Consider the following 67,582-nt stretch of genomic DNA (forward strand, 5'->3'; position numbering starts at 1 on the left):
AGTAAGCCAGAAAGAGAAAGAAAAATACCATATGAGATCACTTATATGTGGAACCTAAAACAAACAAACAAGCAAACAAAAAGCATAAATACAAATCAGAAATAGACACATAGACATAGAATACAAACTTGTGGTTGCCAAGGGGGTGGAGGGTGGGAAGAGATAGACTGGGATTTCAAAATTGTAGAATAGATAAACAAGATTATACTGTATAGCACAGGGAAATAAATACAAGATCTTATGGTAGCTCACAGAGAGAAAAATTTGACAATGAATATATATATATATGTACATGTATAACTGAAAAATTGTGCTCTTCACTGGAATTTGACACAACATTGTAAAATGATTATAAAGCAATAAAAAATATTTAAAAAAGAAAAATGAGTTGACTTTCTATATGCTAATAAAGAAGTTCCATAAAGATAAATTACTAAAACAACCTTATTTCAAAATTGTACCAAAAAATAACCAAAATATCTAGAAATAAATTATAAAGGATGTGAAAGGCCTGCACATGGAAACTTATATAAAACGCTGATAAAGAAATTGATACAGGACACACATCCACAAAATTTGTGCTCATTCATTTGAAGAACATTGGTATAACATTCATCAAGCCAAGGCAGTGTACACATTAATTGCAAACTCTATCAAATTCAAATAGCTTTTTTTTCATGGACACAAAAACCAAGAAATCCTAGCATTTGTGTAGAACAAAGAACCCAGAATAACCTAAATGATCCTAAGAAAGGAGATAAGAGCTAGAGGCATCTTTCTCACTGACTTCACAGTACATGATGAAGCTACAGTCACCTAAGCAGTGTGGTATTGGCACAAAAACAGGCACATGAACCAGAGTGATAGAATAGAGAGCACAGGAATAAACCCAGTTTATGTTGTTAGTTAATTCACGACAAAAAAGCTAAGGATATACAATGGGGAAAGACAGTATCCTCAATAAATGGTGCCAAGAACACCGGAAACCATATCCCCCCAAAATGACACGAGACACTGTCAACATCACACACAAAATTAAGAGTAAACTCCACAAGTTCCCATATAAAGCCACTTCTCTGCTGGATCCTCTGAAAATGGAAACCCTTGGCTGTAACCACTTGGAGAAAGTTTCTGCCCACTTTTTCCACATCTTTTACTCTCATGATGTTGCCTCCTGTTGGTTCCTGAAGAAGTCTGGCTCCTGCCTGTGTGTACTTACCTGAGCATTGTCCCGAAGTTGAAACCACGACGGGTCCTGAAGAGGCCCAGCCTCCACTAGCTCCACGAGGAGCCAAGCCCCTCAGTGAGAAACGTGCACCTCAAGGGTCAGAGAGTGGGCATGGAGCCACCTTCTGACCAGCTGGGAACTGCAGGTGCAACCACTCAGTGTTTACCAAGTGTACTCTAAATTGTCCATACAATTATAAAAATGCACATCTATAAATATTCTAAAGGAAAACATCTAAGAAAATCTACATAACCTTGTCTAAGTGATGAACTTTTTTAAAAAAATCCCCAAATCTATCCACAAAAGTAAAATTTGTATCATGGAATTAAAAAAAAATAAAAATTTAAACAGTGTTTATGATCTTATTCAGAAAACCTAAAGACAAACCACACACTGAGAAAAATAAATCTACACAACACATAACTGATTAAGGATTTGGACACAATTACATCAAAAATTCTATAACAAACAACCCAAATAAAAACTGGCAAAGATCTTAACAAACACCTTTCCAAAGAAAATCATATACCATTAAGGAATTACAAACTAAAATGATGATATAGAAATGCACACTTATTAGAACCACTAAACTCCAAAGAAATGACATTACCTGTGATTTATAGAGAATGAAGAAAAACAGGAACTCTCCCTCACTGCTGGAGGAATCCATGTGTTGCTACTTTGAAAGACAGTTTGGCAGTTTTTTCCAAAGCTAGTCAAAGTTCACCTGAGGACCCAACAGTATGTCTTTAGTATTTAGACAACTGCTTTGAAAGTGTCCAAACAAAACCTAGCCTGCAATTATGCACAACAACTCTACTCATAATGCCTAAAATCTTTAAAATATGAGGATATCCTTCCATGCATGAATCCATGTGAAGGATGGCAAATTACACTCTAACATAGATCTCTTTAGCTTGAAGATTACAATGGACAGATTTCTTAAAAAAGAACCATGAGGTTCTCTGAAACCCAAGTCAATTTTGCCTTTTTGAGGCAATTTTATATTTATAATGGAAATCTCCATTTGAAAGGTTGTGTCCCCCTCTGTGCCAGGAATAGAAAAATGACTAAATCTCAAACAACAACAACAACAACAACAACAACAACAACAAAACACTGTTATTAATGGAGAAGGCTAAGATTTAAATCTGTACAATGAACATACCCTTCGTTTCTTTTGGTTTTAGATGAAGATGGTATTTCAAGTGATGTCTTGGGCCATTTCAGGGAATTACTCAATTTTCTTGGTATCTCCCATGCTTAAAGGAGGTACGCATGTTACTAAGTTTGTTTATACAATTATCTATAGACAGCTAATACCACAAAAGTGTGTACTTATAATGATTTAAATGTTATGATTTAAAATGATTTAAGTGTCATATTATGTATTTTTAATCACAATCAAAATAATCAGGAATGTAGTACTGATACAATGCATGATAGTAATACACACTAAAAAGATCCCTAGTGAAAAAAGCCATAAAGAAAAGTTCTCCCAGATGAAGTGATTATCGTGTATGCTTTAAACCCATCAAGGTTGTAAAAAGGAGAGAATCTCAGTAACAATTCTAGAAAAAGAAAAAAAAAAAGAAAACAAGCAGTTAGACCTACTGGTGAAAGTTGAAGTGAGCCTACGGATTAAATAATAATGTGGAAAGCATATCACTTCCTCATTTGCACATTATATGGTGGTTCTTCAGGAGAGTGTCCCTGCTTTGGGGAAAGCAGACTACAGTATTTGGTGCAAAGTGCCAACTATGAGGACTTTTTATCATTACAAAATTTATTGGGAAGTCCAGTATTTTCAAAGCAACCATATCAATACCATGGCAGAAAAGTGGATAAGACAGATATCAAACGTTGATATAGAGGCCAATACTTATCCAGACCAAGGTCATCTAAAGTTGTGATGATAATTGCCCTTGTAGAAATCCACTTGCTATTAAGAGGTACTGTCGGAGGAGTATACAAGTAGCCATCAAGGTTAAACAATATCTAAACATCCTTATTGTCTTGCATCAGAGGTGCAGATGTACTGTCATTCTGTCTAAGCATCATCCATGTGAGTTCCTGCCTGGGTCCCCAAGCGATGAATCCACATGTCTATGCAAGTAACTGTCTCACTCCCAACATAGCACTGCCAGTAGCTCCTAGACCAGACAAAGAGAAACAGAAAGTGATGGGATATAGTCAGTGGTAGTGGTTTGGAAGAGGCTGGTTTGGCCGTGTGGCATCTTCCTAGGTTTGCAGGCCTCTGAGTGAGTGAGGAAGCCTGATATCTGGGTACATGTCAAGGTGACCTCAGCTGGGCTGAGAGTGTGGGGCATTGGTGAAGGTTATAACAGACTTTTCAGGGGTACTTCTGCCTACACTTGTGCAACATGGTCTGTTCATCCCCAGCACAGATTAGAGAACAACACAGTTCCCACAGGTGCTGCACAAGGCCAAACCTAAAGTGTAACAGCTTACTGACCCTGCCATCATGTGGTAACTCAAAACCATCATCCATCCAGTAATGTGTGAATTTTCCCTGAGAAAAGTGCTTTACAGAATTCAATATAAATTCAATGTAGATTTTATAGAAATTCAATTATAGTGAAGTAGAAATCCACATATACAAATATATCCCATGTATGCAATAATAATTTTGCCATCATATGTTTCCTAACATAAACAGCTATAATGTAGTTTCTTTAAAGGTTAATTGAAATGAAGAGAGAAGTAGTAAGATCTTAAGCTCCTATAGAGAGACAATTTCACAGCAAAAGATTTTTGGATGTATGTGGCTTATTTGGGAAGTGATGAAAGGAATCCAGAGAGGTGTAGATGGCAAAAAGGGACAGTAAGACAGGGAAAATGGAAAAGTCAAGAAAGGCGAGTTATGGGACTGGTTCCCCTTCTGGGAAATGAGGTCAATCCCAAAATGGATATTCTGAAGAACTACATAGAATGCACTTCAGAAGTATCCCTTTGAAGGGCAATGTGGAGATTTATCCAACAACTCACATTTCCAATTCATTGAGAGTTTTTGTAGATGTCTTTAACACCCCTAAACGTTCAGGCTGTGCTTGTGCAAAATGAGCTGCCTTTCACAGTTTAAAGAAAAGCCTGAGACAGAATAGATGAAAGGCACTCGAGGCAGGACATAGACGTAAGCTTACTGGTACCAGGAATGCTCTGCTACAGTACATTTGAGAAAAGAGGCAAGAGGATGAGCAATGAGAATTGGAAATAACTGAAGCCTAAGAATTGGGAAATAGAGTGACCAAATCTGAATAATACTTTCAGACAAAGCCTTGTACTGAAAATAATTTAAGCTTCTGGATTAAGGAAATGTGTCTTTTCAAAAGCAATAAAAATGTTAAACTAGTACTGAATGACATCATTACGCCAAATTTCAAGGGAAAGTGGGAACTCAGTGAGGTAAGTGGAGCATGGAAGCTGTTGTCAAACAAAGGAATGTGCCATCAATTTTGAAGGTGTGAGATAAGGGGACAGAGTTCAAAGCCAGAGCTCACCCAAAGAGTCTATGGGGATGCATTGTACTTGATGACCATAGTTAATAATACTGTATCATATATTTGAAAGTTGCTAAGAGAGTAGATATTAAACGTTCTCATCATAGGAAAAAATATATATAGCTATTTGTGGCAATGGATGTTAACTAGACTTATTGTGATCATTTGTATCAAATACATAAATATGATATATATATATGTATATATATATACATATATATATATAATACATCTATTTCAAATCCATGATTTTGTGCACCTGAAAGTAATATAATATTATATGCCAGTTATATCCCAATTTAAAAATAATGTAAAAATGCATGAACTAAAATATCAAAGGAGAAAAGAAGAAAAATAAAGGTAAATGACTTAGGTTTTAATAACTTGATATTAACCAATTATGAGAAATAAAAGCAATATAAAATGGGATGTATAATTCTATATTCTTGCCTCTCAAGAACACTGAAGATTAATGCAATGACAACACAGTTCCATTCAACACAAAATGTGATGAAGCTTCAATGGCAAAGTGTCTTTATTAATGAAGAAATATGTTTTCCTTGATCATTAAAAATTCCAAGCTTGAAATTCCCATAGTAGAGCCCTAGTTAAGAATTCTTGCTGCAGTTTGAGGGGCTTAAACTTTCACTTCAAAAAATAACTTCAGATCGGAATACTCCCTAAACTATATGAGGCAAATGAATAACTGTGCATTGTTTGGTTTTTTTCAGCTTAAAGGGAATAGATGCTATCTCATCTCTCCTGAAAATTATCCATTATTTCACACCTCCTAGAGTCATTAATTAGAATTCCAGCATTATTTGATAATAAAACTAGAATGGGTTTTATTATACATAAAACTATATGTTATATTAGAAAATATAATAACAGTATAATATATATTAATCACTTATTGTATTCCTGGAACTGTGCTAAACTTGCTCAATGTTAATAAATTAAATGTGATAACTATACACCTTGTGTGATTCTCAATGTGATTGTGCTATTTGTCAATTCATTGACTTCCCAACTCCAAGTCTACTCTTTATTCTCTATTCTGAAAAAATAGAGCTTAACTCCTCAAGTATTTTTCCTTGGCAAAATGGCAAAGTTCAGCTTTGTCAGTAGAAGGTGTTAAGAGGACAGACATGGTCTAGTGGGAGACCTTCTTTAGATATTGAAAGAATAAACTAGTTATTCTTAACATTTTCTGTACATAAACATCAACAGGGATGCTCTTAAAAATGCTCACACTTGACCTTTGGACCATCACCAGAGTGTCTGATTTAACAGAGCTGGACTTGGAGCTAAGCATGAGTGTTTTTTTAAGGCCTCCTCCCCAAGTGATTTTAATTGCAAGCCAAGGATGAAAATAACTGGAGTACACCTACAAAGAAAGTGTGAACTTGAAGGGAATCTGCCTTCCCTCACTCCCAATGCATTATATTCAATGTTGATTTGATACAGTATGGATAGGAGTGAGAAGAGAAGCAAAAAAAGATTCATGGCTATCATATTTATTTGCAGCCAGGGGTTTGTTTTTAAGTGTATGTTTTTTTATTATTCAAATATGGTGAGGCCAACAGATAAGGAGATGATTGTCATGGAAAAGATGGTTTGTTATTCACAGCTCCCAAGAGGAGAGGGCATGCCATGACAATGTGGGGCAACACAAGAAAGTACCAGGGTCAGTAAGGAGCAGAGTGAGCAAGGTGAAACCTGGGCAAGAGCTTTATTGTGGCTGCTGCTGGAAGGGGAAAGGGAAGGGGTGAAGCAAAGTAGTCAGGTTAAGATTGGTTAGTTTGAATAATTTCAGCAGGCTGTATGGTATGGGGGTGTCCATAGTTGACTGATATCTGATCCTCAGGTGATTAGAGCAGTTGGATAGTGGCCCAGAGTGTGAAGGCTGATAGAGGAGGTGGCTGGAATATAGCCTATTGATTGGTTGGTTTTTCACAAAAGGCACACTTGCAAGGGAGTCCTTTACTATTTCTAAGAATTGGCTAACCCCAGATTGATCAGTCTGTTCAGGGACTGCAAAGTCCCAAGATGCCAAACCATTAAATACAGAAGCTAGTAAATATAGTTACTACAGGGTTGCATCTCTTGGATGGTCCAGGAACTCAAGCCAAAATTTTGGTTTAGGATGACTCTGGACTGGTAATATCCACAGGCACCTTAAAGAATTAAATATGAATCCTTCACAATGGAAGATAATTTTACCCTATTCATCTTACAATTCCAACAAGAAATTTTAAAAGAAATTAAATAGCAATAACAATTTAAAAATTGCCAAGCTCAAAAGGAAACAATGAGCAAACACCCTTCCAAAAAAAAAAAAAAAGAATAAAGTGACTAACAAAATTTAAATGTTGAAAATTATTGAATACAGATTACAAACTCATAAGCTTTCTCTGTTTAAACAAATAAAAGACAAACTTTAAAATATTTGCAAGTAATAGAAAATTATATAGTGACAGCAAATTTCAAAAGGAATGGAAAAGTCTTTAAATGAAAAATGGAATAGCTGAAATTAAAAACCCAAAATATATTATTAAAAGCAGATTAGAGCCATCTGACAAGAGAACTGCTGTTCTGGGAGACAAATCAGAATCCAATATCCTGAGTGCAACACAGAAGAGGAAGTAGGAGGAGAAGGAGAAGAAGATATGGAAGAGAACTGAGGCATCTTAGAGGATAAGGCAAGAAAATCTAAACTATATGAAATGGGTGTTCCAGAACCAAATTGAGATTAATGCAGAATCAGTTTTAAAGAACTGTCAACAACCAGAAAGAAATTAACAAAATGGCAATAATTGCATACCTATCAATAATTACTCTAAATGTAGATGGACTAAAGTCTCCAAACAGAAGACATAGAGTGACTGAACATATGAAAAACAAGGTCGATGTATATGTTGCCTACAAAAGACTCACTATGGATCAAGATACACACTAACTGAAAGTGAAGGAATGGCAAAATATATCCTATGCAAAGGGAGACAAAAAGAAAGGTGGGGTAGAAATACTTACATCAGACAAAATAGATTTAAAACAGAGACTGTAAAAAGAGACAAAGAAGAGCATTACATAATGATAAAGGGATCAATTTAACAAGAGGATATAACAATTTTATGGGGGGAAGGTATAGTTCAAGTGGTAGAGTTCTTGCTTAGCATGCATGAGGTCCTGGGTTCAATCCCCAGTAGCTCCTCTAAAAATAGACAAACCTAATTACCCTGCCCCCAAAATTAAATAATTAAATCATACAATAATAAATAAAATATTTTTTAAAAGAGTACACAAGACTTGTAAATATCTATGCATCCAACATAGGATTACCTAAATACACAAAGCAAATATTAACAGACACAAAGGGAGACAGTAAGATAATAATAGTAATGACAATAATACAATAATATTTAAGGACTTTAACACCTCACTTACATCAATGGCTAGATCACAGAAAAGCAGAAAGGAAACAATGACCTTAAACAATACTTCAGACCAGATGAACATAATAGATAAACACAGAACATTCCATCCAGAAGCAGCAGATACATATTCCTTTCAAATGCACATAAAGTGTTATACAAGATAGATCACATGTGAGGCCACAAAACAAAACTCAATAAATTTAAGAAGAGTGAAATTATATTAACCATCTTTTCTGACCAAAAAGGTATAAAATTAGAAATCAATTATAATAAGAAAACTGGAAAAAAAAAAGCCACAAACACATGGAGGCTAAAGATCAAGGTTCTAAAAAAGTAAATGGGTCAACAAAGAAATCAAAGAGGAAATTAAAAAATACCTTGAAACAAATTAAAATAGAAATACAGCATTCCAAAATCTATAGGACACAGCAAAAATCATTCTAAGACAAAAATATATAGTTATAAAGGCCTATCTTGGGAAACAAGAAAGCAAATAAACAATCTAACCTTACACAAAAAGAAACTAAAGCAAACAAACAAATAAACAAAGAAAGCCCAAAGTGAGTAGAAGGAAGGAAATACTAGAACAGTATGAGGGGAGGAGGAGAGAGAGAGAAGGGACAGAAAGTTTATTAGAAAGAAATAATGGTTGAAAATTTCCCAAATTTATGGATGGAAATAAATATCCATATTCATACAGCATAAAGAAGCCAAAGGGAATGGATTCAAAGTCGACACTGAGACACATTATAAGCAATTGTCAAATAAAAGATGAAGACAGACTTTACAAAGTGTCATTAAAAAAAATAACTTGTCACATACAAGAGAACCCATAACTATGAGAGAATTTCCTTTTTTTTAACGTTTTTATTAATTTATAATCACTTTACAATGTTGTGTCAAATTCTAGTGTAGATCATAATTTTTCAGTTATACATAAACATATATATACTCATTGTCACATATTTTTTTCTGGGAGCTACCATAAGATCTTGTATATATTTCTCTGTGCTATACAGTATAATCTTGTTTATCAGTTCTACAATTTTGAAATCCCAGTCTATCCCTTCCCACCCTCCACCCCCTTGGCAACCACAAGCTTGTATTCTATGTCTATAAGTCTATTTCTGTTTTGTATTTATGCTTTGTTTGTTTGTTTGTTTTTATTTTTAGATTCCACATATGAGTGAACTCATATGGTATTTTTCTTTCTCTTTCTAGCTTACTTCACTTACCATGACATTCTCCAGGAACATCCATGTTGCTGCAAATGGCGTTATGTTGTTGGGTTTTATGGCTGAATAGTATTCCATTGTATAACTATACCACTTCTTCTTTATCCAGTCATCTGTTGATGGACATTTAGGCTGTTTCCATGTCTTGGCTATTGTAAATAGTGCTGCTTTGAACATTGGGGTGAAGGTGTCATCCTGAATTAGGGTTCTTTCTCTATATATGCCCAGGAGTGGGATTCCTGGGTCATATATTAAGTCTGTTCCTAGTCTTTTGAGGAATCTCCATACTGTTTTCCACAGTGGCTGCACCAAACTGCATTCCCACCAGCAGTGAAGGAGGGTTCCCTTTTCTCGACAGCCTCTCCAGCACTTGTCATTTGTGGTTTTTTAATTTATGGCCATTCTGACTGGTGTGAGGTGATACCTCATTGTAGTTTTGATTTGCATTTCTCTGATAATTAGTGATATTGAGCACTTTTTCATCTTCCTATTGCTCATTTGTATGTCTTCCTTGGAGAATTGCTTGTTTAGCTCTTCTGCCCATTTTTGGATTGGGTTTTTTCTTTTATTAAGTCATATGAGCTGCTTATATATTCTGGAGATCAAGCCTTTGTCAGTTTCATTTGCAGAAATTTTCTCCCATTCCATAGGTTGTCTTTTTGTTTTACTTATGGTTTCCTCTTCTGTGCAGAAGCTTGTAAGTTTCATTAGGTCCCATTTATTTATTCTTGCTTTTACTTCTATTGCTTGAGTAGACTATTCTAGGAGAACATTCTTGAGATGTATGTCAGATAATATTTTGCCTATATTTTCTTCCAGGAGGTTTATTGTATCTTGTCTTATGTTTAAGTCTTTGATCCATTTTGAGTTTATTTTTGTGTATGGTGTAAGGGAGTGTTCTAGCTTCATTGCTTTACATGTTCTGTCCAGTTTCCTCCATACCATTTGCTGAAGAGACTGTCTTTATTCCATTGTATACTCTTGCCTCCTTTGTTGAAGATGAGTTGACCAAAAGTTTGTGGGTTCACTCATACCAGTCATTCTCAAACTCTTCCAGAAGACTGAACAGGAGGGAATACTCCCAAACTCATTCTATGAAGCCATCATCATCCTGATACCAAAACCAGGCAAAGACACTACCAAAAAAGAAAATTATATACCAGTATCACTGATGAACATACATGCCAAAGTCCTCACCAAAATATTAGCAAATAGAATCCAACAACACATAAAAAAGATTATACATCATGACCAAGTGGCGTTCATCCCAGGGACACAAGGATGGTTCAACATATGCAAATCAATCAATGTAATACATCACATCAACAAGAGAAAGGACAAAAACCACATGCTCATCTCAATAGATGTGGAAAAAGCATTTGATAAAATTCAACACCCATTTGTGATAAAAATTCTTACCAAAGTGGATATAGATGGAACATATCTCAACATAATAAAAGCTATATATGACAAACCTACAGCCAGCATAGTACTCAATGGTGAAAAACTCAGCAGCTTCCCACTAAAATCTGGGAGAAGACAAGGATGCCCAATATCACCACTCATATTCAACATCGTCTTGGAAGTCCTAGACACAGCAATCAAGCAAGAGAGAGAAAAGGGATCCAAATTGGAAGAGAAGAGGTAAAAGTGTCACTATATGCCAACGACATGTTACTATATATAGAAGACCCTAAAAGGTCCACACAAAAACTACTAGATCTGTTTAAAGAATTCAGCAAGGTAGCAGGTCACAAGGTTAATGTTCAAAAATCAGTTGCATTCCTTTACACTAATGATGAATCAACAGAAAAAGAAAGTTAAGAAAAAATCCCCTTTAAAATAGCACCCAAAATAATAAAATACCTAGTAATAAATCTAACCAAGGAGGTGAAAGAATTATACAGAAAACTATAAAACACTGCTGAAGGAAATTAAAGAAGACTTTAAAAAATGGAAAGATATCCCATGTTCTTGGATTGGAAGAATCAATATTGTTAAAATGGTCACACTACCCAAGGCAGTGTACAGATTTCATGCAATCCCTATCAAATTACCCAGGACATATTTAACAGAACTAGAACAAATCATTATAAAATTATATGGAACCATCAAAGACCTAGAATTACCAAAGCATTACTGAAGAGAAAGAAAGAGGCTGGAGAAATAACTCTCCCAGACTTCAGACAATACTACAGAGCTACAGTCATCAAGACAGCATTGTATTGGTACAAAAACAGACATATGGACCAATGGAACAGGATAGTGAGCCCAGAAATGAGAGAATTTCTCAGCATAAATCTTATAGGCTAGAAAGGAGTAGAATGATATACTCAAAATGCTGATAGAAGAAAAACTGTAAAATAAGACTACTATAATCCACAAAATTGGTATTCAAAAGTGAAGGAGAGATAAAGACATTCTCAGACAAACAAAAGCTGAAGGAGTTCATCACCAAGAAATATTAAAGGGAGTTATTCAATTTGAAAAGAAAAGACACTAAATAGCAACAGGAAAGTATACCAAAGTATAAAACTCACTGATAAATATAAATATATAAACAAATATGGAATATTGTACACTGTGATAGTAGTGTGTAAATCACAGCTTATTTTGGTATAAGAGTTAAAAGACAAAAGTGTTAAAAATAAACATAAGTATAAAAAGTTATGAATGGATGCACAATATAAAAATATGTAAAATGTGACAACAAATATAAAGTTGGAGAAGTAAAAGAGTAGAGTATTTGTATGTGATTGAAATCAAGTTATTGTCAGTTTAAAAAGAGACATAACTCTAAGATATTTTATGCAAGCCTCATGGTAACAAAATGACATGAAAATACCAACAGAAAAGACAGAAGAAAAAGAGAAAACAATCAAAAAGTAACAAAAATCAACAAAACAGAAAGGAAGACAGCAAGAAAGGAAAAGAGGAACAAAGAACTATAAGATAGACAAAGCTATAAACAGTTAATGTCCAGCAACAAAAGAGTAGATTAAGAAAATGTGGTCTAATCATACAATGGAATATTACTTGGCTTTAAAAAGGTAAGGAATTCCCACCATTTAACACAACATGAATGAAACCGGAAGACGTTATATAAGCGAATTAAGTTGGTCACAGAGGACAAATACTGCATGATTCTACTTACATGAGGTGCCTAAATATTGTCAAAGTCATAGATGTAGTGAATAAAATGCCGGTTGTCAGGAGCTATGAAGAGGATGAAAGGGAGATTGGTTGCTCATTAGGTTGTCAGTTGCACAAGATGTGTATGTTCTTGAGAGCTGCAGTATGGTACTATGCCTACAGTTAACAATATTGCACTACACACTTAAAAACTTGTTAAGATATATAAAATAGATAAACAAGTTTATACTATAACACAGGAAACTATATTCAGTATCTTGTAGTAACATATAAAGAAAAAGATATGAAAATGAATATATGTATGTGTATATGACTGAAACATTATTCTGTGTATCAGAAATGGATGCAACATTGTAAACTGACTAAACTTTAATAAAAATTAAATTAAAAAGTGTGTGTGTATGTGTATACATATTATATATATATAAATATATATAAATATATATAATATATATATATAGCAGTTTGGCCCACTAAAATGTTTTTGAAGCAACAGTACTGCAGAAATAATGAATAAATGCAACACCCAGATTTTTGTTTTCAAATTTTTGTTCACTTAAAAAAATGTAGCAAACAATGTTCCTTAGAGAAATCACAGATTGATTGCAGGTGTAGGGGAAAAACACAACATTTGGCTATGATATAGTTTGGTGCCAGAAAACAAAAGTACACTCAAAGATTAATGAGGTCATATCAAATAGATCATATCAAATATGCCAAATGGACATATCATGGGCAAGTTTGAGATAATTTTAATATCAAAAAGACTCATGACTATAAGTGATTATATTCACATAACCTAAGCCGGTATCCAGATATAACTTCAGTAATAGGAAACATAGGGAAAGAAAAACAAGATAAAAGACACCATGAGAAAATAAACAGGTGGGATATTCTATATGAAAACTAGTTTCTTTTAAAATTGAACGCTGTTTTTAAAATGAATAACACATTAAAAACACAAAATGATACTTCTAGGTTTATATAAACAGATATAACAAATAAATATAGGACATGATACTTGGTTTGACCCTGATTCAAAGATATAAATAAATGATACAGCTAAAAAAGTATGTTAGACGCAATTGGGGAAAATCAAATATTGGCTATCAGGTTATATTAGAGAATTATTAATTACCATTCTTTCCCAGTTACACTAATAACAAATGTTTATTTAGGAAAAGATACTTATTCTTGGGAGATGCATGCTGAAATACTTAGGGGTATTGTGAATTGTCATGAAACAAGTTTTAAATGGTTCATCGAAAAAAGTATGTAGAGAGAGAAAGTAAACGTGACAAAATATTAACAAATTTTAAATCTTAATGGAAGGTATATGGGTGTTCATTGCACTATGTTTTCTACTTTTCTGTATGTTTAAAATGTATCAATTTAATGTTTGGAGAGAGAAAAGAACTGTCCAAGTGTAGAAAGGCATTCTTGCAATGCTGTTAAAAATATTATAACTCAGGGTACAACCTGAATGCACTGCAAAAATAAGTCACTTAAACACATTTAGTACAGTTGGTCCAGCCACAGAATGAATTCAGCCAATCAGTGAACAGTTACCACCCAGGCAAATTCTTGGCATCAATACTACCCTAAGCCCTGAGGACAGAGTGATAAAGAAAATAGAGAAGGCTTCTGCTCTCATGGGAGAGCCAAAAACAAGCCAACAAATAAATGAACAAATTCATTACCAATAGGACTGGTGAATGGCATGAAGGAAATAATAAATGACAGAGGAGTTTCCCTAGATTGAGGGAGAGGGAAGGTTACATTGGGGTGGCAGTATTGGAGCTGAGGCTTGAGTGACAACAAGGAGCTGCCACGGGGGACACCTCTTAAATCTTCCCATCCTCACAAGTGATAGCAGAGTGTAAAGGCACTGATGTGAGCATGAGGACGGCTACACAGGTGAAAAAGATGAGCATGGCTGAGGAACATGTTTGCAATTATGGTGCTGTGTGAGAAGAGGGGTCTAGAACATCTTCTCTAATACGATACAACTCTTCAAAGATACATGTACACACAGGATGATACAATGGAAACCACCAACAGCTTGTCACTGTGTTGACATCACAGGAGACCTTTCTCTTTCTCTCACTATCTGTTTTTCCCAAAGTACAAATGAACATGTGACTTTTATATAGATATAGATATAGATATAAATATAGATATAGATACAGATATAGACATAGATATAGATATAGATATTTTAAATGCTTAGCACACTCCTGGAGGGAAAAAAAAACAGCAGAAATAGCTCAGTAACTCCCTGGCACCCTGAATGAAGTTCAATCTGGACACTTGAGAAGGACCATTCTGATCCCACCTAGTCACAATCCAGGAGCTCTTTGCAGGGAACAGCTTCATACATTTGTGAAATGCTTTGCTTTCTTCCTTGACTCTAAACCTTGGGACTAGGACAGAAAATAGGGGAAACTTCTCATAAGCTACCAACAACAGAAGACTAGCTGAGCCTAAACAAACAAACAAACAAAGCAATTAATTAATTTTTAACATTTTTTATTGATTTATAATCATTTTACAATGTTGTCTCAAATTCCAATGTTCAGCACAATTTTTCAGTCATACATGGACATACACACACTCATTGTCACATTTTTTTCTCTGTGAGCTACCATAACATTTTGTGTATATTACCCTGTGCTATACAGTATAATCTTGTTTATCTATTGTACAATTTTGAAATCCCAGTCTATCCCTTCCCACCCTCGGCCTCCCTGGTTAATCTTTTTAAAGTGTGGCTATGACTGATTCAGCATCCTGGTTACTGCCAAGGAGGAAAGCAACCTACCAGTTGCTCGTTAGTGGGAGCCTGATGATTGGCTGCTCAGCCACAGATATCCACAAGAGGGCAGCAGAGGAGTTTGCTTGCTCAAACACAATCCCATATGCCCTATCCTCCAGGGCCTCCATTCTTCCCTCTTCACCCTCTCTTTTAGTTCCCCCCTCAAAATGATCTCCTGCTTTTCAGCTTACTGTGGAGAATAAATCTGTTGGATCTCCACCTTATGTAGACAATGCTCAAACCACTCCTGCGACCTACTCCCAACCATAAAAAAACTGAGAAAGTAGCATTTAAACCTTTGTCTTCAATTAAATTGCATGGCGAATGATTTCCCCAAGTCCCAAAAGGAAAGAGGGAAACTATGCAAAAAGTCAAGAAGCCTTGGCTGCTTACTCTCTGAGATTCCCCAAACTTATATCAACTTATAAACTTATTTGTGGTGATACTTTTCTTTGGTTTCAGAAAGCTAAATGGACCACTATCTTGGAAGACCTGGAGGGGTCTCAAATTACTGCTGAGTTCAGTCAGAAAGTAAGAGTTAGAGAAAAAGGGTTACAAGCCATTCTATGTTTTATCTTGTTAAAATCGTTTGGTCCTGTGTTCAAAATTGTAAACAACTGAAGGATGAAATGTGGCAAATTAACACCAGCAATTAGAAACTATTTGGAAAGATCAGTCAAGGATTGAACTGAATTACTAAAGTAGCCTTTGCTCTAGCCGCAGCTTTCTGAATGATATAAGACTTGAGATTTATGACAGAAAAAAAGTCTACTGTTAAAATGCTGAGAAGCCTGAATTTCAGACATCAGCTCAGCATTGTGAGGGTAACGTTTCTAAAAAATAGAAAATTCACTATCAAATCACATGGCTTTACAATTAAAACAATTACAAAAATCTGAACAAAGACAGGACCCCAAAATATGGGCTTCCATTGAACAGAATTTTTGCTGGCATTACAAAGAAAATTTCACTGGATTTTGGACTGTCTAGACTCCAAATAGAAAGAAAAGCCCCCAAAACACACAGGAGGAATACTAACTTAGCTCTGAGGAAGCAAGCATTCTTTGACCACAGTTCCCACTAAATTCACAGGGTGAGGTTACCCTTATGAGTTGAAGGGCACCCTAACACATTTCTCTTTAATTTTGGAGTGACATGTTTCACTTTTAACACTGCTTCCTTTCCTGGCACCTTCTTCAAAGTCTCCAAACTGCCAGTGGTGGGTTTTGATAATTTCCCTCATAGTTTGCCTCCCAGTCCCTTAGTATATCTATAAGATTCCTTCTGTGTCAACACAAATTTCCTCTTAGACCAACTACTCCAATAACTTCATGGATTGGGGTATTATACTTCATTGTGATACTGCAGGACTCCTTTCAAAGGTCTCCTATTCATTTCTTTCACTTTTGTTACCTCTAATGGCTTTACCTGACTTCCTTAAGCTTCTCTGTCCTCTTCAACCTAGTACCAATCTTACTGTGGACTTAAGTCAATTAGTGGACAGGAGTTCTCTTCTTTCTAGACAAGGAATTTAACTGAAATTGGGCATGTATGAGGTGGAGAACCCCATAATAGAATGCTATGTTAAGTAGAAGTATTTCTGTCCATGCCCACCCCCCCCAAGATCCCCCAATATAATATAACACAAGAGAAACTTGATGGGTGCTAATAGTTCAAGAATTATTAGATAAGGTACTCCTGGTTCCTACTTGTATCCCATGCAACACTTTCATTCTGGCTGTTTAAAAGCCAAATGGAAAGGATACTGGCTATTCCAAGACTGGAGATGCTAACATGTTCCCCTTCAAATCTAATAGAACTCTATCCTGAGGTCTATTTAAATGTTCCCATAACTATATACTTCAACCCTCAATCCACACTTATCAGAATTTCCCCTTCCCACCCTAGCCCTTAAACTCTCTATAATCACTCAGCCTTAGGCTTCTTTTGCCCTTCTGTGGATTTTTGGAAATGTAGGGACCCTAAAAGCAACTAGCACATGTGGAAAAGACTAATTGAAAACAGAGTGGATATTTTACCAACTCAAATGAATTTGAAAAATACCCAGATAGCTGCTTGGTTTCTTCCTATTCCCCATTCCAAAATTGAGTTTACAGTCACCTTGACACTTATCCAGATGTCAGGCTTCCTCCCACACTCACAGAGGCCTGCAGACCCGGGCAGATGTCACACACCAAGCCAGCCTCTTCCTCACTATCACTGAGTGTATTCCATCACGTTTTGTTTCTCTTTGGCTGATCTAGGAGTTACTGGCAGTGCTATGTTGTTGGGAGTGAGACAGTTACTGGCATAGATGTGTGGATGCATGGCTTGGGGACCAGGCAGGAACCCATGTGGATGATGCATAGACACATGGACAGTACACAGATTCCTTTTCTGCATCTCTGCTCCAAGACAATGAGGATAGTTAGACACTGTTTAACCCAAATGGCACTAGAAGCAGACACTGAGCCTGAGATTCTGGACTTGGACCATTTTACTTGGCTTGTAAGACAATGATACATATATCAGCTGATGACAACCCCTGGTATATCATAGCACCACATTTACTTAAACCAGGATGACTTCCCATTGTCCACCTTTGTAAACAATGTCTTACTGGAACATAGTTATGCCCATTTGTTTACCTATTGCATGGATGCTTTCACTGAATAGTTGTGACAGAGACCCTATATCTCAAAAAGCCTAAAATATTTACTATCTGGCCTTTTATGAAGAAGTTCCCATAGACACGGAGAATGCTGAGGAAGGTGGAGAAGAGGAGGAAGGAGAAGTACTCCCTATACCCTCACAGTCTGGCTTCCTTGGACATCTCCTTGTTGCACTTCTCATCTTTCCCTTATACGCTGCTCCATTTTCTTTCTCACAAATGTGTGCACCCAGTCACTTTCTTATCTGACCAAATACATCCCTTTGGAACTGGTCCAATTGGCTAAATTCCTGTGGAAAGAGGGTATCTATGTTAAGAGAGGGTCCATGTGTTAGGGAAGTACAGGCATGCTGAGCAAAATGCCAATAGTGAGCATCTCCAGATAATACAATGAAGGGTTGTTCATTTCCATCTTTAATCTTTATTTTCTAATTATGATAAAAGATTTTCATTTAACTAAACATATATATTAAGGAACAGATGTAAAATGTTAAAAGCCCTTTACTAACAAAAATACCCAGGAATCCCCGCCAAGAGGAAAATGCTTGAAATATACTTGTTGTATACAGCCTTGCTTACATTTGTGCCATGGATTTTCTATTTTTCTTGTTTGCTAAGGAAACTTAAGCCGCCTTTGGCAACTTTACACGGGGGGAGAGATGTATCAAGAAGGGGGCTATGAAGGCCTTCCAGTGCAGGGCAGCCCACAGAAAGCGGTGGCATGTGTTAAGATGTGACTATTAAATAGCTTTTTCTAATCTCCTCTCACCATGAACTACACACCCATATTCGAAATGGAATCAGTGGATCTAGCATGACTCTGCTAACTGAAAAACAGCATGAATTACTTTTGCTTTCAGCTTCAGTTTTATTACCATCATACTAGATGGACCAAGAAAAGATGAACCTCCTCGCTCTTTTTTAGCTTTCATGAAGGAGAGTCAGACTGGTAGGAGGAGCTAGTGAGCAAGGTGTGAGAGGCACTGAGAACCGTTCTTTTATCCCCAGTGTGTGGAGCAGGTATGTCCTTGTCTTTTACATGCAGTGCAAAATTGATGTCTTTTCTGTTTTTATTGAAATAGATTCGATTTACAATGCTGTGTTAGTTTCTTGTGTACAAAACAGTGATTGATATACATATATTCTTTCTCATTATAGGTTATTACAAGATGCTGAATATAGTTCAATAGGACTTTGTTGCTTATCTATTCTGTATGTAGTAGTTAGCAAGATTGATTTCAGATTCAAAGTGACACCTGAGGAAGGGCAAGTGGCCTGCTGTCTGGCATGCAGTGGTCTGTGGCTGGCTTTAGTTCAAAGGAAGCTCAGCTTCTCTGTATGTACCAGTAGCAGCTGCAAAGTGACAGCCAGACACACTGTGTCCCCCTCGATGTTCTTCTCCTTGAGAGAGTCCTCCTGGGGGCCTGCCTGTCTTCCTCTGTCAAGTTCTGTGGGCTGGCATTAGAATTCAGAGAATAAGACCGTCCCTGGCAAGGAGGTTATAGGGAACTGTCAACCATAGAAATTGTTTCTTTTTAATGTTTCTATTAGTCAATTTAAGAAAGCTCACAGTGAGAGCTCTGTAAATCTCTATGTAGAGATAAATTTAGTCCCCTCACCCCTGACCTTTATTAGTTAAACATTACGATCACATCAAAACTATCTTTCTCTTTCTGTCTCTCTGGATCCCTCTTCCTCCCTCTTTTTCTCTCTCTTCCCCTGTCCCCCAACCCCCGCCCCCACATTTGTGGGTTTGTTTTTCATAAGAACATTGGAATCATTTGTAGCATGTTTTATACATACACAACCTAGGTTTAACAATCCCTCTGGGTGATTTTTTTTCTGTAGATGACATTTTGAAAACCAACCTGGAACAGGATTGAATAGCTGCAGTTTGTTAATTTGATGTTAAAAATTATGTGGCTTATTCACAGCTAAGAAATCACAGGTCTGTTTCTTTAAAACATTTTTTATTGAGTTATAGTCATTTTGCAATTTTGTGTCAAATTCCATTGTAAAGCACAATTTTTCAATTATGTATGAACATACATATATTCATTGTCACACATTTCACTGTGAGGTACCACAAGATCTTGTATATATTTCCCTGTGCTATACAGTATAATCTTGTTTATGTATTCTGCATATGCCAGTCAGTATCTACAAGTTTTGAACTCCCAGTCTGTCCCTCCCCCTGCCCTGCCCCCTTGGCAACCACAAGTTTGTATTCTATGTCTATGAGTCAGTTTCTGTTTTGTATTTATATTCGTTTTAAAATTTTTTGAGATTCCACATATGAGAGATCTCATATGGTATTTTTCTTTCTCTTTCTGGCTTACTTCACTTAGAATGACATTCTCCAGGAGCATCCATATTGCTGCAAATGGCGTTATGTTGTCAGTTTTTATGGCTGAATAGTATTCCATTGTACAAATATACCACTTCTTCTTCATCAAGTCATCTGTTGATGGACATTTAGGCTGTTGACATCTCTTGGCTATTGTAAATAGTGCTGCTATGAACATTGGGGTGCAGGTGTCTTTTTGAAGTAGGGTTCCTTCTTGATATATGCCCAGGAGTGGGATCAGTGGGTCATATGTTATGTCTATTCCTAGTCTTTTGAGGAATCTCCATACTGTTTCCCACAGTGGCTGCACCAAACTGCATTCCCACCAGCAGTGTAAGAGGGTTCCATTTTTTCCACAGCCTCTCCAGCTTTTGTCATTTGTGGACATTTGAATGATGGCCATTCTGGCTGTTGTGAGGTGATACCTCACTATAGTTTTGTTTTGCATTTCTCTGATAATTAGTGATATTGAGCATTTTTTCTTGTTCCTATTGATCATTTGTATTTCTTCCTTGGAGAATTGCTTGTTTAGATCTTCTGCCCATTTTTGAATTGGGCTGTTGGTTTTTTCTTATTATGTCGTATGATCTACTTATATATTCTGGAGATCAAGCCTTTGTTGATTTCATCATTTGCAAAAATTTTTTCCCATTCCTTATATTTTTGTTTTGTTTTACTTATGGTTTCCTTTGCTGTGCAGAAGCTTGTAAGCTTAGTTAGGCCCCATTTGTTTATTCTTGCTTTTATTTATACTGCTTGGGTAGACTGCCCTAGGAGAACATTTTTGAGCTGTATGTCAGATAATGTTTTACCTATGTTTTCTTCTAGGAGGTTTATTGTATCTTGTGTTATGTTTAAACATTTGATCCATTTTGAGTTTATTTTTGTGTATGGTGTAAGAGAATGTTCTAGCTTCATTGATTTACATGCTGCTGTCCAGTTTTCCCAAAATCATTTGCTGAATAGATTATCTTTATTCCATTGTATATTCTTGCCTACTTTGTCAAAGATTAGTTGACCAAAAGCCTGTGGGTTCATTTCTGGGCTTTCTATTCTATTCCGCAGACCTGGTTTTTATAAAGTTGTTTCTCTCACATTTTCCTGCAGCTTCCTTTAAGTTTTCCATTTAAAGAGGGGGACTGGACAACTCTAGTCATTATAATGTAGCTGTTAGAGGATCCTGTTTTACCTTTGTATTCTTTTCTCCCACAATGAAGAATCAGACAAAAGGAGATGGTGCAGGAGCAGTGTTTGAATTTTCTTGCTGCTTTTCTCTGAAAAAAAAAAAATTATAGACCTTGTTTCTTAGTAACCTGAAGTTTGCAGATTGTGTTCAAATATGTAACCCAATTTGTTTAGTGTAGATGTTGTGGATAAATCTCCATCTAATTCAGTAAGCATGCACTGAAATCCCATTTTGTGCTGCATTCTATGCTCATATATAAGCTTTGACTTATCTGATTTTATTATCAAAACATCCTCCAGACTGGACTTACCATTTGTTTCAAATTACCCCTATAATTATTTTTAAAAACTTAGGTTTAACTAGGTGAGGCTTCTTGTTTAAGGCCACACAAGTAGTAACTGATTAAGCTGGTATTTTTAAAAAATATTTTTGATAGTATTTGAGGCATCTTGAATACTTGACCTATAAATATGGAACTGAATAGTTGAGACATTTGAATATAATATCATGTTTATATAGTCTGATTATGAAATATGCATAGATATTATAGGGAAATTTTAATATAATGCCAATCGGAAATATGCCAGAAGAACCATGGTACAATTGTTTTTAATACTTAATTTTTAAAATCAAATTTGCCTTGGAAAACAATTACAAGGGAATCTCATATCCTTTTCACCTAGATTTACCCACTGGTGGCATTTTCCTAGATTTGCTTCCTCTCTCTAAATATATGTATATGTCTCTGAATATAATATAAAACAATATTTGCATTTTCATTCTTATTTTCATTTATGGGATTAAGTTGCAAAAATCCTGACCCTTCTCAGCTAAGTACCTTGGCCTAAATCTCTCAAGATTCAGGACATCCTCTTGAAACAGAAGAAGAGTGGCAAGTGGAAGAAGAAGCAACTGTGTGGGAACATTGACCTAAAGTGTGCAGTCTCCTTCTCAAAAAGTGGAGGCAGGAGGGTGGGAATAGTTTTCAGTAGTTTACCTATGAGGATGGTGTTACCTGTGCATTTTTCCATATATAGACTTCATTATGTTCAGGTAGTTTATTTTTATTCTTAATTGTATTTTGTTTAGTTTCCACATATTTGTAGACTTTGCAGTTTTATTCCATCTATTAATTTCCAGTTTCATTTCATTGGGTTCAGAAAAGATACTTTGTATGAGTTTAACATTTAAAACTTGTTAAGACTTGTTTTGTGGCCTAAAATATGGTCTATTCTTGGAAATATTCCATGCCCATCTGGGAAAACGTGTTTTCTCTTGTTGTTGGATGGGAGTGTTCTGTATATGTCTGTTAGGTTCAATTAATCTATAGTGTTATCCAAGTACTCTGTTATTTCTACCTATTATTGCAAGTAAGGTATTAAACTATTCTATTATTGTTGAGTGATCTGTTGCTCAATTCTGTCAATGTTTATTTCATATATTTTGGAACTCTAATGTTCAGGTATACATATTAAGAATTGTTTATCTTCTAGATAAAATTGACTCTTTTAACATAATGTCCTTCTTTGTCTCTTTTAACAGTGCTTCGAATACATTTTTTTATCTCATATAGATATAACCACAACAGTACTCTTTTTGTTGTTATTTGAATAGAAAATCTTCCTGGGGTGTACAGTAAGGTGGTAGTTGCTCAGGCTGACCTGTCTCCAACCTGTCTGGTGGCAAACCAGCACCCATTCACTCCTTCTAGTCTAGGCTTCTCCAGGCTTTCTATCTGTTTCAGTCTTTCTCCAAGTAGCCAAGGGGAATTGTCTCCTCTGTGTAGGATCCCAGGACTGGGATGCCAAGTCTGTGGCTTGACCTACTCACTCCTCAGGGTTAGGGTCTGTTTGCACAGTCTTCCTTTTCTTCTTAGTCCTTCCCTAGGTGCACAGGTCCCAACCTGAAGTTTTTACTCCTCCCTAATTATGTGGAAATATCTCTTGAAATCTTGTTTGTATAGGAGTTCTGCCAGTTTTCAGTCACTTTTCTGTGAGAAGTTATTATCCCTCATCTTGACCCCCCTCCTCTGGAAACAGTATTCTTCATTGGTAGGTTCCCCCCTACCCCATCACTCAGTTTTTAGCAATTTAAATATATCATTCCACTGCCTTCTGGCCTCCAAATATTTTGTTGATAAATTGACTGACAATCTTATTGGATGTGATGAGTTACTGCTTTTTGTTGCTTTCAAGATTCTCTCTTTGTCTTTTGACAGTTTGATTATAATATACCTCAGCATTGGTCTCTGATTATTTATCCTACTGGAGTTTGTTGAATATCTTGCATTTGTAGATTTATATATTTCATTGCATTGGGAATTTTTTAGCCATTATTTCCTCAAATAATCTCTCTGCCCTGCCTCTCCCTTCTGCTTTAGGGACTTTCATAATGCATATAACTGTCTATGTGACAGTATCCCATAAGTTTCTTAGGCTGTATTCACTTTAAAAAAAATTATTTCATCCTTCTACTCCTGAGACTTGATAATTTCACATGTCCTGTCTTCAAGTTTGCTGAGTCTTTTTGCCTGTGCAAGTCTAATCCCCTTTATATGTATTCAAATGCTCTTCCCCTGAGCTTTACCCCCAAGGCTAATTCCCTGTAGAAAATGTGTAAATTCATTTATTCTATTTTCCAGCCTCAGAATTTCAGTTTTGTTCCTTTTTTTATTATTTTTATCTCCTTGTTCATTTTCTAATTTTGTTCACATATTGTATTTCTGATTTTCTTTAGTTATTTTTCTGAGTTTTCCTTTAGCTTTTTAAGCATATTTTTAAAAAAGTTATTTTAAAGTCTTTGCCTAAAACATCTAATGCATATGTTTCCTCGGGTTTTTTTTTTTTTTTTTAACCACTTTAGTTTCTTCATTTGGAAGGGCCACATTTTCATTTATTTTGTATGCCTTGTGATTTTTGTTGTTGTTGTTGAAAAATTGGATATTTATTTATCTATTTATTTATTGTAAGTGGAGGTACTCAGTATTTAACCCAGGATCTTGGACATGTTAAGTACATGCTCTACTACTGAGTTATTACCTTCCCACCCCCTGAAAGTTGAGCATTTATGAAAGCAGTCACATTTCCCATTCTTTGCATACTGGCCTTTTGACAAGGAAGTCTTTTCCTAAGCTGGCTCTTGATTTTGAAACTTGGGATTAAGCTTAGGAGAAGTTGTAACGTCTTTTTAGGCTTTTTTGAGCATGCATCTTCCCTGGGCCTGTGTGTTGCTTTTTCAGTTTTCCCATATATGTGCTCCTTTTAAGTATATTAATTTCCCAAAGGATGTCTCCTTTGAACTTTTGATTGTCTATTGTGTCTCCACCCTGAAAAGAAAAAGAAAAATTCAGTTTCTCTTCTCAACTTTCTATTCTCTATACTTATTTCTGGTCAGCACATACGTGAGCATTTTTTCACAATAAGCAATTCTGACACTAACTTCCAAGAGTTAGTTCATACCCTACAGATTAAGGGCTCAGTCCCACAAGACTTCTCCTCAGTTCAGATGCAATTACAAGTCCAGGTTGTCACCTGTGTTTCTGACTAACTGGCTGTACATTGGAGTTTCCCATCTCTTCCCCAGGTTCAATGATTTGCTAGGATGGCTTAAGAACTCAGGAAGGATAGTTTGCTTACTAGATTACTGGTTTATTTTTAAAAAGGATACAGCCTATAAACAGCAAAATAGGAGATGCAAAGGGAAAGATATCGAGAAAAGCGTGTGGAGCTTCCATGACCCCTTTGGATGTGCCACCTTCTAACAACCTCCACATATTCATCAAGCCAGAAACTCTCTGAGCCCCTTCAGTTAGGTTTTATTTATTTTTTTAATAGAGGACTTCTTAGATAGATATGGTTGAGTAAACTATTGGTCATTGGTGATTAACTCAACTTTCAACTCTTCTCTGCTCCCCAGTGGTTGGAGCATCAGGATAAATGTTGCAACTTTCTAATAACATTGATTCCTCTAGCAACCAACTCCATTCTGTAGTGATCTAGGGGCTTTAAAAAATCACCTCATTAACATAAACTCAGTTGTGGTTGAAAGGTGCTTGTTATAAATAACAAAAGACTCTCCTTTCATCTTTATCAGTCTGGAGCTATTTTAGGAATTGAGGACAAAAGACCAAAAGTTACAAGAAAAATAATTTCATCTCTCTCATCACATAGGGTTTTAAGAGCTATATACCAGGAATAAGGACAATGATCAAATTTGTATTTCTTATTATACATCTCAATATCACACACCCATAATATCTTGTCATAGGTGTCTGTAGGTCATTCTCCCTGCAGCTTTCCCAAGCAATGCCCACTGCTTCTCCTTGCCTAAGATCCAAATAAGGGAAAAGATAACAGTCCTTCAGGCAGCCCATGAGATGTCAGAACATTGTAAATGCAGTCTGTTCTGCTCTGTTTATTTTGAAAAAGGGAATTGGAAATTCAATTGATGCCTTAGATATTCTATTTTATATATTCACTGGTAACCTCTTGCTCTAGGCATCTGTGGAGCTGTCTCTCCACATTTTTCCTTGAGAAATACCTGCTGCTTCTTTCCACCTGATATCCAAGTTTTACCACCACCTACCCCTCTGCCACCCTTCCCTGAGTTTCATGTGAGGTGAAACAGAGACCTGAAGAGGCAGCCCTGACAGATTAGAACATAAAATTCCCTCTCTCTGAATCAGGGGAGGGAATTTGGAAATGATTTGCCACTTCCTTAAAGACCTTACCACAATGGGGACCGAGGGCAACAGAAAAACCACAGAATTTCCTACCATTTTGAATGAGTCTGTTTCTTGATATGGTATTTGGTTGGTTGCTTTGGACCTTTGACTGTTTTATGGAACTACTGTAAGGTTATTCTAGCCAGTATTTTGGTTATTGTTTATGTCTCCTTGGGGAAACAAGAGCCTAGAGTTTGCTAGTCTGTCATTTTGCTCAAGTATGTAGATTTTCAATCCTTTCTCAATGACATTCACTCAGCCTTTGTGAGAACCATTTACCTCATTTCCAAAGTAGTTATATTAATTTCTAACTTTCAGTCTCTTGTGAATATCAGTTTAGCTGGATATGTAAGTTATTATCAAAGGGCTTGGTATATTGTAGGCCTTCAGTGCATCATAACAATAACTTTAATTATATTATTATTTTGAAATAACAGTTTAGAAAGTGATATTATATTATTTCACTACCAATATCATGAGAGACTTGAGGGAATGATGGGGGAAAACCTCTGCAGTATGCTAATTCTAGGTTACATTTTGTCTAATGGAAAGCACAGAACTCTTACCTTATCCTAAGTTGATAGATGCTTTTTATAAGTCTGAGTTAGAGAATGGCTTTATAATCTGATTTCCACTAAGAAGCTCTTCTAGGTTGGCAGGTTGCCATGGCATCCAGACCCAAAATGATGGACCCAATTTGTCTGCTGGAAAGTGTCAAGGTGCTGTCAGTGAACCAAAAATCTCTGCAGATTCTTGGTGAGATTTCTTTGCCAGAGCTGGTGGTGGCCATTGTAGGACCATATCATACAGGCAAATCCTACTTGATGAACCATCTTGCAGGTCAGAATCATGGTGAGTGTTGTACTGGGTCAAGGACCAATTGCTTGATTCTAGCTAATACCTCAGCTTCTTAAGTTTTGTCCTGATCATGTGTAGGGAGAACCAAACTTCTCTTAACAAGTCAACTTTCCACTCTTATTTCTCACTGCTAAATCACTGTCTTACTGTAATTCATTATCATATTGTATGTTTTATTCCTGTAAAGCAAAATTTCTCCTACCAATTCTCACAATCCTACCTTATTTTACATGCTTAAGCACTGGACTCTTGCAATTGTGTCTACTCTCTCTTGAAACACATTTGGCTATTTTATGGACTATTCTCATCAACATATAAATGTGTTCAAATGTCTATAATCTTAAAAATATTTCCTGTATGTCATATACTACTGTGGCTAACACCTCTCCCCACTTTTGAAAAATTTGTCTGACAAACAATATAATCTTGATTTTCTTTTTTACACTTTTTTCTCTTCCCATGTCTGTCTTCAGTCCATTTCTCTCTGGCTTTGAACCTCACCATTCTTTCAAGATACTCTTGTTATGGTTATCAGTGACTTCCATTTTGTCTGATTCATGGATTCCCCTTTGCCTCTATGTTGAGCCCTTGCTTGGTATCTTTATCACAATTAATATTCCTTCCTCCTTGAAACAGATGACACACAAAGTAGGACATTCCTGAGGAAATGGAGAAAGCACCAACTCGTATGCTGGGATACTGACATTCCAATAGATCTGACTCTGTAGCCCCTTGGTGGTTTAGATTATCTGCTCTAACTGAATGCTGCTTTCTCCCCTCTCCTCACAGGCTTTCCTCTAGGCTCTACAATGCAATCTGAAACCAAGGGCATCTGTATGTGGTGTGTGCCTCACCCACGCAAGCCCAATCATACTCTGGTGGTCCTTCTGGACACTTAGAGCCTGGGGGATGTGTGAATGGTAAAGCAGAAAGTCAGTTAAATACTTTTTCTTCTGGATTTTCCCCTTATCTCTCCATGGTCCTAGAAATTTTACTGCTTTAATCTGTAAAATCTAGAAATCAATTATAGTAAATAAGGCAAACTATGATTTGTTTGAATCTCACTTCTAGGTAAGATATCATGGTGTCTTAGATAAATTCTTTTATTTCTTGGCACTGTGTGGATGACTTGATTACATTTAGTAAGTCATTATTGAACAGCTGAGATCCAGGCCTTTGGACTTAGCATTGTAGATATCAGTGACCAAAGTTAAGGTCCTGCCCTAAAAGAGTCTTTAGTTCAATTGACAAGACATTACCTGCAGTCAGATTTAGTACCATGTAATTGGGAAAGAAGCAGGCTGGATAGAAGAAGAAATTACATTGCATTGCAATCCCCAATTTCTGGGAATTTCATGGGAGCTCCATGGCTGGAATGGCTTTTTTGAGTTATCCTGAGTTTGGGACAAGGTTGCTGATACATTTTTGAAGAGCTTCTCCAGAAGCCTTTCTAATTAAGAGGGCTGACACCTGAAGACTGTCTTCCACCAGAACTCCCAACAGCTGGGGGAATAAGTCCTTCAGTTTTGAAAGGCAATCCAGGCAGCACCTGACTGGTTTTGAGAGCTTACAGTTAAGCATAACTAAGAAAGAGGAGAAGTATCAATCTGTGAGTGAGGAAAAATTTCTGATTCACCTTCTTAGCTACAAGGTGAAGAGTGTATTTGAGGGTTGGATTTAAGGGACGGGTATACATTTTCCATGATGTAGTTCATCAACTACTCACAGAGTGTTCTGGAAATCTGTGAGACACCTCTGAATGTGCAAGTTCTATAAAAGTAAATTTTTGTCCTACAAGAAACATTTTAAAATGGATTTTTGGTGTTTTAGCTTTCTGCTAATGGGTGAAATGAACTATCCCTCCTTTCCCCCTTTTGAGATTTATTTGGAAATAATACCTACATTTTTATAGCTCTCTCTTTTTCCTCAACGGGAGTTAGAAAGTCTGTGCTTATTTTTAAAGCTTATTATATCAAAAAATGATATAATCTTCTTGTTGAAATAATTGTTTGTCATAACTGTTACTGCTTCTTATCCTAATTGATTATTTTTAAAAAGTAGGTTTTTGGGAAAGAAAGTAATGAATAAACTCTTATCCCCCCCATACTCCCATTTAGAATCTTCTCAACATAAACCACAGTTTTTGCATTTGCACTGGGAGCAACTTTACATACCATTTATAATAAAAAACAATTTCCAGTTTATGCCATTATTTAGACAATGCTATGATTTATACAAATTAGCCTGGGCTTTAAGGCCCTTAATTAGGCTGTATGAAAGCTCACCTTAAATTCTCCACTTGCCCTCTGCCCTCAAGTGACTCTAACGACAAGACCCCTGTCTTCTCCCATCTCTAATTTTGTTTCTCTGGATTTTCCTGTCTATGGGATCACCTTCATTTCTTCAGTTCCACATATACCAGTTCTTTAATATTCAGCTCAAGACTTTGAGGAAGCTTTCAGATTATATATTCTTTCTCCAAATTTCATAGCTCTGTTCTTCCTTGATAGACTTCTAAATTTTAGTTTAGTGTTATAGCTATAGGTTTCACTGCTTATATACATTACTGAGAGTAAGCCTTTTACAGATACTTCTATCTTTTTTGCAATACTGTTATGGATGTTTGTCCACTGCTTTGAAATAGTCATGTTGAAAGAAATAATCTTCATTTTTAGCATTGCTTTTTTAAAATCTAAGAACAGTGGGGGATATTTAGTAGCTTCCTGCAAGTATTTATTGATTGGATATAATTTAAATACCCAGTTATGCCAACTATGGTATATTTTACATGGACTCTGATTAATAAATATATGCAGAATGAATAAGTGCCCACACTCATCACTGAATTCCTAATTACACAACAGGTACTGTATTAGTTTTTCTGTGTATGTTATTTTACTTTATCCAATTGAGGAAAAAGAAAGCACTGTGAACATTAGAATCCTTTTATATATGAAAAATTTGCAAACACAAGAAGTGTCTCTGTAATTGTCAAAGTTGATATCTGCATTTGCATCTGTCTTCAAGCAATTTCTTTGCGTGGTGAGTATGTTAGCTGAAATAATAAATGAAACCATGATTGAAGAAGTGTACAGAAGAATTTCTAATGTAGGGGTAAACTTCTAACTCTCTTGTTCTAATGTGCTTTCTAGGATGAGTCTAAGAAGGATTCATGGATCTTTGCCCTGGCCGTGGTTCTGTGCAGCAGCTTTGTCTAGAACAGCATGAGCACCATCAACCACCAGGCCCTGGAGCATCTGCAGTATCCTTCCAGGTCCTGAACCACCATGTTTCACTGAATTCATGGGAATGAGGATAGAGTCAGTCTCTCCTTTCCTGTCATTTAGTTTTCTTGGGTGGAGCAGAGGGGACCCATGGCAAAAGAGTGTGTTTATAATATTTTTATACTAGAGAAATTTGGGAAATGTTGGTAGTGAGTTTCTTTTCCCTAACCAAATCTTAGTTATGCGACAGAGCTTGCAAAACATCAGGGAGGGCAAAGTCCTCTCAAACACCTGATAGAGTAGAAGATTCCACAGAATTTGTGAATTTCTTTCCAGACTTTATCTGGAATGTATGGGATTTCACCCTGGAGTTGCAGTTATGTGGTCAGCCTATCAGAGAAGATGAGTAATTGGAGAATGCCCTGAAGCTGATTCCATGTATCAGAGTATGGCCTGGGCAGTGTACGGTCCAATAGAGTGTGGGATCTACTAAACAATATCCCTCATCTCTGTGATTGCATTTGTATTTGAGACTAAATCAAAGTCTGTGGAAATGGTGGCTGGAAAGTGGGTTGCAAAGATCTAGGGGCTACAGTTGAAGTTTACTCAAGAAAAGTAAAGTGTAAAGTGAAATTACTCAAAACCAATTTGTTTTTTATACATCTTTAAATTTAGCATCCAGATTTAAATGGGTGCTGAAACATTCTAAAGACTGGATGCTGTGTTTCCTATTCCTTCAATTTGTCTCTGTTGAAGAAAACAACTAATCAGCTAATTGTTAGACATGAAACTGCAGTGAAAAGCTTATCTAATGAACAAAATGTAGATTTCACATATTATTCTTTTCAAACAGGGATATAAAACTTTCTAATCCTGTATAATTATATCATCTACAAAATGATTCTATGTTGTAAATAAACCTGAAGTGACTGTCTTTACAATCTATGCCTTTTCAATAATATTGACAATTATTAGAACATTCATTTTACCTTCCACATCATAGCTTTCTCCTAATTCCCACATGTTTACCCATGATTTAATTACAAGGTAATAAATTATTTTCATGGGTTACATTTCCAAGGATGTGTGTCTATTGAAACCTTGAGAGAAATATCAATCCCAATTTATTCATTCTTCCTTTCACGTTTCTATTTATGATTTCTCAAAACAGATATTAAGAAATTGGCTGGCAGGAGAGGACCAGATATAATCATTTACCTCAAAGAGTTTATAGATTAGTGGTGATACCTTAAAATTACATTTCATGTACATTTATACTTCAGAGGTTTTTACTAAAAAATAGATAACACTGCATCAATTATTTTTAGCATCAAAACAGTTTTCCTTAAATAATGAGGATGTCATTCCTAATATTCCAATTACTGTCCATGATCCCTTGTCTGTAGCTCTGTTTTTGGTTCCACAGCTCAATTCCTACATGAGGTTGAGTTGAGCAGAAAGTTTCATGTGACCTTTCATTCTTTTAGCTGCTAGTTAAGCAAACACATCATAGACAACCACTCTACTATGTGCATGTCTGGAGAGACCAGCCATAGGTTTCCTTTACTGGATCAGATGTCTCCCTAAATTTCTCTGCAGTTATATCATTGGTATAAGTCTGATGTGCAAAGAAGTATTGAATGTCTATGTTAAAAGATTTCTATGTGTAGAAATGGCAAAGACACACAAATCCCTGCCATGAACACCTGTAATCCCCTCGCCTGAAGACTCTACACACTCTAATCGCTGTTTTTCTGTCCCTCAGGGAAGAATCCCAAAGCCCAAACATGCAATCTACCCAGAGACTGCATCAGGCATTTATTTCCAAGATGGAAGTGTTTTGTCTTTGACTGGCCAACATAGGAAAAAAAAAATTCTAGCCAATATTGGGATGGTATCTGAAGACCAACTGGATCCTAAATTCCAGGAGCAAACAAAAAATTTCTGTTCTTACATCTTCACTGATGCAAGGACCAAGACCCTCACAGAAGGAATCATGGTCACTGGGAAAGGTGAGTCCCATTTTCCCATTTCCATGGGGACTGCTATGTGTTGAATATTTTATATAATGTGCTTTCTACAATTTTTGTTTGATTCTATAAAGAATTCTGCTTTTACAGACATTTATACTCCATGAAGAAATATGTATACTTTATAATTATCTCACTTTGGGGGCTTTACAAATTCCTCCTCCAAATTGCAATTTTTGTCAATGATATCGGTGGCTCCCACTTATCTGAAAACATCCTCCACTTAGAATATAATCATTCTTTTGGTGTAAAAACAGAATACTGCATGTTTTCAAAGGAAGTCCTATACAATAAGTGTTCTTCACAAGGAGAATTCAAAAGATATTTTGAGAATTTATAGTGGTCCAGAAATAAATATTAGCCCATAAATCACTGAAAATCCATTCAAAGGCTCAGAATTAGGAATAAATTAAACATGGTACACTTTGTCTCATCTGTCTATCTATGTAATCTATATTGCTTTCAATTTTTAAAATGAGAAACTGTATTTTCCAGGTAGCCCCTAGTATGTTAGATAGAAGTAGATATTAACTTTTTTAGCCCTGTGGCCTGGAAAACCATAAAAATGAAGAGTCAGTAGGAAAATGAAGGTGATAATAGTAGAAGGAGGTAGGGGTGTGTGTGTGTGTTTGTGTGTGTGCTTGTGTATATGACCCTAGAAGCATAGTCTCAGAATCCTGGAGCCATTGACTGATAACTTGATATTTAGCCCCTAAATTTCCTGGCTTCTTCAGGGCTGAGGACTCTGGTTGTGACCTACATGGATACTAGCAATAGTGGAGCAGTTCCTCACTTGGAGAACGCAGTGACAACTCTGGCCCAGCTGGAGAACTCAGCTGCCATTCAGAAGGCAGACAACCACTACAGTGAGCAGATGGCCCAGTGAGTGAGCTTCCCCACAGACATGCTGCAGGAGCTGCTGGAGGAGCATGCTGCCTGTGAGAGGGAAGCCCCTGCAGTCTTCATGGAGCACTCTTTCAAGGATGACAAGCAGGAGTTCCAGAAGAACCTTGTGGTAATCTGTCTTCATATTTATCATATGTCCCCTCCCCTTGAAGAATGAAGCCTAGAAGTGTTGTTACTGGTCCCACGGCTCATCTCTTACTCAGGGATAAAGTAGTCCATGTTCTCATGAGGGACAGAGTTTCAAAGGACTACATTTCCTTCTTTTTTGACTGCTAGAACTCAGGCAGTATATCTGGAACTCTCTTTGACCTTCAGTGAAAAATTAGTATGGATATCCTCTTAAAATAAATACTTCTGTGGATTCCAAGCCTGTCCAGAACACCCAAGACATTCTTTAGCTGGCTTCTTTTTCTGTGAACACACTCCTATGGCTGGGAACCAAAATTTATCTTTTCAGATCCACATCTCTGGCCACTTTCAGCTTAGGTTGCTCCTTGTTGTATCTTTCATTGAAGACAGACAGAATCACTGAATGTGGCAGCTTCAAGGAACCACAGAGATTAGGTAATGCAACTCCAACAGCTCAGATGAAATACCCAAAGGAGGTTAGGGAACTTCCCCATGGTCTTCCAGAGTTTTCAGAGCTGTGAATAAATCAAATCTTGTGACTGCTGTTTTATTACATGTCCTCCAACAGAATACTTTTCTCATGACCAATTAGACCAATTTTTCTACCAGATCCTTTGGAAATTTACTTCCTCTGTTCCTTGCTTCTGGTGACAGCCCTCTATCTTTCTTCCCTCTAGGAAATCATAAAGAAGAAGAAAGAGGATTTCTTGATGCAGAATGAAGAGACATCAATCAAATACTGCCAGACTAAACTTGATCAGCTTTCAAAGACACTAATAAAAAGTATCTCAGCAGGAACTTTCTCTGTTCCTGGAGGTCATGAACTCTACAGGAAAGCAAAGGAAATTATTGAAAAGGAATATCACCCAGTGCCCATGAAAGGAGTGAAGGTGAGGAATAAGGGAAAAATGGGGAACCTACAGAATAGTCAAAGAGGTCTCCTGAAAATTGAGAATGCAGCTCCATGCATGCATAAAGAGAGAGTATGGGGCCATTCAAACAGCTTTGGCTCTTAAGGTTCACTGCATGCTATTTATTGCTGAAGAGAGTACAAATGTCAACTCCCAAACATGAGTACAGATTTCTTAAATCCACAAGAGACAGAACAGAATTTATTCTTTTTTTTATGCAACAACGTATTTGACGTGTTGAGCACTGATAATTTACAATTCAGTCTTTGTACACAAGGATGATCACAAGTGAGAAAGGAAGTCAACTACATAGACAAGTTATAACACTCAGGAAAGAGCTACTTAGGTGTTAGAAACAAATATAATAATAACAATAAAAAACAACAATAATAAGCAACTATTATATATTGAACTGTTGTTTCCTATAGCCAAAATGTTAAGCTCTTTCCCTAGACTCTTTAACTTAATCTTTCAAATAGCATTAAGAAGCATCTACATTATCAACATTTTAAAGATCTGAACTGAGAATCATAGGCAGGTTAAAATAAGTTGTCTAAAGTTATAACCAGCTAGTGGCAGAGGAGAACAGCAGCACAATTTAGAGGCACTATTTCACACTGGGAAAGCAGATATGTAAAAGCACCAGAGATTTGGGGTTTGTAGAACTGAACATGATTCTGACTGGCTGGATTCTAGAGTGGGGAGAAGGAAGTAGCACTGGGCAAGAGACTGGAGAGAGACAGGTCACTCTAAGGAGCTTGGACTCATTGTAAGGAACCACTGTGGAACTTTAAACATGAAGCAAAAGTTACATGGACTTAGTTGTCTTTGCAGCACTAATTTCCCTATTGGAAATCTAATTTCTGTGCTCCTCCTTGGTTCCTCAGGCAAATGAGTTCCTCCAGAGATTTCTGAAGTCCCAGGTGGCACTAGAGAAATCCCGCAGGCAGATAAAGCCCTTACTGATGGGGAGAAGGCCATAGCAGGTATGGGGTAGGGCTGGGCTCACAGTGGGATGGGTATGTTCTTGCAGTGCCCTCTGATAGTTGTGAGAGCAAAACCTTCCCAATACCGGAGCTTCCTTCCTTTCTGTGGAACAACCCTGCTGCACCTGGAAACAGCAAAGGGAACTGTGATTGGACGCCAGACAGACAGAGCCTTTTCTCTCACATTCTGAAGTGTACTCTCGATGGTGTGGACACAGGGTGTGGGGGGAGGACTTAAGAGATTTCCTACCACTCTCTTCAATTTGGTTTGGCCTCTGAGCTCAGGAGGGTGGAGGTCAATCCTTGCCTATTTTTTCCCTCTCTAATACCTCCCTGGGGCAGAAGAGTGGACCAGGAAAGAGACAGCTGAGAAGGAACAGGAACTGCTGAAACAGAAACTGCAGGAGCAGCAGCAGCAGGTGGAGGCTCAGAAGAGAAGTCTCCAGAAACACATAGTCCAGATGATGGAGAAGCTGGTGAGAGAAAGAGAAAACCTGCTGAGAGAGCCAAACAAGATATTGGAGCATCAGCTGAAGGTGAATCAGGCTGTGGCAGTAGTAGAGCTTGGTAGCTTTGCCCTGGTACCCCAGGAAGGAATGGGTGAAGGTTACAGCATGGTCATGCAGAGATCACAAGTGCATCTCCTGCCTGTGATTTATTAAAACCCTGAAGCCTTTGAATCCTTCCAAAACCTTTAAATTCGGCTCTGTAAGTAGACTTTGGAGAGTTCAGGATGAGTATTCCCCCCCTACTCCAAGTCCTCAGAGAATATAAATAGGGTTGAATAACCATTTAGAGAATTTTAAAATGATCTCACAGGGCTTGATTGAACAGATATTCCAACTATGTGTGTTTAATATGAACAACAACTAATATGCTCTACCAAGATCACTAACTTTTACCAGGAGACCTGCTCAGCCCAAGGCCCTGAGGTAGATCTGTGCTGACATAAAACTACCAGAAATGTCCAGACTTAAAAACACATGGAAATGATAGATTTTACACTTGCTGCATTGCCTCCAGGTGTGGACAGATCCCCAAGCTATCATGTGGCTTGGGGGGATTTCTCTCATTGTTCATCTGAACATGATTTATAAGAGATTTCTATAATTTAGGGGCCATGTGTTTATAACAGATTTCTACAATATGGGTGACAGTGCCATCCTGAGTGGGACTGAGAATTAGTGCAGACAGACCAAGGCTACCTCTCATTCGCATTTTTTGACTGGAAAATATTACATTTGTCCTCATGCCAGGCTTAGCCACCTGGAAAACCCTAAGGTATATGAATATTATTAAGGCTGTAAACTACACTTCCTCTTAATATTTAGGTCCAAACTAGGAAATATTCCTTGTTACAAGAGTCTCCTTTCATGATTAAGAGAGAATAATTTTAGGAATAAAACAAAGATAGTCTGACAAAGTTTTAAAGTTTGACAAAATGTAATCCTTGTAAAACTGGGGGATTTAAAAGTTTTACTTCCTTCCACATTTTTATTTTTTTTAGGTCCAAGAAGATCTGTGTACTGAAGGATTTAGAAATAAATGTGAGGAGATGAGTACAGAGATAAATCATTTTGGAGAGAGGATTGTTGATATTAAAAATGATGATAGTTGCTTGCTTGCACAAGCCTTGGACAACCTTGGCAAAAGAATCACTTCATTATTGCCTGCCCCAGCTAACATTCTTGGTAATGTTATGACAGTAGTGAGCTCATTATTTAAAAAGAAGTAGCTCTCCTTGTAAAGAAATCAGATATATAATACAATATATATGTATGTTCTCTGGCCTATTTCTGATGTGCATGCTTTTCACTTTCATCCAGCAATGCTTTAAATATAAAAAGTGATTTCTAGAGAATACTGATGCTTGGCCCACATTAGATAGAATAAGTGCATGGACACTTTGATATAGTGTGTTCAGTTTTAGGAAATATATATGTGTGCAAAATCATATATATGTGTATGTACATATATACAAGAGTTTCACTGAGGCTTCACTTCTAATGGCAAAAGATTGGAAACCACTTAATGCTCATTTATGTAATTTGGTAATATATATTTTGCATGCATTTATACTAGAATACTAGGTTGCTAGTAAATAGATAGGGGAGCTCTATTTGTATAAATATAGAACAATCTGGAAGATAGAATGTAGAGTGAAAAAATGAGGCACAAAAGAGTTTGTATAATGTGTTCACCGTAAAAAAAAAAAAGGCAATTATTTTGGGCACTCATACACATGTATGTATAGTACATTTCTGGAATATTCATTAGAAATTGGTATCATTGGTTCTTCCTGGAGAGGACAGCTTGGTATCAGGGATGGAAAGGACACATGCTTTTCATTATATACTCTATCTTTTCAATTTTGCAAAGATAGCTTGTGTTATTTCTCGAATAACAAAGAAAACAAACTACAATACTAATAATAAAATAGTAAACGGAATGTGAATAAATGGAATTGCTCATTGCTTCCAGAAATGACATTAGCCTGCTCAATAAGGGGTCTAAGACTAAGATCAGAATACTAGAAAATAACATTTGCATCCTAATCTTGTTTTTGCTTTGGCCTTGTTTTTTAACCCCTTATATTTGCTTCAAAAATAAGGTATGAACTTTCCTGTTACCCCTTGAAATCTCAACAACAGTAACCTTTACTTCATAGGTTTCAATTACACTTTTACAGTGTTTAGAAACAAATTACTAAACACTAAGAATATTCACTGGTGAGAGGAATTCCCATCATCCTTAAGTTCAGTGGTGGCGTCTCTGCTGTAGGCAAGTACAGAAGGGGTGATGCACCACTGCAGAAATGGATGCCTTGATAGTAATGGGGAATGAAAACCCAGACACACAGAGGCCAGGTGTTGGCATTTAAACATCAGAATTCAAGTACATACAATGAGAGTAATGAGCATCGTGGTTTGTCTTAGCTCAGGCTGCTATAACAAATTACCATAGACTGTGTGGCATACAAAACAAACATTTATTTCTCCCAGTTCTGGAGGCTGTAAGTCCAAAAGCACTGTGCCAGCACTGTTATTTTCTTGGTAAGGGTCCTCTTACAGCTTTACAGATGACAAGGTTCTGACTGTGTCCTAGCATGGTGAAGAGAGAGAGACAGAGAGAGAGAGAGACAGAGAGAATGAATCTCATGATTCTTTGTTATACAGGCACTAATTAGATTCATGAAGGCCCCACACTCATTATCTAATCCCTCCCAAACCCCATTTCCAAGCACATTGGGACATTGGTAGTTGGGGTTTCCTCAAATGGATTTTGGAGAACACATTCAAACATTCAGTCTATAATTTGGTTGGAGTGGCAGCCAGCAGACCTGACCAGAGAAAATTCTGAATATTGCAAATAAAACAAGGTGTCTTTAGAGAAAAAAAGAATGGGGAGGAAACAATTGGAATCAAGGATATTTATAGGAAGCTGAGAGGTAACATTGATAAAAGGTTATAATCCCTAGCTTTGGTCTAAACCAATTTCAGATGATGGAACTATCACCTGGAGGGGAGGGCAGGATCCCAGGAGAGAGGACCTTGCAACTCTGGGATGAGGATAAATGATAATGATTTTCACAGTGCCTCTCCTAGGGGACCTCTGGAAATGTACTTGGATCCATATGCTGGGAAATGAGAATGCCCAAACACTTCAAGGACTCTCAGAATCAGGATCCAAGCTAGGAGTGATGCTCAGATCCTGAAAAGACATCACAGTCTCCCTGTTAGAGGTACATGACATCCTGGTATGAACACAGTCTTGGCCCAGGTGCAACTAACTTGGTCTAGTATTTTTTTCAAATAAAAGTATAGTTCGTCTGAAGACAGACACCATTTTATATATATATATATATATATATTTTCTTTACATCTTCATAGTGTATGTTTAGTCACAGAGGGTACTTAGTAAGAAACTTCTGTAAAAACAAAAAGCTGACAAATGTATGATTGTTTTCAATTGCCAGAATTCCATGATCACACCAAACCTCTGAGATAATAGATTGTTTGGATTTTAGATATTAGATTAAGGTCTCTAAGTTGACTTAAGTACCAGAGGAGCAGAAGAAACTCTTTCAGGTACTGTTTCCCCCTCTGTGACCTTATTCACCACAGTCTCTGTATCTCTGTGAGGATGTTAACTCATCTTCACTGGAGACTTTAAATGACTCCATCTAGCCGTGGCTTCAAGTGTTCAGAAGGAAGAATGAATGGCTTTGCCTTTTAAAGAAGAAACCATATAGTAATGAATATGTGACCAATGTATCATGGGGTTTAATGGAAAAGTAAACTATTCTACAGAAATATCTGTATATCTGTTCCCACTGAGAGCTTGACTTAAGCATATGTTCTAATCCCTTGGACTAGACACACCCTGCATTGAAGAGCAAAGAGAAGCCTTGTCTTTTTTAGATTCGACATGTAAGTGATATCACACTGTACTTGTCTTTCTCTGACCTATCTCACTTAGCATAATGTGCTCAAGGTCCATTGATGTTGCAAATGGCAGGATATCCTCCTTCCTTGTGACTGAATAATATTCCCTTGTGTATATGTATATGTGCCACATCTTTTGTATCCATTCATGTGTTGGGCATTTATGTTGCTTTCATTTCTTGGCTACTGTAGTTAATGCTGCAATAAACATGAGTGCAGATATCTCTTTGAAATACTGTTTCTATTTTCTTTTAATAAAAATAATAAAACTGACAATGGTCACTTAGAAAAATAAAAAGGCTTAAAAAGTAGTTAACAATTTATTCACACATCTATTCTAATCCTCATTAAGGAATGCTTGGTTCTAATTATTTACATTGTTAAATTCTTATGTCCTCCCTGCCATTGTTCTGGATTATGTAAAGAGAGAAAAGCAAAGATCTTGTCCTCATGCAGCTTACACAGTGTATGGGCCTTACATAATGTTATTTAGGCAGAAATAAATATTGTAATTATATACATGTATATATATATATGTGTGTGTATATATATGTGTGTGTGTATATAGATATGTGTATGTGTATGTATGTGTATATGTGTGTATATATATAAATATTTTATGTGTAGTGATCAAGAATCTAAGTAGCAACCAAATAGTCATTTTTTAAGTTTGGTTTCAACCTAGTGCATCTTGCCTGGAGATATAATTGTGTATTATAGAGCCCTAAGGACCAAATATGGTAACTTTTAAGTAAGGTAAAACCTAGAGTGCATGGTGATTGAAACAATGAATAAAAAGATTAATGGTTGGATGTATGAATAAGTGTGACATTTGTTTATTATTTCAAAGGGTAACAAATATCCCTCTCATTAACTATAGGCAAAAAAGGAAAGGCTTTGGTTTAGAATTTTGTGTTTTTTGATCTCTATTCCTTTATCACCTGTACAAATTTATTATGTTTAAACAAACTAAAGTGGATTCAGTTTCTATGACTGTACTAGGACTGATATGACAACTCTGGAATATTCTTCCTTGTGTCTCTTTTTCCATGGAAGTGTGGTTGTGCCACTCAACAGTGTTATTTGGATGGAATTCCTTTTACTTCAGATAATGTGATTTTATTCCCTGACCACTGTTTTGTGGACAGTGGTCCCAGGCTGCATTGAATATGGTGCCCACTCTTAGTCCAGGAAACAGTCCCTGATCAAACATGAGTAATGAATTCCTCCCCTGATATATTTGGTCTAAGGCCCCAATCTCTCTCTGCCCCTGCTGACTGTCCATTAATATAGAAAATGCAGACAATCAAGTTCTATTTCCCTCCAACTTAAAGTACCTAATTATTTTATTTTGATGAAATATGCACAACTATTTACTATTTTAACTATTTAAAGTGTACAATATAGTGGAATTTAGTATATTCACATAGATGTTACAATCATCATCACTATCTACCTCCAACCCTTTGCATCATGCTCAGCTGAAACTCTGTATCCAATAAACAAGTCTCCATTTCCCTCTCCCCAAGCTCCTGGTAAGTGTGAGTAAACTTTCTGTTTCTATGAATTTAACTACCCTGAATACCTCATAAAAATGACATAATATAGTATTTTTCTTTTTGTGACTGTCTTATTTCAGTTAGCATAATGTCCTCAGGTTTATTTAGACTGTAACATGTGTTAGAATATCCTTCTTTTTAAGGCTGAATAACATTCCATGGTAAGAATGTACTACACTCTATTTTATTTTTTTAATTTTTAATTATTATAGAACTTTTACATTTCCACTTAATTTGCAGTTATTACAAAATACTGGCTATGTTCCCTGTGTTGTGCAGTACATCTTTGTAGCCTGTCTTATACTCAATAGTGTGTTACTCCCACTTCTCCCACTCCTCCACACCTTTATTGCCCACCCTACTTCCCACTGGTAACCACTGGTTTGTTCTCTATATCTGTGAGCCTGCTTCTTTTTTTGTTGTTGTTTTTGTTATATTCAATAGTTTGTTGTATTTTATACATTCTATATATAATTGATATCATATAGTATTTGTCTTTCTCTGTGACTTATTTCACTTAACACAATGCCATCCAAGTCCATCCATGTTGCTGTTAATGGCAAAATTTCATTTTTTATGGCTGAGTAGTATTCCTGTTTGTGTGTGTGTGTGTGTTTGTGTGTGTAGTATACAATAAATATCTATACATACTTATCTATCTATATCTATCTATCTCTGTGTGTGTGTATATCATATCTTCTTTATCCATTCATCTGTTCATGGACACTTAGGTTGCTTCCATACCTTGGCAATTGTAGATAATGATGCTATGAACATTGACATGCATGTATCTTTTCAAATTAGTGTTTTTGGTTTTGGTTTTGGTTTTGGTTTTATATACCCAGGAGTGGAATTTCTGGGTCATATAGTAATTATATTTTGAGATTTTTGGAGAAATCTCCATACTATTTTCCACAGTGGCTGCATGAATTTACTTTCCAACCAAGAGCCCACCAAGGGTTTCTTTTCTCCACATCATTGCCAATATTTGTTGCTTGTGTTCTTTTGATGACAGCCATTCTGACCAGCAAATACACTACAATTTATTTACCCATTCATATGTTAGTGGATAACTAGATTGTTTCCATTTTTTTGTATTGTTTTGAATAATGCTATTATAAACATTGGTGTACAACTATATACTTGAGTTCTTACTTTCAGTTCTTTTGAGATATGTAACTAGAAGTTGAACTGTTGAATCAAACAGTAATTTTATGTTTAATTTTCTGAGGAATAGTTATACTGTTTTCTACATTAGCTGTTCAATTTGTTCCTACCAATGATGTACAGGATTCTCAATTTCTCTACATCCTCACCAAAATTTGTTTTCTGTTTCTAAAGAAATGGCAACCATATTAATGTGTGTGAAATGTATCTCATTTCCTTAATGAATAATGATGATGAGCACCTTTTCAGGTACTTATTGGCCATTTATCTCTGTTATTTGGGGAAGGTGTCTTCAAGTCCTCGACTATTTTTGACATGAGTTCTTTGTTTTTTTGTTGTTGTTGTTGCTGAGTTAAAGGGTTCTTTATATATTCTGAATATTAATTTCTTATCAAATGTATGATTTGTTAACATTTTCTCCCATCCTGTGAGTTACCCTTTATTCTTTTGATATTGTCCTTTGATATGCACAAAAGTTTTAAATTTTTGTAAAAACCAATTTATTTTTTCATTTGTTGTCTACACACACCTTTGGTGTATATCCAAGAAATCATTGCCAAACCCAATAGAATGAAGAGTTTCCCCTATGTTTTCTTCTAAGAGATTTTGTTTAGCTTTTACATTTAGATCTTTGTTCTATTTTGAGTAAATTTTTGAATATGGAGGAAGGTAAGGGTATAACTTCATTCTTTTGCATGTGAATATCGAATTTCTTCAGTATCACTTGTTGAAAATATTGTGCTTTTCCCACTGAATGGTCTTGACACCTTTACCAAATCATTTGACCGCAAATGAGAAGATTTATTTACTCTATTCGTCTATATGTCTATTTGGGTTACAATAGTTTGTACTAAGTTTTGAAATCAGGAAGTATGATATCTCCCGCTTTGTTCTTCTGTTTCAAGATTTTTTATTTGTTTATTTGGGATCTCTTGAAATTCCCTATGAATTTTAGAACTTTTTTATTTTCTGGAAAAATATTGGAATGATGATAAGAATTGCATGAGATCTGTAGAATCTGTTGAGTAGTACTGACAGCTTAACAATATTAAAACTTCCCACCTATGAACATGGATGTCTATTTCTTTATGTCTTATTTAATGTCTTTTGGCAATGTTTTCAGTATGTAAATCTTTCTTCTTCTAGGCTAAATTTATTTTTAATTAATCACTTTGATCCTATTTTAAATGGGATTGCTTCCTTAATTTTTTGAATTGTCATGTTAGTGTATAGAAATGCAACTAATTCTTAATTGTTGAATTTGTATCCTCCAAATTTGCTGAATTTGTTTATTTTTTTCTATTTTTTTGGTGAAATCTTTGATGTTTCTATATTTAATATCATGTCGTGTGTTAAGAGAGAATTTATTTCTTCATTTCCAATTTTAAATCTCTTTACTTCTTTCCCTTGTTTTATTACACTGGCTAGTACCTCTAATTCTATGTTAAATAGAGGAGGGAAAAGTGGGCATTACTGTCTTTTTTGTTATCTTAGGGGAGAAGATTTCAGTCTTTCATCATTGAGTAGGATGTAGCTGTGGATTTTTCATGCATGGTTTTTATCATGTTGAGGAAGTTTTCTTCTATTCCTAATTTTTGAGTATTTTTTTAACAGAAAAATTATTAAATTTGGTCAAAGGATTTTTGTGAATCAATTGGATGACCATTTTTTTCTTTGCTCTCTTAATGTGGTATATTATATTGATTGATTTTTCTAATTGGAATCTACAGGATGTAATCAACATTTATAGAATACCAAAAACATCAGAATACACAATTTCCTCAAGCTAACATGAAACATTCACCAAGATAAACCTCATTATGTATCATTAAACACACCTTAAAAATTGAAAGGAACATAAATGTTATAATGTATGTCTCAGACTAGAGTGAAATTAAACTAGAAATCAACAATGGAAAGATAGCTGGAAAGTCCTAAAATACCTGGATAGTAAACAACACACTTCTACATTATACATAGGTCAAATAAGTCTCAAGAGGGATTTTAAAATGTATTCAATGAAATAAAAATAATAATACAACTCATCAAAATTTGCAAAATGCAGTGAAAGTTGAAGGAGACTTGTAAGATACTTTTGTCATGATATATAATCTTATGGAGACCATAAACTCAATTTTGGGAAGGGGAATAGGAAGACACAAAGCAGCAGTTCCCAGGAAGGGAAATGATCCTAAAATTAAATTCATAAATGTTTCCCAAGCAAAGAACAAATCCAGGGTGTTGCCAGAAAAGAAAAGAAAAAAGATTGGGGGGTCAAATATGAAACGAAGGACGTGACTGAAGAGTCTTTTGCTTAAACCTCAGAATCATTATGGTTGCATCCTTGGAGTATGACATAATCAGAAAAAGACTCTCTGAGGAGATATAGTATGTATCATAGATGCTCTCAAACAATTGGGCTTCTGGAAAGTTTAAGGGAGTTTTTCCTCTGCCTTCTCAGCAAAAACCCAAGGTAGAGATAGGGCTACATTGAAAGGATTTGTGGGTTCAGCATTGTTGAGCCTTGATGAAGCTCACCTCAGAAGGCTTAGAACAAATTGTAGGGTATTTGTGCTAATGAAAATCTACAGGGGAACCTGTTGATCCTGCCCTGGCACTCCCATGCATGACTATACTTTTATACATTTTTCCTTACAATTTTATTCTCTTATCTGTTTTTACCCTTTGTTTTTCTTTCTTTTCTCATTTCTTCACCCCTTTTTGGACAGTTTTGTGTAAGGAATGGACAGAGGACAGGCCTTGGAATCAGAGAGCTTGCATCTGAGACTAAGCTCTAGAACCAAGCTAAGTGACCTAGAAGATGTTAAGTCTAATCTCTTCACTTGCATAAATGTAGGAATAATATCTAATTTACTGTGTGATCATGAGGATTAGAGATAGTAAGTGTACTTCCTTAAAGGTAGAAAGTTTCCAATAAGAGTGGCTGTTATATTGTTTTTATTACTGTTGCTACAATTTTGTTTATGTGGTTGATTTGGGTTCTTGGAGCAGCTGTTAATAAACTCTACACTGAATTTCTTTACTCTACATACTCTTTACTATGATTATTTTTATGAGGTTGATTTTGATAGCTGATATTGAACTCTCTTAGTCTCTTTACAACAGAGTATCCATCCCAAGATGCTTTGAGTGCTGGCTGCTAGAAAGGCTCACATGATCTCCCTTGAGAAATGCCTGGGAACCTGCATCCTCCTATGTCTCCACTTCTCTAAAGATTTCTTCTCAGAGGATTCAAGCAACAAATCATCTACAGGAATTGCCATCTTATGCTTTGCTTCTAACATACTAACATTAGAAAATTATTTTTTTAATTTTTATTTTTAATACTACAAATATATCTTAGGCCTTCCACTAGCAACCAAAGATACAGCAAGCCGTCAGTTAAAGAGAATGCTAATCTATACTGTATCAGTTTCCCCTTCCTGGCTCCACTTCTGGCACGACGGTGTGCAACTCAGAATCACTCCTCAAAAAACTGATGAAAATTATTTTTAAAACACATTATAAAATAGTTGGCTTTATGAACATACACAAATGGAAATGCCACTACAGATATACAGCAAATGAGGACACATTTACTCAAGAATATTTACTAAAGCTCCATAAAATGATGAGTCTTTAGTATTTGAAGATCCGTACTTTTCCCCTCTCCACTCATTGAGCTGGGAACTCCACCCAGACTTGTACAACCAAGAACACAAGTTTTTGACTCCCCCCAGGTCCTGGTTAGAGGGTTATCTTCCTGGGAAGGACATGACATTAACATTTCTCATACTGCCCCTAGATACTTGTTGCTGAGGCAAAGTTCTGTACTACTGCAGCCAACAGGTGGGGGCCCCATTCTTCCACCACATTTCCTCTCATGAGACAAAGGTTCTACCTTGGGCATGGTAGGACATTGAGGTCCCAATTGCTATTGACTCAGCTCATAGGACAGGGGCTTGTGCCGATGGAGACAAGCCAAGGACACCTGGGGCTCTTGCCCATATATCCACTGAGCACTTACTTCTTCAAACTGGGCTGTCACTTAGAATTGACCTATTGTTCCTTACTCCAGCACCAGAGTTGTGGCTCAGAGATTTTCTCTCGGAGGAAAGGTAGACCATAGAACAGAGAGCTCAAATTATCTCCCCAAAGGAGCCAACATTATTTGCAACAGCATATGAAGTTCAAATCTAAGGGTGCTTTCAAAAGCAGTAGAAGTGTTGGTAAGAGGCAATGTTGAGTAGACTGATAAATTCATTGAAGGTACAGGCTAAATGATAAGCCAACTAGTTGCTGGAGAAAAATAAGAAACCAGCTGCAAGAACTAGAGTCTGAATAAATTTCAAACATTGACAGTCAGGAACTGTCCCTTCATAGCAGCCTGAATTTGACTGGATTAGGGTGTAAATAGTTTATTCTCCAGGGCATTGTTATGAACAATAGAGCTTTTAACCAGCAGTTAGTGGAGTTTCATAGGTTACTGTGGTCAGGTAACTAGACTAACACCACCAAAGTCCTGCTAAAACCTTGTTATCCCAGAGTGGCTGGGCAATTCCAAGGATTAATCCCTGAGGAAAAACATCAGAGGCTTTACCCTGTGTCTGTTTAGGGGATAGAGGAGGAAGAGAAGGGAATGGACATCACTAAAATAATCCAGTTAGTCTTTAAACAAGTAAACAAGCTAATAACAATGACAAGCACTGAAAGAGGGGAGAGATGAAGCCAGTACCCAAAGTTGCTGCAATATCTAAAATGTTCATTTTCCAAAAAATATGAGACATGCAAAATAAGCAGGAAATTATGGCCTAGATACCAGAAGAATAGCAGTCAATAAAGCCACCTGCAGGAGAGACCTGATGTGAGAAAAGAAGCCATTATAAATATGTTCAAAGAAACAAAGAAAACCATGATTTTAGAAGTAAAGCATGATGACAGTGTCACATTACATAGAGAACATTAATAAAGAGTCAGAAATTATTAAAAATAACCAAATGGAAATTTTGGAGCTGAAAAGAGCAATAACTGAAATTTAAAAATTCACTAGATGGAATCAATAATACACTTAAACGGGCAGAAAGTAAAAGTACTTAAGAATAGATCAATAGAAATTATGCAATCCAAGAACAGAGTGAAAAATGAATGAAGAAAAAATGAGCAAAGCCTCAGAGAAATGTGGGACACTAATGTATACCAACAGACATGTAAAGGCAGCACCAGAAGAACAGAGAAGGAAAGGAGCAGAAAAATATTTGAAAAATTAGTGGCTAAAAACTTCCCATTTCCTAAAAAATTTAAATCTACATATCCAGGAAGTTCAACAAACTGCAAGTAGGATAAACTCAAAAAGACCCATTAATAGACACATAATAAACATGCCAAAGAAAATCTTGAAGGCAGCAAGAGGAAAATGACTCCTTGTTTAAGGAAACTCCTATAAGATTAAGAGTTGACTTATCATCAGAAACAATAGAGGGCTGAAGGCAATAGGATAACCTATTCTCAGCCCTCAAATTTTAAAAACTCTTAATCAAGAATCATATATCCAGCAAAATTATCATTTAAAAATGAAGATGAAATAAAAAGACATTTGGAAAACAAAATCTGAAAGAATCTGCTGCCAGTAGACCTACCTTACAAGACATACTAAAGTTAGTTCTTCAGGCTGAAAGCAAGTGACCCAAGACAGTAATTTGAATACACACACACACAAAACAAACAACACTGATAAAGGTAATTATGCAATTATAAAGGAGTATAATTGCCTATTTCTTATCCTTTCTTATCTTGTTTAAAAATCATAAAGCAGTATACATTTAATTGTATTTGTGGGCATATAACATACAGAAATGTAATATATTTACCAATAGCAGGGCAAAGAGTTTGGTGACAACAAACCAACATTGGGTTAAGAATTGACTCCAGATGTTTCACTTGAATCCAAAGGAAAAAATGCATAGAACCTGAAATGGAAAGAAGGCTAATATGAGAAAAATTATACATATAACATAAAAATTTTGTTCTACACTGGAAACTGACACAACACTGTAAACTGACTATAACTCAATTAAAAAAAAAGAAAAAAGTTATACGTATAAACTTGCTCTCTTTTCTGCTCTCAGCTTCTTTAAAAGACATAAAATTACATAAAGGAATAATAATTATAATGATGTACTGTCGGGCTTATAACATGCATAGAGGAAATACCTATGACAAGAATACCACAGTAAGAAAGAAAAGAGAGTAGAGCTATATGGGAATGCTGTTTCTACATTCTCTGAAATTGCTGATGTAATTGTGAAACTGTTTTTGATAAGACATATATGGTAAGGCCTAAAGCAATCACTAAGTAAATAACTAAAAATATATAGCAAGAAAATCATTAAAAAAGTTAAAAAGTAATATTAGAAAATATTCAATTAATGAAAAAGAAAACAGTAATGCCAAAAAAAGACTTGAGGTGTAGAGAAAATAATAACTTAAATGAGAAATGTAAATCCTATTGTTTTGCTTAGTTTTGTTTTTATGAACTCTGGATACAAGTCCCTTATCAGATATATTATTTGTGAATATTTTCTACCATTTTGTGGGTTGTCTTTTCATTTTCTTAACATTACTTTTTTAATTAATGCTATGTCTCTCTCTTTTTTTTTTTTTTTTTTTTTTTTGCTTAAAATGAATCAAAGCAAATGCAACATGTGTACAAATCTATAGATAAAGCTGCTCTGGAAAAAAACGCATAAATACATGGCAAAGAAATGAGACTTGGCATTTTAATGCTGATCATGCCATCCTCAATGCCATAACACCAAATCTGTGCTTGCAACACAGTAAACTATGTGTATCTGCTATACCCTACTTCTCAAATCCAGGACTTATGAACTCAAATCAGAATTTGCCATCAAAAACTCAAACTTGAATTCCTGTACTAGGAATGTCTCCAGTAGAGAGCACTAATGTTTTTTGAATATTCGGTGTAAGTAGCTTTAATTGAGATAAGGCTTAGGAAGGACTTACAACCCTTTGCCATTCCCATATATCTGGGTACACAAGACATAGGCATTTATTCCATATCCATTAACAGTTTACAGAGCACCCACTGTCCCCAGGCACCACATTAGGCCTTGGGATCCTGAGGAGGAAAAGATACACTCTTACCCTCAAGGAATTTGGCCTAGTGAAGAAGACTGTCTCAATCCCCTAATGATATCTCCTTCCAACAATCAAGGAAAGCATTTACTAACTAATCATGCACTTTCCTATCACAAACTACATACATATATGTAGAAAAGCACATGGACTGTAAGCATTTGAAAACAGTAGGTTCAGGAGGGCCTTAGAGAAAATCTAGTCAAAATCTCTCATTTTATACCTGGAAACTAAACCCAGAGTGGATAAGTGACTTACCCAGGATCACGACAAGAACTAAGATAAATATGGCACTTCCTATATGTCTAGAACTGCTCTAACAGTATTGTTTATTTAATCCTCACCACAATTCATTTTTGAAATACAAAACTAAGGCACAGAGAAATTAATTAACAACAAAAATCAAACAGCTCACAAGGGCAAAGTCAGGATTTGAATCTAAGTAGTCTTGCTCCAGAATCCATACTTTTAGTCACCATGCTATATTTAAGTAGCTATGTCTAAAGGCAGTCATGATTTTCTGACTCATGTTTTTACACTGTCTTGTTATTTTATACTGTCAGGGTTTCCAGCATCTCTAGAACCCATTGGTCAAAAATTATCAAAGAAATATCAAGATATTATGGTACTTCAAAGTCACAAGATCCTCGATTTGGGGAAAATGGCTCAATTCAATGTGGATGTATATGTTACCAGAAGGTGAAGATGAAGACATGCACAGACATGAGAAATATAATAAGTAATCTTGTAATAAGTATTCTTTTATCTTACTTTGACAAATGTTGCCACTTGTGTCTCATTTCCTTGTTTTCCTGAATCACTTCCATGTACTCCTTCTCACTTCCAAATCCCAGTCTTTAAGTGTGTTGATTCTTCAATCAAATAAGTACATGTTAATGTAGACAGAGCTAGGGATTAAATCTTGAGAGGACCCTGCACTATACAAGATAGAGAAGATGTGCATTTCAGAAGCCTCAGACTTCATTTCACCCATTCATTTATTATCTAACAAATATTTATTTGGTGCCTGCCATATGCACAACAATGCACTGGGTTCTGGGGATGTGCTAGTCTATGGGATGGATGTGACCTTTACTCTCCTGAGGTCCACAGTCTTACAGCATTCCTCCAGAGTAAGTTAGGGATCCATAGTTAAGCACTTGTCAATTCTCAACCTGTTGGGCCTCTGAATGATGGCTGAGCTACAGGAGGATGAACAGAATGACTCAGCAAGACTGGGGACTGCTAATAGATGCTGTCACTCTCAGGTGTGCCGACTACAGAGGAGAGAGCATGTTATTTTGAAATGGCAGTAATACACTGTTTGAGTGATATGCATGAACTATAAAATAGTTTATAAATAGAAATTATTTGCATTATGATTATGTTTTGTCAGAATGCACACATCATTTTTTTGTGTGTGTGTGTCCTTGAGGACCCTGAAAAACAAAATTTTATATCTGATTATTGAATTGGTTAAGTAAATTAATCAAATCCAGGCATTTTATTTGATAAGTTCACTCAAAGACGAAGGTAAAATTATACAATTTACACCCACTTACATATTTGTTTCATTCTTTAGTATGCTTCCCCCCTCATTTTTACTTGTAATCAATCTGTCTTTAACTCCCCCAGTTACACAGAGGCCTTTACCAGACACCAAAAGCTTTTCTGCTCACAAAAACAACAGGCTTCCTTAAGCCTTAAGTTGTTTTCTTTTTAATTTGCCCTTTAGGTCTCAATTTCTCTGAGAAATCTGGAAAGTCCTCTCCACTTTAGCCCACTCTTTCATCTACCAATGTAAGACCCAACTACTTTTGCCCTTCAATTTTGTAATGAGATAAAGGACGCCTGATTTATTATCATACTGCTCTTTTTCATAAGGTGACCTGGTTACATTCAGCTATTATAAAGCATATTTGAGTCATAGGCTCTGAACCATGTCAATATCCTGTACTCGGAGATTTTACTCAGCCCTGAATTTGCTCATATATCCAGCTACATATTTGCCTCTATTTTTTATTTAAACTCTAAGTTTCTTGAGGGCACATGTTTATTTGTTTTTATATCCTCCAAAACAATTTGGTTGAGAGACTGAATTGGAGATAAAGAAGTTAGCAGAGATACATTAGTAGAATAAGTGGATAATTGGAAGGTGTGCCTGCATTTGGATACATAGGATTCAGGAGACAAAGCCAAAGAGAACTGTGGAGTGGGGACACACTGGGGTTTGGTTAATTAGTCCTCACTGATTTATCATGTCCAGCCTAACGGTCCCTGGAGGAATGCTTGGAGACTTGTGGACCCCAGGAGGGCAAAGGCCACATCCATCAAATGGGCCAATGTATCCTCAGAAACCAGTCCAGTGTTTTGCACACAGTAGGCATAGAATAAATATTTGTTGGATGATAAATGAGTGGTAAAATGAAACGAAGTCTGAGATATCTGGAACATGAAATATTCCTATCTTCTTTTCTGATATAGTCCAGGATAGTTACATTAAACACATAGAAAACAGAAACTCCTGCCTAGACTGTTAGTGGCTTGCCCCAGATCTCACTGACAGAAGAGCCACAAGCAGAACCCGATACCAATTCTCATACACTTTCTGACTCATATCTCTTTTTCTCTATTTCTAAAATGTTCTGAATCTTGTTTTTTACAATTTATATTGATTCTTAAAAATTCTTAACAAACTATATATATGTGTGTATATATACATACACACACACACACACACACACACACACACACATACATGTACATACATATTATGTCCTAGTCTTAGAGAATCAGTTATGGTTAGAATTGAAGTTCAGTATTAAATGTGTATTACAATTAACAGCCTAATATTAGGCCAAGAAATACATATGCACAAATACATACACACACAGTCTTTGAGGAAAAAAAGATGGGAGGGGCATGGAATCAAGGCCTAGCTGGTATTAGACCTGGGTTACTTCAAATCAAAGAAATGAAAAAGTTGACTATGAGTAACCTCAGAAACCAGCTGCTTTCAAAATATCAGGAAAACTTTTGCCCAGATTTCAACATGGTCCAGGGAACACAGATTGAATTCTTACAAGGATCCCAGCAAGCACTATCTCAGTCACTAGCAGAACCCATCAGGGTGTTTTTTATATCACTTCACAGGAGCTAAGGAGCACCAATTCTGCATTAATTGTAAGCTTTCAGCCTGGATTCACTTGCAAATATTTTCTTAGAAGTCTTCATTTTATGGATGGGAAAGAGACAATAGTCAATAACTGGCTGGCCCCTGTGTGGCAGATTCCAATATGGGACCCAGATGACAGTACATATTCTTTAAATGGGATGCATGGGAAACTTTCAGACAAATATTTGGACATCTTCCCAGAAGACCGATTAGCTGGAGATGGCGGGCATCCTGCTGCAGGAAATCGTGTTTTTCCTTTGAAGAAGAGCCTGGAAGATCACCTTCCTAACACTTGTCATAAAAAGAAGGGATGTCATATAGTTAAGGGAGAGGGTCAATCAGCACAGTGGGGTGAGAACACAGAGTAATTGGTCGTGAATATTTAAGACTGGGACCATGATACAGGATCAGCTCACACAGAAGTGCACAGCTGGCCTTGCACAATTACAGTTTCTAGTCAAGCTACCTTATTCCAAAAACACTTGCAATGTTGACCTCATCCTGTCCTTGGACTTCTCACCACTGAGCTCATTCTCAGGGGTCATTCTCAGAATTTCTCCCAGGCCCGAGGAGAGCTCACATTAAAACTCTGCAAACAGGAGATTGAAAAGTTCAGGAAAACATGGTGAAGTCTTTGATCAAAAATAAATAAAAATTCTTCATCAATGACAATATGCTCAATCATACACAGTTGAACCAGCAGGATGACTTTCTGAGAATGCAAAGCCATGAATGCCTTCTCACTTTTGTTCTTTTCTTCTGAACTGATGTCTCAGTAGGACTAACAAACTTGAACCCTGGTGTTGAGAAAATATTCCAAAGTGGTATTTCAATTGAGCACTGTAAAGCTAGCCAAACTTTCCCAGACCCATGTTCCTATGCTCCTCCTTCAACACTGCGTGGCCCACCAACCTCTCCTCCCCTTTCAGGTGCTGCCTGCTTCCCCTGTAGATTACATACCTCTCAGAAAAGGAATAATGATTCCTGTTTACCTTCGTGTTCTGCCTCACTTCTCCAGAACTCCAGTGCTTTCTTTTATACACTGTAGACTTTCAATGTCTTAATTAATTTAAAGAAATAGAGAATTTTCCATTATCAGAAATAATTTTATAATACAGAATTGGAAAATAACTGTTAATAATGGATAATATTCTGTCTTCCATTCATCATAAAAATTTTCTCATGACACAGAGAAAACTGAACTCTTATCAAGGCAGCCACATGGAGCAAAGCTGATGAAACTCAGAGTCTCTCATTTTTTAATTTTTTTTTAATTTTTAATTTTTTGGTTTGGTTTGGGTTTTATTGTTTTGTTTTGTTTTTCAGGGAATCAACTCAGAAAGGCCCTGCCAAACCTAGGAGTGAGTTGATTGTTCCATGTAGGTCATGCAGTTCAATAACACAATTTGTAGTGATCCTTTCATTTCTGTTATTTGTGACTCTGCTTGTGCCATTGGGCAGAGGAACCGGCCACATTGCTGCTCACAGTCATCTCCTTTATCATATGAATGTGAGGAGCCTACCACTAGATATTTCCCCAAACCAATGGGATGCTGTAGAAAACAGAGTATTTCTATGTCTTTTTCTTCTGGATATTCTCAGGTTACCAGAAAGAGATTGACTGAGCCCTGAGGGTGGATTGGTCATTTTAAGACAATATTTGGGGCAGATAAGGCAAACATATAGAATTTAGGTCTTTCTAAATTTTACTTCTCTTTCATGAGTCTCTTTCTGATTATTATCACCTGCACTGATCCATCTCTTCATGTAAGTAGTACTTGGTTGTTTTCTATGTGTTCACCTAAGTTCTGAGCTGCTTGAGGTCAGAAACCAAGATTGATGCTTTTTTGATATTGTGCTTGATATCTAGCATGCTGATGGGCACCAAATGAGTGCTTAATAGTTATGATGAGACTTCTAAACACAATTTTACACTTTGACAAATTTGGCTGTGGAAATAGTGACTGAGTCTTTTAGAATTTTCTATGAACAGAATAATAAATGTATATAGGAAATTTATAAAATATAGATGGGAAATAAAATACAGCAGCATCTTTCAGAGACACAGCTTCTGTTTCCTTTCTCTTTCCAGATCCATGCAGGTGACAGATCTTTCTCTGTCCACCTCTGATGGAGACTACATTCTTTACTGTCCAGTAGCATATACCCTTTGATTGTCTCTTAGGTAAGCAGAATTGTGAGCATATCCAAACTTTCCTTCTTTCCTTCTGTCAAATTCTTGTCAGCAGTTTTACACACACACACACACACACACACACACACACACACACACACATACCCCATCACCAATCTTTTGCAGATTATAAGCAGGAGTTCTTCAGGCTTCTGCCTAAGAGTGTGGACTTTGCAGACTGGTGGGTCTGGGTTTGAACCTTACATGATCACTTTGGATAAGTTTCTGGATTAGTTAAAATTAGCTGCCAGTTACAGAGACTGCAAAGAACAGTGGCATAAACAAAGTGGTGTTTGTTTCTCTTTCACATTAAAAAAAATTTCTAGGAGACGGAGAAGATAGCGGAGTAGAAGGATGCACGCAGGTCACCCTCTCCCACAAATACACCAAGACACACATCTACAGACCCACTCAGCCAACCAGAGCACCTGTGGAACTCCGACAGAACATCGCCCTCTTCAAAAGATAAAGACGCCAAAAATCTGGTAGGAGAAAAGGAAAAAAGAAAGAACAAAAGGCAAAGCAATGCGGGATGTGTCCCACGGGGAGGGAGCAGCAAAGGAGGTCTGGCAGTCGCTTGCTGGGTCTCCCCTCTCCAACTGAGAGGCCAGCAGGATGGAGGGGGAGCCTCCGAGGCTCGGATCTGTACAGAGCAGCCCTTGACTAACAGAACTAAGTTAAACGGGCACAGATCGTCCCCCCAACACCCAGCCTGAGACGCGGGCCGGCAGCCACGGGCAGGGCCAGGCTGCACAAGCCAGGCGGAGAATGGAAGTGGCTGCACGGAGGCAGCCCCGGGGGAATGCAAGGGGCTGCACGCCGTGGATGTTGGTGCACAGGGCAGAACAACCTGGGCCTCCATAAAACAGCAAGGTTGATGTGCTCTCAGGGGAAGGGTGCACACCCCCATCTCTGAAAACCCGCGGAAAGTTTTCGGGGGAAGAGAGGCGGGGCTCAGGCACAGCCGCCATATCGCCATATCCTCCGAGCTGAGCACTCAGGCGGGGGCGGGGGCGAAACCTGCATCCTCACCGAAGGGCTTAGCAGCCTCAAAGGCCAGACTGAGACTGGCCTGCAGCCCGGGGCAGATAGGATCCTTCCATCCTGGTCCCTCAGAGAACTTGCTCCACAAAGGCAAACAAGGATCTGGGTTTTGGCTTGGAGCAGGGACAGGGCTGTCCCTCGGTCTTCCCCGAGCCCACCAGCGGAGCGCCGACCAGGGCGGAGCAACAACCAGGGCAGAGAGTGCAGCCGCACAGAGAGCGGAACTACCGGCGGTGCAGGTAGAGGGAGAGCGGCCCCCCAGCCTTTAGGGCAGGAACACAGCCCCTGACCGAGGTGCTGGGAGGGGGCACGACCCGCCCTCCTACCCGGCCAGTCTGCAACATTTGACTGCAGCATCCAGAAGGGCAGCGACCCGCCTGCCCACAGCAGAGAGCTGCACCTTACCCAGTGTTAGGAGGAGGCACGATCTGCTTGCCGACAGGTGCTGGGAGCAGCACAGAAGAGGGCGCCAATGGAGGGCCTCTGAAAGCAGCAAGCTGAGCTTCCAAAACAGGACCAAGACAGAAAGACTTCACATTAAAAGCACACAGATTCCAGGAGAACACCGACAAACCCCCCCTTTTTTTTTTTAATCTGTTTTTACCTTTTCTATTTTCTATTACTCTCTTAATCTTTACTTCTTAATTCATTTCTATTTCTCTTGGGTTTTGATGTCCTGCTATTGATTAGACACAGGTTTCAAATACATCTATTCATCTCCCCCCCTTTTTTGTAAAGGTTTAAAAGGACCTCTCAACCCGATTAATACTCTGCTTCAACTCACTCTTCTTTCATTATACACTGTTTTCAAACCCTCTTTCTCCCTTCTTTTAAAATTCTTTCTTTCTCTCTCTTATTTTTTTCTTTTATTTCCTAAGTTCTATTCCTAAATAGGCATCAGATAGATAAAATCTTTAAGGACCAAAATAAACAACTGATACTCCAAAAACAACACTGCCAAGGAGGTATGAGCAAGATGAAGAAGCAGAAACACCTTTCCCAATTAAAAGAACAAGAGAAATCCCCTGAAAGAAAGATCAACAAAATAGACATCGATAGCCTACTAGATCAAGATTTCAAAAAAGGAGTGATCGAATTGCTGAAGGAATTAAAAGAGATAGTGTTTAGAGATATAAAATATGTCAAAAATGAAATTGAAGCTATAAAGAAGAGCCAAGTAGAATGGGTAAACTCATTGACAGAGATGAGGAATGATCTAATAGCTGTGCAAAGCCGACTAGATAATGCAGAGGAACGAATAAGTGATCTAGAAGACAGGGCAATAGAAAGCACCCATTCAGAAGAACTACAAGAGAAGCAAATAAAAAATAATGAAAATAGCATAAGGGACCTATGGGATAATATAAAGCATCCCAATCTTCGCATAATAGGGGTCCCAAAAGGAGAAGAAAGATCAAAGGGGATTGAAAAGGTTTTTGAAGAAATCATGACTGAAAACTTCCCAAACTTAAAGAAGGAATCAGATATCCAAGTACAGGAAGCTCAGAGGGTCCCAAACAGGAAGAAACTAAATAGACCCACACCAAGACATATCATAATCAAGATGGCCAGAGTCAAGGATAAAGAAATGATTCTAAAGGCAGCAAGAGAAAAGCAAAGAGTAAGTTACAAGGGAACCCCCTTAAGGCTCTCAGCTGATTTCTCTACACAAACACTACAGGCCAGAAGGGAGTGGTAATATATATTCAAAGCCCTGAATGAAAAAAAGATGCAGCCTAGGATCCTTTAGCCAGCAAGGCTATCCTTGAGGATAGAAGGAGAAATAAAGAGTTTCACAGACAAAAAGAAAGCTGCAGGAGTTTAGCAACACTAAACCCATGCTAAAAGAAATATTGAAAGGGCTATTCCAAATAGAAAAGCAGCAGGATGCTACAGAAATGAGAAACACACAACTGGAAAGGTGATAACTCATGAATTACAAGTAAAGTAAACATGAAATTATAAAAGAAGACATACAAATCACTGAGAGTGGGAGAGGGAGGCAGGGAAATATAGAATTTTTCTTTCTTTTTTAAAAATTTTTAACAGTAGGATGGGTTTGAGATCATGTTACTATCAGTTTAATAAAAACAGTTATAGTAATGGGTTGATAGATTTACAAAATAGGGTAACCACAAGCCAAAAATTTACAAAGGAGTCACAAAAATTAAATAAAATCCATGATAATACAAAGGAAAATTACCAAACCACAAAAGGAAGAAGAAAGGAACAAAGAGGATATAACAATTCAACTGCAAAGATAAGTTCAAAATGGCAATAAACACAAATATGTCATTAATTACTGTAAATGTTAATGGACTAAATGCTCCAGTCAAAAGACACAGAGTGGCAGACTGGATAATAAAGCAAGAACCTTCAATATGCTGCATACAAGAGACCCACTTTAGGGAGAAGGACGCATATAGATTGAGAGTGAAAGGATGGAAATGATATTGCATGCAAATTGAAAAGCCAAAAAAGCAGGTGTTGCAGTACTGATTTCAGACAAAATAGACTTTAAAACAAAGGCCATAAAGATAAAGAAGGACATTTTATAATGATTAAAGGAGTGATACAAGATGAGGATATTACACTCGTTAATATATATGCACCCAATATATGAGCACCTAAGTACATACAAGAACTACTAACAGAGATAAAGGGGGATATTGATGGGAATACAATCATAGTTGGAGATTTTAACACTGCATTAACATCACTAGACAGATCTTCCAGACAGAAAATAAACAAGTCAACAGAGAAATTAAATACTACAATAGAAAAACTAGATTTGGTGGATATTTTCAGAGCATTACACCCCCCAAAAATAGGATATACATTCTTTTCAAGTGCACATGGAACATTTTCCAGGATCGATCATGTACTTGGGCACAAAAGAAATCTCAACAATTTTAAGAAGATAGAAATTATCTCTAGCATCTTTACTGACGACAGTGCCATGAAACTGGAAATCAACAACAGAGAAACAAAGGAGAAAAAAAGGAAAGCATGGAGATTAAACAATATGTTATTGAAAAAACAATGGATCAATGAGGAAATCAAAGCTGAAACTAAAAAATACCTTGAGACAAATGATAATGAAAGCACAACCAGTCAATACCTATGGGACACAGTGAAGGCAGTGATAAGAGGGAAGTTTATAGCGATATAGGCCTTCCTCAAAAAAGAACAATCTCAAATAAACAATTTAACCCACCACCTGAATGAAATAGAAAAAGAAGAACAAAAAGCCCCAAAAAGCAGCAGAAGGAAGGAAATAATAAAGATCAGAGAGGAATTAAATACAATAGAGATTAACAAGACCATAGAAAAAATCAACCAAACCAAAAGCTGGTTTTTTGAAAAAGTAAATAAAATCGACAAAACTCTGGCCAAAGTCACAAAGAAGAAAAAAGAGAGAGCACAAATTAGCAAAATAAGAAAGGAAAATGGAGAAATTACAACAAACAAAATAGAATTACAGAATATCATATGAGAATATTATGAAAAACTATATGGAACCAAACTGGATAACCTAGAGGAGATGGACAAGTTTCTGGAAACATACTGTCCACCAAAACTGAATCAAGAAGAATCTGAACACTTGAACAATACGATCACTAGAAAGGAAATAGAAATAGCAATTAAAAACCTCCCTACAAATAAAAGTCCAGGACTCGATGGCTTCACTGGGAAATTCTACCAAACATACAAAGAAGAACTTATACCAGTCCTTCTCAAACTCTTCCAGACGATTGAAAAGGAGGGAATACTCCCAAACTCATTCTATGAAGCCACCATCACCCTGATACCAAAACCAGGCAAAGACACTACAAAAAAAAGAGAATTATAGCCCAATATCACTGATGAACATAGACGCCAAAATACTCACCAAAATTTTAGCAAATATAATCCAACAACACATAAAAAAGATTATGCATCATGACCAAGTGGGGTTCATCCCAGGGACACAAGGCTGGTTCAACATACGCAAATCAATCAGTGTAATACATCACATCAACAAGAGAAAGGACAAAAACCACATGATCATCACAATCGATGCAGAAAAAGCATTTGATAAAATTCAACACCCATTTATGATAAAAGCTCTCGCCAAAGTGGGTATAGAGGGAACATATCTCAACATAATAAAAGCTATATATGACAAACCTACAGCCAGCATAGTACTCAATGGTGAAAAACTCAAAAGCTTCCCACTAAAATCTGGGACAAGACAAGGATGCCCACTATCACCACTCCTATTCAACATATTCCTGGAAGTCCTAGTCACAGCAGTCAGGCAAGAGAAAGAAATAAAAGGGATCCAAATTGGAAAAGAAGAGGTAAAAGTGTCATTATATGCTGATGACATGTTACTATATATAGAAAACCCTAAAAGGTCCACACAAAAGCTACTAGAGCTGATTGAAGAATTCAGCAAGGTAGCAGGTTACAAAATTAACGTTCAAAAATCAGTTGCATTTCTTTGCACTAACGATAAATCAACAGAAGAAGAAAGTAAAGAAACAATCCCCTTTAAAATAGCACCCAAAGTAATAAAATATCTGGGAATAAATCTAACCAAGGAGGTGAAAGAATTATACACTGAAAACTATAAACCATTGATGAAGGAAATTAAAGAAGACTTTAAAAAATGGAAAGATATTCCATGCTCTTGGATTGGAAGAGTCAATATTGTTAAAATGGTCACACTGCCCAAAGCAATCTACAGATTTAATGCAATCCCTATCCAATTACCCAGGGCATATTTCACAGAACTAGAAAAAATCATCATAAAATTCATATGGAACCATCAGAGACCTAGAATTGCCAAAGCATTACTGAAGAGAAAGAAAGAGGCTGGAGGAATAACTCTCCCAGACTTCAGACAATACTATAGAGCTACAGTCATCAAGACAGCATGGTATTGGTACCAAAACAGACATATAGACCAATGGAACAGAATAGAGAGCCCAGAAATGAACCCACAAACTTTTGGTCAACTCATCTTTGACAAAGGAGGCAAGAATATACATTGGAATAAAGACAGTCTCTTCAGCAAATGGTGTTGGGAAAACTGGACAGCAGCATGTAAAACAATGAAGCTAGAACACTCCCTTACACCATATACAAAAATCAACTCAAAATGGATTAAAGACTTAATCATGAGACAAGATACAATAAACCTCCTAGAGGAAAACATAGGGAAAACACTATCTTATATACATTTAAAAACTTTCTCCTAGAAGAAATCAAAGCAACAATAAACAAATGGGACCTAATGAAACTTACAAGCTTCTGCACAGCAAAGGAAACCAGAAATAAAACAAGAAGAAAACCTACGGAATGGGAGAAAATTTTTGCAAGTGAAACCGACAAAGGCTTGATCTCCAGAATATATAAGCAGCTCATACGACTCAATAAGAAAAAAATAAACAACCCAATCCAAAAATGGGCAGAATACCTAAACAAGCAATTCTCCAAGGAAGACATACAAATGATCAAAAAGCACATGAAAAAATGCTCAATATCGGTAATTATCAGAGAAATGCAAATCAAAACTACAATGAGGTATCACCTCACACCAGTCAGAATGGCTGTCATTCAAAAATCCACAAATGACATCGTATATTTTTAAATGATTATTAATTCTACAGTTATCAGAGTATTATTTTACTTTAAGTCGTATGTAGCTTATAGATACCCTCATGTGTGCAATACGTATAAAAAATTCAATAAAAATTGTCACATATTTCAAACTACATAGGTTCCCCTAAATATACGTAGAAAATCCCAAATCTCTTTCTTATTGCTTTAAATAGACAGGAACTGTATTTTTTAATTTAATGGAATAAAAATAAAACATTTAGATTTTAAGCTATATTTTGGCATATTTCAAAGGAGAACACATCTTTGTTTTGTTTTCATCATGAAATATTAATAACATAATAATAAAAATACCTGGAATCTTGGTAACCATGAATAATTAGTGATTTAATCACATGTATTACAGAGACCTGGTTCCATCTAAGGATAGACACATGGAAAGAGTGTCATACTTATCAAACCATAAGAAGAAGCTGGGAAATCTGCAAAATCACACTGCTGCTGAACCCATCAGAGTGCTGACTTTGAACGGCTACCATCAGGGTAAAATTTGAGGAAAGCTGGCATGAGCCTCCAGACAGACAAGACACTGGCAATCCCTCACCTATCCCAGAGCACTGGAAGTGTTAGGTAGTTAGATAAGGGGGGCACCAGGCAGAGAGTTGGAGGAGAGAGAGGATGGTGTGTATGATGGTGGTATGCCTGCCTCCAGCATAAAGGGGCTTTACTTCTTTTATGTGAGTGCCAGCAAGAAACCAGTTAGAACTAAAAGGCTGGAACTTCATGGTAGTGACAAGGACCTAACCGGACATGACCCAGTTCTCATTCTAATATAATTAGCATTGAGGTTCTGGCCCCTCCATGGGTTTTTCTGTGTTCATCATGGATAAGGGCATTCACAAAAGGGGACAAACATGACTGAGCACTCCAGGGGTCAAGAGCCATCAATCAATCAAAAGACCACCTCTAAGTGAGGGTACAAGAGGAAGGAGCAAAGACCATTGCTGTCTGCTCTTGGATCAGCCTGCCTCCTGTTCTTGGAGGGGTACTTCAACTTTCCTAATAAAATCTTTCACTGCACAATTCTTTCATCTCCCATGTGAATACTTATCTTTTGAGTAAGTCAAGAACTGTGGCCTTTTCCTTCCTCCTTTTAGGGTAACAGAAAGAGACAAGGTGGCGATGCAAACAGATACAAAAGTATCAACTAACTCCTTAATGAACTGCTCAAAGCTGAGCACTCCCAGTTGGGAGAGTATGGAGTCCTGGGATCACAGATGGTCGCAGCCCCTTCTCCATGGACCTCACTTTTTGCTTGTGAAAAAGCCTGGGGGCAGGAAAGAGTTGAGAAAGCCTCCCACAGTTGGTGTGTTCCTGTCGCCCTGGGATGGCACTGCTGAGGGAGAAAACAATTCTTACCTGGATGATTTCCCCAGTGGAATAATGTCTTAAGATGCTGAAAATAAAGGGCAGTAAATCCTGTCACATTCAGCGGTCGAAAGCTCAGAGTTTGGTTAATGGATACAGGCAGAAATCCTCCTAGTTTCAGAAAATTAAAGATTTCTTTTTACCATGGAGGGCAGGGCAGGATCACCAAGGAAACTTGGATCCAAAAACTCAGAGACACGTGAGATACCTAAGACTGATGCTAAATGAGGAAAATGTGGAAAGCCTCTTTGTTCCTCACCACCTGGAGTAACCAGGACCAAGAAAAAGCAACAGAAGACCAACCCCCAGCAGAGGGATAAGAGCACACAGGGACAAAGATACTGGGTCACAGGGAACATCTACAACTGAAGGTGGACCAAGCACATTCCAGAATAAAACTCAGATAGTCTATCAGTCTAGCTCCCACCCTAACCACAAGGTGACACTGAAGGAACCTGAGGTTGGCCACATATGGCAGGTAATTGAAACTACCAGCAAAACAGAAACACAGCTCAGCTCCTCAATGAAAGCCTAGCAGGAAAAGAGGCATGCCTATTTCCAGCCTTAAACATTATTTACTTAGGGTCTTACCCCCTACATGGAATATGTAGATTTCAACTAAAAGTTATGAGACCTATGAAATGGAAAGAAAAAAGAATCCACTGTTGAGAGATAAAACAAATAATAGAAGTGAAAATCAGACAGGGGATATAAAATCACTATGATTAATACATCACAAGCTCCAGTGAAAAGACTTGAAGACATTCATGAATAGATGTGTCATTTCAGCAGAGAAATGGAAACAATAAGAAAATGTCAAAGAGCAGGCTAGGAATAAATTTAAACACATGCCCAGCAAAGGGGATGAAGAATGTCTTTGACAGGCTCATCAGTAGGCCTGACAAATTCAAGGAAAGCCTTGGTGGACTTGAATATAGGTCAACAGACATTACTCAAATGAAAACAAAAGAGGAAATTCTTGGAAAATTTTAATAATTTAAATTTAAAAGAACAGAGTATCCAAGAGATGTAGGCCAATCAGTCTGAAATATATTTAATTGAAGTTCCAGAAGGAAAAGAAAGTAAAAGAATGAGGAAAAAAAAATGCAAAATGAATGGTCAAGAATTTTCAACAAATAATGAATTAAAAAACAACCTAGAAATAAATTCATAATGCTAAAGGCCAAAGATGAAGGGAAGCATTAAACTCTGTCAGAGAAAAGTACATGATCATCTTTAGGAAATGGGGTGTCTCCCAGGTGTTTGAGACCAGGTGGAACCAGAATAAAGTTATCAACGTGCCTAAAAAAATGATGTATAATTTAGAGGAGTGAATGATCCGCTAAAGGCATTAAGAGAAATCAGAGAAGGGAGGTAACAAGGTCAGTTATCCCGTTTAAAGTATGCTTTTCCTGGCTAGAAGTTGGATCACCCAGTCATATATAGTGTACAAACCAATGAATCAATTAATTAACTGTATGAACATATATAAATAATGAATAAAGACAATTTAAAATTATATTCTGATGCTATTATATATTCAAATGATAAAACAAAATATGTCTCGGGATTTGTACTCAAATAATATACATTTCTGATGATTTTTTTTGATGTAAGTATAGTCAGTTTACAATGTATCAATTTCTGGTGTACAGCATAATATTTCAATCAGACATATACATACATATATCCCTTTTCATATTCTTTTTATTATAGGTCACTGAAAAATATTGAACATAGTTCCCTGTGCTAAACAGTATAAGCTTGTTGTTTATCTATCTTATACATAGTAGTGTCAGCAAATCTCAAACTCCCAATTTATTCCTTCCCACTCCCTTTTGACTTGCTTTTCAATAACATTTGCTTCTTTCTTTCAATGTAATTTCAATAATTACCTTTCCAATATCTCAGGTTGATTTTAATATTCTACTAAGTTGAGCTTAATATTCATTGACAGACATTTTAAATTTCATAGATTAAACTGACAAATAATACTATGCAAAATGCACTCAACTTTACTACTGTGAATCATGTCTTGAATCAGAAGAGCTCTGGGACCCTGAAGGAAGCAAGCACATCAGTCAAGCACTAATCCAGAGGCAGGAACCATGTGGTACCTTGAATGTGGACATTTTAATTAAAAGTATTAACTATAACAGGGAAACATCTACTAAAATGTAAAGGGTCCTATAAAAAATCTAGAAATAACAGATAAAATAACAACCAGATCTCCTAGAGATGAGATCATGAACCACAGGGAGAGACTCATTTCCTGAAGTGTGGAGAACACCCAGACTTCTTTTTAGAGGGTGGGTATATCTATGGCTCATGAGAGAGTGGAGAAGTTCACCGAGGCCACAAGCCTCCCAGGGAGTACAGGAAGAAATTTTTAATAGGAGGTACCCTCCTGGAAAATCCCCACTAAGAAGCCACTGTGGAGTTGGTGGAGAAATCTACCCCCCAGGAAAATCCTGAGCTGCTTATAAGTCAGGTACTTCTGGAGTCAAGGGACTGGAGGAGCTATGCCCTCTGCTGAGCTTGGAAGTTGACATGGTGCAGGAGCCTGCCTAGGAAAACACAGCAGACTTGGAAGAGAAACCCCTTTCTTACTCTAGTGTCTCTCTGTTACTCTACTAACAAAGCATGCCATCTGCCACAGGAGAAACATCTACAGGGTCCAAATATATTATTTCAGAGCAGTCATTTAAGGGTGGTTTGCAGCAGAGAGGCAATGTACTGATAACAAGTATATTACATTTTAATGTCTCTCAAGAAAAATGCATCTGGAAAAAAAACATGGTCAGCTATCTGGTCTAGTGTGAGCCACACATTTTGCACTACACGCACTTGCTATTCTAAGTATTTGCCAATAATAAGGGGAAAGAAAGAGACAACACAGAGAAAACATTCAAAAGCATCCCAGAGCTGGTTATGTCAGTGTTTTCAATTTGTGAAATCTCATCAAGCTTTAAAGTTAAGTTTTATGCACTTGTCTTATCATTTATATATTTCAATAAAGACTTTTAGAGTAAAGCATATATGTGGCAAAGTTTAGTTTTTGATTATGTAGCACTCCATAGAATTCATGTATTTAGCTCTATTGGCACATGGATTTCTTTATATTTCAATTGCCAATTCAATTGCAAGGACTCTGAATTGAACATAATTGTATTTCCAGGCTCTCAATAAAGATTTTTTTTTTTAAATTGAAGTATGAGTGTATTTTGGAAGGAAAGACTTGTCAATCATGCAAAATATGTATTTTTTTGACTTCTTAGAGGCTTCTAGTTTGCCTCTAACTGAAAGTTATAGTCATTATAAATGCCATCAGGAAGCTAGTAATTATTGTATGGTAATTATTTTATAGTAAAAAGCCAAATGACCCTCATTTCATTCACTAAGTTCTTTTATTTTAAACTGAAGTATTTTTGACTTACAATATATTAGTCCTGGTGTACAGCATGGAAATTTTATATTTTTATAGATTATACTGCATACAAAGCTATTATAAAATAGTGACTATTTTCCTTGTGCTATCCATTAGGTCTTTTTGTATCTTGTTTTATGCACAGTAGCTTGTATTCCATAATCCTCTATAATAGCTTTGCCCCACCCCACACCCCTGTGTCCTGACAACCAACAGTCCATTCTCTATCTGTGAGTCTGTTTCTGCTTTGTTATATCTGTTCTAATTATTATTAATTATTATTATTATTTATTATTATTATTATTATTATTATTATTATTATTATTATTACTGTCTTCACCCTTCAATGGAGAATCAGTCCCTGTCTTAGAAGACAGGTCTTCAACAGTGTTATTAACAAGCGAGTCACCTTTTGTGGTAGGCTAATTTCATTCATGGTCTCATTAATTCTTTTCTAAATCCTGTCATTTACTTTGTAATTTTCTGCTCTTCCCTTTGACAATGGACTTTTCTACGTTGCAAGCTCTGGTCAAAGCAATGTTAACAATTGTGATATAAGCTGAAAATTAATTGAAGATAGAAGAGTGCACTTTTGATTGTCCTGTTCATGACATGACCTACTCTCTCTTGAATCCTCACCATCAACCTGAGAATGAGCTGAGACTAGCTTCCTGGCAGCTAAGAGACCCCATCAAGCAGGGTTAAGTCACCCCAGCTGAAGCCAGCCAAGTCTGGTCAGTTCACTACTAACTCATAAGCTTATTATACAGGAGAAAGAACCTTCAGCAATGTCAGTCCAACTCAATTCAGATTAGCAAGACCTCCAAACTGAGTCAAAACCTTGCAAAAAAAAAAAAAAACAGTTAGATGTGATTTTAAGTCACTATATTTTGATATGTCATGGGAAAATATCTACATGGCATAACTTTTCACTTCTGGCAGAAGTTTTCTCTCTCACTCAATGTTTTAAAATTTAAAAACAATGTTTTGTGTTTCCTTAGGAAATATTATTCATAGAACTCCT

At 36.7% G+C, this 67,582-nt stretch overlaps 1 pseudogene; it reads left to right on the plus strand.

Moving 5' to 3' along the window:
• Positions 1–26,981: 26,981 nt before the first annotated feature.
• Positions 26,982–37,095, plus strand: LOC135320832 (guanylate-binding protein 6-like; annotated as a pseudogene).
• The last annotated feature ends 30,487 nt before the right edge of the window (positions 37,096–67,582 follow it).

The sequence above is a fragment of the Camelus dromedarius genome, unplaced genomic scaffold (genome assembly GCF_036321535.1).
Source record: "Camelus dromedarius isolate mCamDro1 unplaced genomic scaffold, mCamDro1.pat HAP1_SCAFFOLD_35, whole genome shotgun sequence".
NCBI classification, from domain to species: Eukaryota; Metazoa; Chordata; class Mammalia; order Artiodactyla; family Camelidae; genus Camelus; species Camelus dromedarius.